This window comes from Vulpes lagopus, chromosome 16 (assembly GCF_018345385.1).
Source record: "Vulpes lagopus strain Blue_001 chromosome 16, ASM1834538v1, whole genome shotgun sequence".
Lineage (NCBI taxonomy): Eukaryota > Metazoa > Chordata > Mammalia > Carnivora > Canidae > Vulpes > Vulpes lagopus.
In genome coordinates, this window is record NC_054839.1 from 2,355,980 (window position 1) to 2,427,441 (window position 71,462).

Sequence of the window (71,462 nt, forward strand, 5' to 3'; positions counted from 1 at the left end):
AGTTTGAGTAAGGTTGGTATTATTTCTTCCTCAATAGAAATCACCAGTAAAAGCATCTGAACCTGAAGCTTCATTTGTTGGAAAAATTCTGATAAGTTAAAATTTTTCAACATCTGTAGAACTATTTGGGTGTTTTTCTTTAAATATGTTTTCTGCTCCAGTCTTTTTCTCTTATTCTTCCAGGACACCAATTCCACATACATTATACCTTTAGATACTGCCCCATGAGTCTCTGAGACTCTGCTTCTTCCCATAGTTTCCTCTCCTGTTCCATTTGCATAATTTCTGCTGCTTGGTCCTCCATACATGGAGTTTCCACCTGCTGTTGAGCCCATCAGTAAAATTTTCATCTCTGACATTTTTTTCTTAGCTCTGTGATTTCCTTTCAGTTCTGTGGTATATTTATTCCCCTGCTGTTCCCAGAGAATTTTTTTTTCATTCACTTTTCATGTCTTTCTTTACTTCATGGAGCATATTTGTAATGACTGCTTTCAAGTGTTTGGCAGATAATTCCACACCTGAGTCATGTTGAGGGTGATATTGTCAGCTACATTTCCCCCTGAAATCTGGTGCTATTTCCCTGGTTCTCTCCACGTGGAGGAATTGTGTGTTGAATCCCGGACATTGTAAGTATTAGGTTGTGTTGATTGAACCCTCTGGAGAACACTGATGTTCTGATATTAGCAAAGCCATTCCACCTGGTTAGGTTTACCCGGTATGTTTGATCTCGCTGGTTGTGAGTGCTGGTTTGAATGTATCACTTCTCGCAGTCTTTTCTCTGCTGGTCTGAGTGTCCTGTGTATACACCAGCTCCAGTGTGAGGCTGAAACTGGTGGGGTTTCACACACAGAAGCAAGAACTTCATTTCTGCAGTGTCCTCCCCTCCCGAGCCCCACGGTGCACTCTTGGGCTTTCAGGGGCTCCTTTTCCTGTGGCCAGAAAGATGGAGTTTCTGTCAGTTTTGCTGCCCTTGCCACACTGTTACAGCACAACTGGGCTGATCCTCAGAGCAAAGCCCGGAAGCAAACACACATAGGCACATGAAATCCTTCCCCTTGTGGGCAACGCCTCTGCACCTGCCTGTGTTTGCTCTCTTTCCAGGAGCCTTAGCTGCTTCCTTTGTGAATTCGGTGCAGAGGTTTTAGTCAGAATGGGTGGGAGAGTGGACTCAACCAGCAAGAGGACACCAGGATTCCCACTTGGGGTTTTTAAAAAAGTTCCATGAAATGCTGACTTTCCACCCATGGGAAAATACTAACAAAAACTCAGCCTGGACAAGGATAAAGTGACCTCTCCTCCCCCTGGTGACATTCTACCTGGTGCTTGCTGCTTGAACTCCTCCTCCTTCCTCCTCCTCCGTCCTCATGCCTGAGCCATCTGCTCAATTCAGAAAAGCCGACTGGGAGTGTGAGGCAGCCTCCATCCCAGTCTGGGAGAGCTGAGGTGGAACAGGTGGAGTCAGCTGGTCTCCTGGGGGTGGCCTGTTCACACTCTTGCTAGATGGTCTCAGGGTATGCCCACCTCCTGACATCTGTCATGGGCTCTGGGATCCATCAACAATGGCCTTAACATCCATTTCTGTGTGGGTGCCATCCCTTCCTTGCGGCCCACCTTTATACTTTTTCCAAACAATGACCTCATTTGTACTGTTAGATACTTCAAGCCACCTCCTCCTGGGGAAGAAGGAATACTCAGCATGGTTTTGAGTCTGGTCATCAGGTCAGTGGTGTGTCCCAGTTCCTGGCCCTGGGATAGCTGCCATCAACCCCCTAAACTTCAGAGGGATGTTTTGCTAGGGGTTATAAGCATTTGAGCAGGAGAAGCTTGACAAGGAACATCTTTCAAAGGAATGGATCTCTAATGGTGGAACTCAAGGCATTTGGGCAGATGGCTGGGGTGGGGCTAGGTTTGAGTGGGGGCTGACTGTCTCAGGTCCTCCAGCCACACTTTGTAGGTGGTTCACCATTCACAGCTACCCCACCTCACAGAAAACAAACCAACCTCTGGGGCCCCTCAACTGTGCCTTGAGACTAACCCGCACACCCAGAGTCCATCCCATGGCCTAGGAGCAGAGTACAGGCCAACTGCCAGCCAGGGAGCAAGTGTCCTCAGGCCCAGGCAAGGCTGTTGCTCTGGGTCCCCGTCTTAGTGGGGGACACCCACGCATCAAAATTCAGTTGATTTTCTCTCCCACCTTGTAGGAAAGTTTCTTAAGGCATTGGCAGCCTGTGGGATGGAGGGAGGGAAGGAGAGGGACGCAGAGTGGCCCCAGAACACTGGTAGGGAAAGTGAAGGTGATGGTAGGTGAGAGGGAAGCCCCCCAGAGAAAGGGGCTACCCAGAAAGCTGCCCCCAGATCCCAGTAGCACCATAGACCAGCTATGGAAGGTTGCTGGGTTTCCTGCTTCTGCTCAGGGGTGTCACTGGGATGTACCACAGTGGAAGGGCCAGGAAAGAGGGACCTACCATGGGGTGGAGAAGGGGCCTGGGTCAGCCCGGGTGCTACCTGTGGGGATTGGGCTGAGGATCCCACCCAGGAGGGTGGGGGCATCCCTTATAACTCCCACAGTGCAGCACGTGGCAGGTGGCTTCCATGGGCCTGAGGCCCAGGCCCTGGCACACTGGGGAGGCCGGTCCAGGAGCACCTGTTACAACCTCCTATCAGAACTCCTCCCTGAGGACTACTTATTGGGCCGAGCCATTAGAAATGACAGCACAGGTCAGAAACGGTCCAATACCCGGTCCCTGGAACCCTCGCAGGGGCCCTCGGGGCTCAGCGTGGCTGGGGCGCCACTCAGGCTCCCTCCTCTCCGTGCTCCCTCTCAGCACCCCTGCTCTGCTGGGAGCAGAGGCGCATCCTGCTCCTGTTGCCTCAGGCGGGGCGTTTCCCCCGCTGGACAGGCTTCCCTGAGCTCCAGCGTCCGCCCCAAATGGGCACACAGGCTGGCTCCCAGAGGGTCGTTCTTGTGCGCCTTTGTTTCCCAAACAGAGGGACCCAAGTGTCTTGGTCTCATTGTTCAGGGCAACGCTGAGCTCCGCCACTGACCTCCCCAAAGACATAGAAGTATAGTCAACATAACACTGTCCTCCTGAGCCATACCTCGGGATGGTGAGGCAACGAGGGTTTAAAGTAGGCTCCAAGGAATGAATCTCTAATGCGAAATTCTGGCCACCACAGCAGGGCCCCTCTTGCAAACCCACTGGCTCCCTTCCTGGGCTGGAATAGTTCTCTTGGGCTGCTAAGTGGCAGGATGGAACTGACAGAGAAATCTCTCCTTTTCCCCATGGCTGACCATTTTTAGCATGTATTTGGCTTCTTACTGATCCCTGTACTATTCTAATGGATGTTGCTTGGCTTGGGGGAGGAAGATGAAGGAACAGAGACACCCATGCAGCACTGTTGCATACTTGCTGGTGAACACACAGAGTGTGTGTTGGCAAAGGAAATCCCACTGATGTTCCCGGTGCCTTTCTGAACTGACGGGGGGATGGAAGGTTCGCGGTGAGTCACTGGGCCGCGGGGCCTGGGAACAGTGCAGGGGAGAGGCCGAGAGCCTTGGCAGAGCACCAGACATCCTGGTTGGAAGGAGAGACACGAGTTTGGAATTAAACTACAATTGTATGTCAAAGCTTGATGCTTATGTTTAATTTTTCCCACAGAAGAGGAGAAAGAAACATTTTATCAGATTAAAAGCCTAGCAGCTCTGGAAAAAATCATTGACAGCCTTCGAAGAGCTTTAGGTAAACGCAACTTGGGACCATCTTGGTGACAATAAGTGTGGAGATGCCGGCTCATGCTGGGATGCCCCCCATCCGGCTGCTCCAGGGAACAGCTCTCTGGAGGGGCAGGTGACTCAGGCCCTGGGCAGACCGGCAGGGAGCCCCACACGGTTTCCTGTGTCATCAGACTCTGCCCCCCAGTCCAAATTCAAGGAGTCCTGGGCATGTGGGGTGGCTGTCATACACCCCGGGCCGGGCAGGTCCCCAAAACTCACCGTGGGCGCCTCCCACCCGGGACTGAGTCCCACACCTGCGGTCACCCCCAACATCCAGCCCCCGGCCCCCTGCCCTTTCAGACAACTCCCTAGTTGCTGAGGTCAGCCCAAGACTCCCCTGGAGGCTTCTGCCCAGACCCCAGGCTTCTCCTTCTCCCTGGAACTTTCCAGAACACCAGGAAACTTCTCCAGGACGCTCCTCTCCTGTCCTCCCAGCCTCTCCCTGGTAGACTCTAGTCACAGAGATGGTTCAGATGAACACCTCCAGCCTTCTACCTGCCACATACCCATCCACGTACCCTAAGCCCGACTGGTTTTGGGGATGCGTCACACCCTAATTCCCAGCTAGTGTCAACAAAGACTTGCAAGGATCTGTAAATGTGACTGTTAAGCCACAGCAGGTGGCTCCTGGTAGAGCCGGCGCAGGACCAAACCCACCTGGCCAGCCCCCCACCTTCGCCTGCGTGTACCGAGCTCCTACCGGGGCACAGCCCGCCCACCCTCGCAGAGCCCACGTTCCAGGGCACGGTTGGGCGGCCTCTCCGTTCCACCTGCTGGGACACCTCTGGGTCTCCCCTCCTCCCGTCGGCTGCTCCTCCAAGCCCCCGACCAGCCTCCATGCAGCCAGCCTGCCGTCTTGTACTTTGTGGAAATGCCGGCCAGGGTGGAGTCACAGACGCGTCACTAGAGACCTCCCGGGTGTGCGAGTTGTCACCACGCCCGGCCAGGGCCCCTCCGACTGTGCAGGGCCAGAGCCAACCCTGGAGCCTTGAAATCCCAGGCCCTGGCCTGCACCTCCCAGTGTAGTCAGAGACAGAGAGGGACGTTAGGGTTTGCTGCACCTGCTGCGCATCCACCGACCGTTCAGGTCACAAGAGACTTCGCCAAACTCCCGGCTCCCGGGGCCTTGCGAGCTCTGTCGAGAGAACAGTAAAGCCTCCCACGACCCAACGCCTAAGGCAGGGCCTTTCCACCTGCTGGAGCTCCTGCAGGTCGGCTCTGCATCTGGGGGTCCGGGGGTGGGCGGCGGACGTCCCTCGAGGGCCAGGGCCGGGGGCCAGCAGTGTGTGGGCAGGAGCCGTCCCCTGGCGGGGACAAAGGGGCCTGACGTCACAGGAGCTGGTCCACGCAGCCGCCCCTGAGGGCAGGGGGCACCGCCCAGCCAGTGGAGCTCAGAGGAGCCCCCGCAGGGTCTGGGGGCGGAAGGTGGCAGCACTAGGCATCGTAGGGTGCGGTCTGGCCCCCCACCCTGGCATCCTCTCTGTGCTGGCCTCTGCATGGCTTCTCCCCTCTCTGCGCTGCTCCTCCCTCGGGGTCACGCCCTGGTGCTCCCCAAGACCCTGCCAGTTCTCTCCCCCACCTGACTCACTGCCAACCTCACCCCAACCACACCTTCCCCTGCTCCCTCCTGCAAGGACGCTGCCACGTTAGCCCTGACTCTCCAGGTGCCGTCTTGTCCCCACCATCCTCTGCGCATCTGCAGGGTGGTGTCTGTCGTGCAAGCTCACCTCCCACCTCCCACCCACCTCCCGGGACTCTCTCTTCTCGAGGCTCCTTTGGGAAACTGAGAGGTTGCCATTAGGTGAGCTGCTCACCCCTCCATAGCCCAAAGGATCAGCTCACTGCCAAGGGGCTGGGTGGTGCCCTGACCTGTGTTCAGATCCCATCTGACTCCCGATGAGCTGTGTCACTTGGGGTGACCCTGGGCAGATGACAGCACATCTTAAGCCTCACTTTTTCATCCTCAAAGTGGGATACTCAGAGCATCTGGCTCACAGGGGTGTAGGGGGCTGGAGGAGTTATCTACACACATATCCACCTCCCTGGACTTGTGGGAGGGCCACACCCCAGCTGCCCCCAGAAAGGTGTTTGTCAACATGTTGCAGAGTCCGGCAGCCGTCCCCGTCATTCTCAGCCCAAGGCTGGGCCCGGTACATCCAGATGTAAGCAAACCACAGAAGGGTGTGAAACCAGCCTCCTAAGGAACATCTAGGATTTCTCAAGAAAATCTCCTCTTTCCAAACAGGCAAAACTCTCCAGCAAAAAATAAAGAAGCACAAACATTTGTTTAGAAGAGCCAAACACCACAAGGGGAGACAGAGACTGAACTGAGAAACCAAGACTGCCTGAGGGGACATCCACTCATTCCCACCAGTGGGAAGAATAAAATAAAACCACTATTTTGTATAAAGAAAAATCACTTTATTCAAGTAGTGCCAAATAAAATGAACATATTTAAATATTAGAGGCAGTGTGGTTTTTTCCCCTTAAACAACAACAACAAAAAAATGAAAATCTAGTTGAGCTTCCTATTGTAGAAAGGACCTCATAACATAACCTCAGAGCCTATTTAGCCATCAGGATTCCCCAGGGAAACAGCATCAACAGGACATATATACACTATGGAAAGAAATTCATTGTAAAGAATTGGCTCAAGCAGTTACACAGGCTGAGAAGCCTCAGGATCTACAGCCAGCGAGCGGGAGACCCAGGAGAGCTAACGATGCCATTACCATCTAAATCTGAATTCTGACAGGCTGGAGACCCAGGAAAAGCCAACGTTTCCCATTTGCAGGAAAACAAAGGCAGGAAAAGACAGAAGTTCCAATTGGAAGGACATCTGTGAGGAGGAATCCCCCTCAGTCAGGGGAGGGTCAGCTTTTTGGTCTAGTCAAGCCTTTGACTGATCGGACGTGGCCCACCCACCTCAGGGAGGGCAATCTGCTTTACTCAGTCTACTCATTTAAATGTTAATCTCATCCAAAACTAAGAAACATCCAGAATAATCTTTGACCACACAAATCATGTGACCATACAAAGATGTTTCTAATCTACATGACAGCATCCAAAACACTGGAGTCAACGTGCTGGGTCCCTGGCAGAGAGCTGAGCTTCCATTCCCTAGAGATGTGTCATACAACATACACACTTTATGTCTCCCACTGACTCACAGAAGGCCAGGACTAACATCCCGACACAGCATGGCGAGGCTATTCACAGCCAGTGTCCAACCTCAACAGTGATAAATATTTTAAATATCACCCCTGACTGAAGCCAACATATCTACAGAGAAAAAAGTTTTCCAATCCTCAGGAAATCACCCAGTTTCAAGATTTTCAATGTATTAAAATTTTGCTTTCTCAAAATGGAGTAGGTGTGGCTCAGAAGGCATGGAAGTACTTTGGGAGCTGCCTGGCCTTTGTGCAAGTATTTTAGGTGCAAAGGATTTGCCCTAGCAGCGTGTCCTGGGAGGTGAGCAGACCTCCCAGCAACAGTCAAAGTCTCTTCCAAGGTTTTCAGCAACAGTCAAAGTCTCTTCCAAGGTTTTATGTCCAAACTGGTTCTGGCTGCAGGCAAGCCCTCCCCTGTGCAGCACACTGCAGTGACAAGGCAGGAAACTGTTTCTTGGGTTACAGTGTCAGATTGCCCCTCTGCTCCAAAAAGGCAGGTTTGGGGACATTTGTGATTCTGGAGAGAGAACTTTCACTTCCTTTGTCCAGTCTTAACAACGGATTGGGATGCCACCTAAAGCAGCATTTTTAAAGGCAGCAGAGATAGAACCATTTTATTTGTACTCCTGGCTAGGTCCTCTCTGTTCCTGACATCCAGGGGGCCACAGCATGGAGGCCCAGGGGATTGTAGTCAGAGCATGTGTGTGCCAGAGAGGCTCTTTGAGAGCTTTTGTCCAACCCCACGACCCCAGGAACCTGGGGCAGAGAGAGGACATGTGACTCCCTAGCCGCCAAGTGAGTTGGTGGCAGAGCAGGATGCCAGTATGCCTGACTCCTGAGCATTTCCCTCCTCTGCACCAGCCACCTCTCTGCTGCCGTCCATCAGTACATGGGTATCTCAGTGCTGTTGCTTTCTAGGTTTGAGTCCTGCTCGACTCTTGCACTAGATTGCTTAGTCTACCTGCCATAGGGAGGCTTGAACCTCAGAAACTCCTTGTCTCACCATCTGGAGTCTGGAAGTCCAGGCTCCATGGCAGGGCTACTCTCTCCCAAGACCTGTCCCCTGGGCGAGCTGATGGCCACCTTCTCCCTCTGTCCTCACATCATCTCTCCTCTGCAGCGGCATCCCTATCTGCTCCTCTTAGAGGACACCCGTCAGAATGGATGAGGTTCACCCCCATGGCCTAATTTTAGCTTAATCACATCTTTAAGACTCTGCAAATACAGGGATGTCTGGGTAGCTCAGTGATTGAGCTTCTGCCTTTGGCTCAGGGCATGATCCCGAGGTCCTGGGATCGAGTCCTGCATCAGGCTCCCCATGGGGAGCCTGCTTATCCCTCTGCCTGTGTCTCTGCCTCTCTCCTTGTGTCTCTCATGAATACATAAAATATTTTTTTAAAAAAAGAACCTCTGCAAATACAGTCTTGTTCTAAGGACCTGGAGGTCGGTGCCTCAACTTAGAGATTTTGAGGAGACACAGTTCAGCCCAGCATGCCTCTCAAGCATTCTTAGAGGTCTGTGTGGTGTGTACAGTGTCCACACACACTATGCCAGCGCACCGTACCTTTTAAGGGGACGTCACCTCCTCTTGTCCCTCCTCAGAGTGTTGGATGGCTTTCCCGATGCACACGGTCATGTGGCCCTTGGTGGAGCCAGTTCTTGGCAGGCCTTCTAATCCAGAGCTAGAGGCTTCCCACCACCACTAACTGCCAACTCGGGTACAGTGATATGCTTGATCTACATAGCAGAACTGCCCCCAGACAGAACAAAATGTTTAAAAATCCCTTTCACTACATTGCTGTAGGTTGAACAGATACGCTTGAACGTCACCTCCCCTGTTTCACCTCTAAACTCCATAACATCTCTCATTACAGCAGTCTTCATATCTGGAAGTGTAATGATTTGCTATTGTGACCACACAAAAATGTTTTCAATCTAAGTAACGGCACCCAAAGCAGCAAAGTCAACGTGCTGGTCCCAGGTCATTCCCTAGAGATGTGTCATACAGCAATGTAAATATGCTTAACACGGTCGAATCATACATTACAGATGGTTACGGCAGTAAATTCAATGTTACAGTTTTTTTAACCATGATAAAGATAAAGAATACCTTTAAAAATAATATCTACAGCTACTTCATGAAAAATATGAAAAGAGAACCCACAAAATAAGAGAAATTCTTGGCAGTCTTGTACCAGATAAGGAACTTGTATCCAGAATATAAGATCTATTACAATTCAATAATAGAAAGACAATCCAATAAAAATAGGCAGAGGATCTGAAGAGATGGTTCTTCAAGTAAGATATAGAAACAGCCAATAACCATGTGAAAAGATGCTGAACGTGAGGACCCATCAGAAAAATGCAAATCCAAATCACGAGATAGCACTTGCCACCCGCTAGGATGGCCATCGTTGAGAGACAGATACCAGGTGGTAGCAAGTATTGGCGAGCACAAGGGGAACCCAGGCCCTCAGGCGCCGCAGGTGGAATGTGAGATGGTGCCTCTGCTGGGAACACAGCCTGGCTGGTCATGCAACCGCCAAACACAGCCTTAGGGTAGGAGCCAGCAATCCCACTGCCAGGTTTATAACCAGGAGCAGTGAGAACGTATATCCACATAAACATTAACACTATTAACCCTTCTGCTAATAGTGGCCTTATTCTTAATAACCAAAAAGTAGAAAGAACCCCAATGTCCATCAGCTGAAGATGGATAAACAGATGTGCCACATGCACAGGATGGAATGTCAGTCAGCCAGGAGGGAAAGGGGGCACTGGTGTGCCACTGCATGGACACCCCATGTAAAGTGAGCCAGACACAGAAGGCTCCATGTTATATGATTTCATTGATACAAAATGTGTAGAAGAGGCAAATCCACGGAGACTGTCAGAGGCTGTCTGGAGTGGCTGTGCTGGGGCTTTGAGGAGTAGCAGCCAAGCGACATGGTATTTCTCTTGGGTGGTCATTGAAATGTCCTAAAATTGTTTGTGGTGATGGTTGCACATCTCTGTGGATACAGTAAAAGCCACTGCACTGTACACTTTACGTGGGTGATTGTATGGTGTGTGAATTATCTCAACAATGTGGTTTCTTAAAACCGAACACTATAGCTGATGTCGTAGTAGATGTTGAAAGACTAAATACGGTCCCCTGGGATTGGGAGGCTCCCACCACCTAGAGTGTGTGGTGTTCGTGGAGAGGTTGGTGTACACAGAAGTGGAACAGAAGAGGGAGCCCAGATACAGACTCACTGAAATACCTTCCAACAAACACACAAGCAACCCAGTGCAAGAAGGAAGGCCTTTCAAACACACGGCACTGAGACAATGGCACTACCGTGAACAGTGCCCAACTGTGACCTGCATCACCCGTGGGCCGACACATGGCTTCACAGTGAGGGATGGATTTCATTGTAGGATGGAAAACTATAAATCTTTCATAAGAGAACACTGAAGAAAACTCCCAAGCCCTAAAGGTGAGCGGAGGGCTCTGATACACCACCAAAGCCAGGGAAGGGCTCAGGGGAGCTGCAGCGAGACTTTCTCCACGAAATCCAGAACTTTGGGCTGTGATGCCCCCTGGGACAATGAGGGAGGGAAAAGCTATAGACCAGGATGAAACCTTTGCCAACCACATATTTGGAAAAAGTCATATCTTGCAGCTGTACATTCTCTTAATGTTCTTCAGTGGTTACTCAGTGTTCGTGGCTTGCCTCCCTGACAGGATCTCAGGATGCTAGACTCCTACATCCATCTCTACCCTCTCCATCCTTCTTTCCTGCAGGCTGTCATCTGAAGGTGGATGCGGTGGCGGACTTGAGAAAGGACTCCCTCCCCTCGAGGGCCCAGGTGCACAGGGCCATCAGCCAAGTCCTAGGACAGGTCTCCCCCCAGACGTACATCACCCAAGATCAAGAGCCCATTGAGGACTGGTTTGTCCTGGCCAGGAGGGCAAGACATGCCATCTTCTGAGGATTTGAGTAATCAGTGAAGGCAGACAAAAGGAAGATATAGGACACCCGAGAAGGACAGTCCAGGTGCAATGTAGAATGCCAGGGACTGGGCCTCTGCTCCTCGTCCCTCCACGGGAGACGCCCCTATTGTTCCAAATCAGTCTTGGTGGATTTTATGGTTTGAAGCTGCATGTGTACATTAGTTCTGCAAATTAAAATACATGATTGTCCTGTATTGCTGGGTACGAGAGTCATGGTTTGGGAAGATGCACGGCCCTTCACAGGTTTTATACAGCAGGCTCCCAGTGATAATCCCTATGTACAGCACAACTTCACTTACTCCTTTCTGCTTCTGGGAAAAGTTGGAATCTGCAGTTTCCAAGATGGCAGTCTTTTCTATCGCTGCTTTAAAGTGTTATCATGGACATAGATCATCCAGTATTTGGAGGAAAGGGAGTTAGTGGTAGTGATCATTGAGATTTCCTCTTAGAACACAAACATGAAAGGGAGTCTGGCAAATGATATATTATGAAGCTGCAGGGCATGAGATAGTGTGGCTCAAGAGCACACAGAGCCTCTGGGAATGGAGTGAGGTACCCAGAAATCCAGAGAGTCATGGTGTTGAGCACGTGACACATGGTCTGTGCAGAGCTACAGAGGAGCTCTGGGAACAGTGCATGAACCTACTGGGAAAACACGAAGTCAGAGCCTCAACATAGAGCACACAGGAAAAAACAACAGACCTGAGTTAGAGACATAATTATCAGTGATGCCAGCATCATGATGCCTGAAATAAAAATATAAGGGAACTGGGCCAATCTGGGTCCAGTCAGTAATGTAAACAGAGGAAATACTGGCACTGAGGAGGGCACTTGATGGGATGAGTGCTGGGTGTTATACTATATGTTGGCAAATTGAATTTAAATTTTAAAAATTAATTTAAAAAAAAGGAATCTGAACATAAAGAGCAAGTATGTGTGGTCGGGGAGTAAGGGTGAGGACGGAGAAGGAACAGTAATGGGGCCCCAGGATTGAGGGAGGCGCCCAGGAACAAAGTCAGCGGGGCCTGACCCTGAGAAGAGGGTCCAGGCTTGGTGGGGAAGGTGCCCAGTCAGAGCTGCCCCCCAGGTGCAGGGCAACAGGAAACAGCCCCTGGAAAGATGGTCCCAGGTGGGGCTGTGAGGGGCTGTGAGGCCACCAGTTCTCCTGCCCCCATGTCCCCACCACCCTGCCACCACAGACCCCGCAGAGGGAGGAGGAAGGAGCAACACAGCACTGCCAGACCAGGAAGGGAAGGTGTCCTCCTCCACACCCTCCAGCATCCCCTACACTGACACTCAGGCCATGTCTACTATAACAGAAACGTCAGAACATCCCGTCCATTGTAGCAGAGAGCACGCCAGAGCAGCAGCTCAGACACAATAAATTGATGACCAGCACAGAAGTTTTATAATCTCAGCTGTTTCTGAGCATGACTCCCAAGGACAGAAGTTGTGAAGAAAAATATGATGTCAGACTTGACTACATAAAACAAATCTGGAGGTATTAAAACAGCTAAGACAACCTGGAACGTAGCAGAGTCAGTATTGTTAAATATAAAAGGTTCTTATAAATTAGCAACACATTTACAAATAACCCAAGCATACCAACTGGCAACTCAGCAGGAATGCTAACATATGGACTCCTAAAACACATAGACCCTCGGCAGCAATCTCACTAATAATTTCAGAATTGCAAGTTAACAAGAGCACACGGCAGGTGCTTGGTACATACTTGCTGAATGAGTCATTTATGCATATCAGATTTCCTAAATTTTAAAATATGATTAATATTCTAATTAATAATATTGGCCAAAGTGTGAGGAAAAAGGTAGTCTCCAAACATCATTGGTGGGAGTGTAAATTAGCCCAGATTTTCTGAATGGTTACTTGGAAATGTATGTAAAGCCATTCAACTGTGCAGAAAATTGACCCAGAGATTCCATCTCAGGAAACTGGGTAAGTGTGCCAAGAACTGTACATAAATATGTTCACTGCAACATTGCTTCTAATTACCAAAAAAGGCACAATCATCTATAAAGGATGGGAAGACAAATCGTGCCCCAGGCACACACTGGCAAACCAGAAGGGAGATGCCCACTGCCAGCCTGGAAGCTGCCTAAGATTTGCCAACCTCTCAGGTGTGTCTGTGTGTCCCTGTGAGTAGTATGCTTCCACTTTACCTGAAACATCATGGGGAGATTAATGTGTAACTGTACTTAGATCTGTGTGTGTGTGTGTGTGTGTGTGTGTGTGTGTGTGTGTAAACATCCCTGGGGCTTTCATCTCACTTTCCACATTATGTTTTTCTATAAGGTCTGGGCTTTGTTATAAGAACCATTACTTTTATCCCCCACCCCTGAAAAAAAAATGCTCGTTTAAAAAGTCAAGTACTACAGAAATATTTTTTAAAAATACGTGTCTCACCCCCTAGAAACTCACAGAAAAACCATTTCCCAAACCTATCGGGGATAAAAACATAAACAAGTATAAGAATACATTATAGTTATTTTAAACTGAAAGTTGTCTTTGTGGAGATGTAGCCTATGCATATTTAACTTACTTGCCTTTAGTTTATATAATTCCAACTGGTCATACTCAGCGAAGAGAAAGGGAGGGAGGGAGGAAGAGAGAAAGAAAAGCAGAGTGAGCAGCCCGGGACGCTGCCCTGCCACCTCGGGGAGGGGAGCGTGTGCCTGCAGTGGGCGACAGAACTCCCAGATCGCCTGTTTGTTCAGGTGCTCTTGTCCGGAGTCTCTCAGAGCATTTCACTACCTGCCAGTGATTCCACTCTTCAGAGATACGCTCATTCCTTTCTTCAAAATGGGCCTTAGGTCAAGCCCAGCACTCAGCCAAAGAAACTACTGGTATTCCCCTAGAAGGGAGAAAAAAAAAACAACCAACTAACTACTTGTGTTGATGTATGGATAGATAATACATTAGTTTCCAACATGCCAGGCTGACCAATAGAAATAAAATTCAAGAATTACGTATATAATTAAGATTTTTCCACTAGCCACACTAAAAAAAAAAAAGAAAAAAGAAACAGGTGAAGTTAATTTGAATAATACATTTTATTTAACCTAACATATCTAAAATACTACAAATCCAATATGTGTTCCATATTAAAAATCATTCATGAGATACTCTACGTTCTTTTATTCTTACAAAGTCTTGGCAATCTGGGGTCCGTTTTACTCACAGGGTGCTTCGCAATTGCAGCACTAGATTTTCCCTGGGAATATTTCAGCCACATTTACATTCCACAGCAGTTTACAGCTGAAAGAGCAGCTGCCCACACCCAAGTTGTTTTTAAGTTGTTTATACGCACTTAAGATTTTGCCAATAATTGAGTCAATTTTAAGTCTTTAAATCCAAATCTAAATAAGTTAAAATTAAACAAAGTGTGAAATTCAGTTCCGCAATCTTACCAACCACATTCAAATTCGTGCCACTTGGAATTTCTTTAACCGTCAGTGAAAAGGTATTGGCAGGTTCTAAGCCAGTGCTATTGTTGGATTCACATCTTAGAAGATCCTCTAGCTGCTGGACGGAAATCGCTGACAGGCAGTCACACTGGTTTGAGTAGGAGAACAAAGGAGCGGGAGCAACAGAAGCATATTTGTGGTAGAGCCACTGGGATCCTCCTGGGGAGCGAATACCACGTTGGCCTCTGGGTGCTGGACCTGAGCCCCTGGGTAGGACACTCCTGGGTCCTTCGCAGAGACGGAGAGCAGGCAGTGGCAGTGAGCAGGAGTAACAGTTGTGGACAGTGACTCAGGAATTTTATTTGGAGTAAATGGAGCTGCCTAGCAGAGATCCTAACAGAGATGAGGACTAAGCCACTGGGCTTATGAGTCTGGACTGCAGGAGAGGTCAGGGACAGAGACATGAATTCAGGAATCATCAGCATATAAATAGTATTTGAAGGCATGAGACTTGACACGATTGCCAAGGAGGAAAGTACAGAGAGCAGAGGGTCTAGGACTCAGGCCTGGGGCCTTCGAGCATTCGGAGGTGGCACTGGAGAGCTGCAGAACCACAGAAGCCAGAACAGTGTGTTCCAGAGAGAAGCCAGCAGCCCAACCACTGCACACCCAAAACACAAGACCAATGGAGACTGTGGGTTGGCAGATGTGTGAGAAGTCCACAGGAGTGCTAGGGACTGATGACAACTACTACAGACCCTCGGACACCACCGCCAGGATCACACCAGTGCGTGGGCATGTGGGTCTTTTATGGCACAGTGCTGTAAATGTGTTTCCTCTTCCTTATGATCTTCTTAGTCACATTTTCTTTTCTCCAGCTTCCTTTATTGAAAGAATAAAGTACATAATACATACGACATACAAAATCCCTGGTAATTGACTGTTCATGCTACTGGTTAAGCTCCCAATCAACAGTGATCTTTTGAGGGGAGCCAACGTTATACATGGATTTCTGACCATGGTAGTCAGCATCCCAGACCCCCTGCATCATTCAAGGGTTAACCATACATAAATTCTTTGATGTTAGGCCATGAAGGAATCAGAGAGATGTGCAGAAGCCAGAAAGACATGTAAAGAGAGCTGTTGTCCTCAGGCAGAGCATCCCTGCAAACTTTTGCCCATTGACAGGATTAATCCATTCAGTAGGACAGGAGAAATCACTGGTTACTGAGCATCTTGCTTGTTGGATATTTATATTTCCTGCCAGTGAATTGCCTGTTTGTATCTTGGCCCATTTTTTGTTGTCAGCTCTTTCTGGTTGATTTGTAGAAGTTCTTTGTATGTGCTGAATATGAATCTTTCATTTTTGAAATGACTGACAGACTATTTCCTTTGGTCTGTAGCTTATCCTTCACTTTATTTCTGGTGCTTTTTTTTTTTTTTTTGGTCCAAATGAAGATATTAGTTATATCAAACCTGTCCTATTATTTTCTTTTACAGTTGGGCTTCCTGCGTCTTGTTCAGAAATCTTTCACTGCTCTAAGGTCATAAAGATGGTCTATGGTCCCTTCTAAATCTTTTTCACTTTTGTTTTCATGTTTATGTCCAATCCACACAGAACAGATTTTTGAGTGTGGTATGAGCTAAAGCTCTGACTTAACCTCTTTCTCACCCTTGCTCCAGGAAGTGGGCAGGAAGTGGAGTGACCACAACAGCCCTTGGTCTCAGCGCCCTATGCTGGCTTCTGTATCCTCTGCAGGGTAACAAGTCCTTGCCCGTATACCCAAACCTTTGGTAAAGTGACAGCCTGCTCTAAGCCGCGCTGTGAGGAATTAACAGGGAGGGGCCATCCTACTTTTGGGATGAAGGGGCTGACAACAGTGTCTCCTGGCCACAGGTCAGCATTCCATCAGTCCAACAACTGTGTGGCCTGCAGGGCCTGGGAGGGGCGATTTCCTGAGGGTCCAGGGGCCCCAGCACAGGACCAGCTCCTGGGGATACTCATAGCAGCTGGCGTGTATCCTGAGTGGCCACTTTTCAACAAGACTGGAGGCTCTCACCGCTGTAATTAAGACTTTGAGAGAAATAAAACACCTCGCAGCCATACCTCATTCCAGGAAGAATTGGCAACTGAAATTTTTACAAATTGCTGGGGGTGGGGGATAAATAATAAAAGTACTTTGGAGAACACTTAATAACCTCCATCTTCAAAATCTACATTGCAAATCTCCTCTGACTTCAATGATGACCCTTTTGCTGAGCCAAGGTAACGTTGTCTTCCTTTAATGAATGAGGAGCTGAGGCCAGAGACGGAGAAATGGCCCCGCCAGCAAGGGAGACCCTAATACCTCGTCCAGTCCCCAGAGATGGAGTAGGGGAAACATGGTACAGTGCCACAGCACCTGGGCCTCCAGCACAGGGGCTGCACTGTGTGCTTCAGCTTCTGTCCCCTTCCCCGAAGGCTCCACTGCCACCAGACATGTTGCTCCCACATTAGAGAGGACTGGCATCAGGACGCAGAGTTCCAGCAAGAAGAACCAAAGAAGGCACTCACGTACCTATCTCCCAAGCAGAGACATTGGACCCCAAGCCAAGGGATCTTTGTGCCCCAGCTCACCTCCTGGTAGGCCTGCCCGTTCCCGGCCCACGGCTTGGCCTTTCCAGAAGGCCCCAGCGCTCTGGGAGTACCTCACCCAGGGTCTTGTCTGTTAGACAGTGATGGACAACAGGAGTTTTAATTTGACAACAAATTCCTGTCATTCCATCCGATGGTTAGGATTATATTACCCTGTCAGAAAAAAAGCACTTGCTTCTGGAACATTCTTAAGGGCTAAGCTGGACAGCAAGAATTTCAGGAAGGGTGAGGAAGACGTGATAGATCCCAATCGCATGCACCAGGCACCTGGGTCTGGGCTGGTGAGCAGCGGCAAGCTGCCCCAGAGGGCAGTTGGCTTCAGGGTGGCAGTGGGGGTGTCCCACCTGCTCCTCGGGAGGGGGATCACCAACTCTTCCAGGAGGGGTCCCAGAAGCACAGTTAGTAATAATCATGGCTCTCTAGGGACTTTTCTCACTGATAATAACATTGGGAGATTAAGGAGTGGGCTAAAACATTTTAAAGGACTGCACAGTTCCTAAGTTACAGGTAGAGGGTGAGGAAGCCACCTGGGGTCATCATTCAGGGGTTGGCAGGACCCTCCTGAGGAGCAGCTCAGCCCTGGGTCATCCTGAGGGTGGCTACCACCAGACCAGCCTGTGAATTCCTTCTCCTTCTTCGGACCTCCGGGCTCCATCCCCAGTGAGCTGCTCTTACAAGTCTGTTTCCGAGCAGAACTCGAGTCTTTGCCTGTATTTTATTCTAAAGGTAGCAGTGGTTGTAAAATGATAAGGATATATATATGTATATTGGTCTCTGCCCCCAGTTCCCAGAACAGAGCTCCTAAAACCTTGTAATTTCCTAGGTGCTAAGAGGTGCTCCTTCTCTTGATCTAATGGGGTGACTGAGCGGGCTCCTGCCTGGGCTGGTCACCAGGAAGACCCTCCACAGCGCGAGGCCTGCAGCTCCTGGACACCCCCACCCTCCAGAGACGGTGTGAAGCATGGCTCAGGCCTCAGTGAGAGACCCCCATAAGGCCCCTGCAGGAGCTTCCAGGCTGCACCACACAACATCCCGGGAGGGTGAGGCACCCCAGCCCCACGGGGACAGGAGCTCCTGCACTTGGGACCCTCCTGGACCTTGTCCTGTCACCTCTTCATTGATGAGATGGTCTTTGCCAAGTCCTTTGAGAAACTGGTTAAGTGCTTCCTTGAGTTCTGTGAGCCGCTCTAGCAGATTAACACAACGAGGGCATCGTGGGAGCCCCCGTCTGCAGCCGGCCAGTCCGGAGCTCGGGGACAGCAGGGCATGTGCCTGGTGTCTGAAGGGGAAGTGGGACGGTCTTGTGAGACCGAGCCCTTAACCTGTGGGGCCTGGTTTGGTACCCGAGGGGGCTGTATCAGAGTCAAGGTGAACCATAGGACCCCAGCTGGTGTCGCAGAGATTTGCGAGGGCAGAAACCTTCACACGTTTGGTGGCCACACGCATCAGAGGTGATGTGTTCTCTGTGAAGGCAAAGAAGACATCCAGGGAAGAAACACAGTGGGTGAAGAACTGAGGTTCTTTTTATGAAAAATCTGAATTTTTCACCGTTTTTTTCAAGGCATAAGTAAGATACAGGACAATTGGTAAGATTCCAGAATCTTGGTGCTCTTTGTAGCTGAGATCCTTGTCCAAGCAAGTCTCCCCTTTTTTCTTTAAGGATTTTATTTATTTATTTATTTATTTATTTATTTATTTATTTATTTATTCATGAAAGACACAGAGAGAGGCAGAGACACAGGTAGAGGTAGAAGCAGGCTCCCTGCAGGGAGCCCGATGTGGGACCCTGGGATTATGCCCTGAGCCAAAGGCAGACGCTCAACCACTGAGCCACCCAGGGGTCCCAGGTCTCCCCTTTCTGAAAAGGGGCTGTCAACTCATCTGAGTCTCAGCCTCTAGTCTCGGGTGGCTCAACAAATTATTGTAGGCTCAGAATGGGTAGGGCATGTCCTCCTGCGAGAGATACAGGGCCAATGAGACTGAGAGGAATAGAGGTGGAGATATGGAGACACAGGCAGAGACAGGGACAGAGGTGGAGATGGGAGAGAAGGGCTCCTGGGCAGTACTTTATCCAAGAGATCACCTGTTTGCAGAGCAAGCTGTGGGCCCCACCCGGGGGCTCCTTTCAGATCAGAGACAGCCGCCTCTGAAGACAGAGGTCTGCTTTCCCCGCTGGGGCCCCCAGAAGCCTGTGTGGGGCATGTTGCTGCTGGTCATGAGGTCTGCTGGATGTGGAGAGGCCACCTCAGGCAAGCCGCTTCACAATCCAGGTTTTATGATTAAAAATGCGTAACACTGACTTGCTGGGCTCTTTAAATTTTTCATCTAAGAGTGAAAAAGAGACTCAAAAGCTACAAAGGCAGGACCTCATGGAGTAGAGGGAAGGAAGCTCCTGCTGCCCCAGGGCCGTGGCTCTGGGAAGGAGAAACGCAGAGTGGGGGACATGTCCAGCGGCTGGGGCTGGGGAGCCTTGGAGCCCAGGGGGGCGCGTGTCCTGGGATGGCTATAACCAAGCCCAGCAAACAGGGCTTGGGGAACTGGAATCTATGGTCTCTTGCTCTGCGGGGCCAGGCAGAGGCAGGGCTGGACCTCCTAAAGCCTCAAGTGAGGACCTGCTCCAGCCCCTGCCCCGCAGGGCCTCTGCTGTTGCCGGCTATCCTCCCTACGCCAGCCCAGCACCAGCCCAGCTCTGCCTTCATGCTCCCGTGGGGTTGTCCCCATGTACACACCTGCCTCCACATGTCCCTTTTTAGAAGGACAGCAGTCACATTGGGTTAGGGCCTGTCTACCTAGTCACCATGACCTCATCTTAAATAGTTACATCTTCTAATTCCTAATGACTCCATATCCAAATAAGGTCACATTCTGAAGTGGGGGGAGGGGAGGTAAGTGCTGGGGACAGGGTGGGAGAAGCCTCCAACAGATGCACCCATGGTTTCAAGTAGGGAGGCCCTGGCTGAAGGGGGCAGTCAACATATGGATTTGGGACTTTGCTCCCGGGCAGCAATTTCCAGAGTGCTCGCTGTGTAACTACCAGCTCTAGGAACTGATTTGGGAAGAACTTGGTGGTTTTGCTGTGGACTTGTTTAAATGGGTAGGGAGAAGATGTAATTGGCACCATAAACGCATTGATGCTTTATTAATGAAAAGAACATCAATTAAGTCAGTAATTTAAAAAGTAAACTTATTTTAAGAGAATTATGAATAGCACAGATTCTCTGTGGATATGAAAGTGCATGTCAATGTGGTGACAATCCACGCTGGGGTCATATCTCAATGACAGAAGTCTGGGAAGTTGTCTGCTATGGACTGAATGTCTGTGTCTCCCTGAAGGTCACGCCAATGTGATGCTATCTGGAGGTCGGGCCTTTGGGAGGCCATCAGGGTTGGGTGAGGTCATGGGGGTAGAGTCCCCATGTTGGGACTGGTGACCATGAGAGAAGAGACACCAGACTCATGGCTCCCTCCACACCAGGTGAGGTCGTGGCAAGAAGTTGCTGTGTGAGCCAGGAAGAGGGTCCCACCAGAACCGACCACACTGGCTCCCCAATCTCAGACTTCCCATTTCTGGAACTGTGAGAAATTTATTCTTGTTGTTTAAATCTCCCCCCCCCACCACCACCACCGTGTAGCCTGTAGCACTTTATTATGGAGACCGGAACAGACCAAGACACTGCTCCTATGTCCAATTTAGATGATCTGGCCACATGGAGGGAGGTGAATGGTGGGGAGAGGTGCAGGTAAGAGAATAGTCAGGCTAAGGATCCCATTGATATGGGCTGCCCAGGCAGAGCCAGCTGCAGGTGCGATGTGGGTCTTCCTCAGTGCCCTCACCCCTCACCTGGGATCACAGGAAAGCCTCTCATCTGTCTCACATGGTTCCTTAGCATGGCGCTATAGTCTGGGTCCTACCTTCTTCTCCAACCTCATCTCTCGTGACACAGCGTTGACTGTGTCCTGTTTCAAGTGTAAAAACAGGCCTACTGATGTCTACACAATGTGTGGGCACTTCTGTGCATCCCCGACTGGGATGTGCCTACATCTGAGCCCTGCCCCATTTGATGCAATCCTAAATGCAGAGGGGTTTTGTTTTATTTTGTTTTGATATATTGAGTTTGGAGTCTCCCTGCTTTCTTCCATTATCTGAATCATATCTTCTAACACCAAAGTTTGCTTATGTTACAGAAAAAGGTTATTATTCAAAAACATTGTTCATTGTGGCTCATTAAAGCCTAGTAAGATGGACTGTACCCAGAAACTCTGGCAGTGGGACCGGGAACCCCACTTTTCCTTGCAGGGAGGAGAGAGATCAGATTTGGTTTGGGGCACCTCCTTACCCTGGGTAGGTGACCCAGGCTGTAATATAACTAAGACAAAATACCAGGGCCAGCTCACCAGCTGGTTCTGGCTAACCCTACCCAGCAGGATTCTTGCTGAAGGCAGGCCAGGGTGAGCTGACATTACCTGGGGGAGCCAGGCAGTTACGAACCTGATCAGATATGGGGGATGGGAACTGTGGCTAAACCAACTTAGCAGGAGTCTTGCTAAAACTGGACAACGCAAACACCCAAGTCCAAAAGTCTAAGCCTAGTTGAAATTCGGGGGAGCCTGAGTAGACTTTGGTCAAGGAGAGAATGTTTTGTCACATATTTATGGTTGTTTTGTCAAATACATCAAAGCATGTGAGTGATGAATCGTTTTTTTCCCCTTGCCCCCCGAGCTCTTTAGAAACAAGAATCCCAAAGAAAATCTATAATTGGTAATAATAATGAGTTGGGAAGAACTTGGGACTAATCAACTAGAAGAGTGGCATTTGGAAGCACTCATAGACAGCCCTTGTAATCCTCATATCCACAGTCATCATGCAGGCTATCTTAGGGACTCATCATCATATCTGTGTTGACCTATTTCAGCTACTTAAAAATGTATATCAATATAAATCAATAAACAGATATGTGCATAGTCTTAATAACTCTGAAAACCAGAAAGTCGTCTTAATGGAGGAAGGATGGCATTCTACCTATGGTGCCACTATAACCTACTTTCTTTTCCTAGGCCTTACAGCTCTTAACACAAAATAAATTCCAAGGTTAAAAAAACCTAACTGGATTGGAAACTAGGTCTGGCAATTATTCTCAGCTCTGCCCCAGGCACACTGTTTGTCCTTGTGCAAGTTCTGAGCTTATCTGTGTCTCAGCCTCCTCAACTGCAGGGGGCACAGTAAAGAGGAGTAAGCCCTCCCTCCACTGTTACAGATGATGAGGCATGCTCACATCCTTTTGTAAAACGGAATGCCTCTCTCCCAGGAAGGATGGAAGTCATTATCAGGGTACCATCTTACAGAGGTCATTAGGTTAAAATCAGCAGGGTCTGTGCAGAGAAAAACAGCTGGCTTCTGGAGTGGACCAGGCTGGCAATGAGTTTACAAGCAGCATTCTACCTTTCTGGTCCAAATAAAAGCAGGATTGCTTCAACCATGGAAATGTCCTTTCTTGCCTCATCTGATATAGATCCCGGGGAGAAGACCGTCTCATTCACGTTTCCCATGCAATGGTAATCGCTCCCTGATTGAAGGACCCTCTGCTTCTCCTCACTTACTGTACCTGGAGCACCTCCCCAAGCGCTGCACCCTTGTCTGAACAGAGGACTGCGCTGCACGTTACACCCATACGTTAACAATCTCTTTTTGCTCGGCATTGGGCGCCCAATCTCTCTTACCAGCTAATGCTGCCAGCTGGTATCCAAAGCACCATTGTCTCCCCGGACACCTGCTTACCCACTTAAAGTTGAATTACTGTGATTCCTGATTCCAAATTTTGTGAAAAGAAAAAGGATACCTACAAATGAAACTATATGGTAAGAAAAGTACTATAAGGAAACCCCCATAAACGCTGATAATGGTTATTTCTCGATGGTAAATTATTGATTGTCACATACTACTCATAATCAGAAGAAAATCTGTTAATACTCTGTCGGTCATTGACGGAGAATTTTCCAGTGTTTTGCCAACTCCTCCCGCAGCTCGCCCGACAGCAGGCACCTCGAGAGGACAGAGCCGGGCTGGTGCGGACGCTGCGGGGTTGCGGTCTTGCGGACACGCGGCCACTGCCGACCCCACCCGCTGGGCGAGGGGTCTCGGAGCCGCCCCCCCGGCTCCCCCACCTTCAGCCCCGGCCCCAGCCCCAGCGCCCAAGTCCCGCCCCCAGCGCACGGCCCCACCTCCCGGCCCCGGCGTCCTGCGATCCCCGCCGCGCTAGGCCCCACCCCGGGCCCGCCAGGCCCCGCCCCCAGCCCCGCCAGGCCCCGCCCCCGACGCCCCAGGCCCCGCCCCCCGCCTCCTCGCCGACGGCCCAGGCCCCGCCCCCGACGCTCTAGGCCCCGCCCAGCGCCGGCGTCCGCCCGCCTCAGCCCGGCCCGCGCCAGGCCCCGCCCCGCCCCGCCCCCTCTGCGCGCTCAGCTCGGCTCGGCTCCGCAGCCGGCGGGACGCGGCGGCGGCGGCGCTCGCGCTCCTTTGTGCTCGGTCGGCGGCCTCTCGGGTCCTCTCCGCGCGTCCTCTCGGCAGGCTATCCCTAGCTCTCCGGTGACGGACCATGTCGACGGCAGGAACGGGCGCAGGCGTGGAGGCGGGCTTCTCCAGCGAGGAGCTGCTGTCGCTCCGCTTCCCGCTGCACCGCGCCTGCCGCGACGGGGACCTGGCCGCGCTCTGCTCGCTGTTGCAGCAGACGCCGCGCGCCCACCTGGCCGCCGAAGACTCCTTCTACGGCTGGACGCCGGTGCACTGGGCCGCGCACTTCGGCAAGGTGGGCGCGGGCGCTTTAAGGCGCCATCTTCCGCGGCTTCCCTGTGGGGCCCGAGGCGCTGGGCGCTGGGCGCGGGGCGTGCCGGGAGCGCGGGGCGGAAGCGGGGTGGGCGGCCTGGGCGGCGGGGTCCTGGCGGGGGCCGCGGGGCGTGCCGGGAGCGCGGGGCGGAAGCGGGGTGGGCGGCCTGGGCGGCGGGTCCTGGCGGGGGCCGCGGGGCGTGCCGGGAGCGCGGGGCGGAAGCGGGGTGGGCGGCCTGGGCTGCCTGGGCGGCGGGGTCCTGGCGGGGGCCGCGGGGCGTGCCGGGAGCGCGGGGCGGAAGCGGGGTCGGCGCCCCGAGCGAGGAGAGGCCTGGGGCGCATGTGCGGCCGCACGGGCGGCGGGGGCCTGGCGGGGGCCTGGCGGGGGCCGCGGCCGGGAGCGGGCCCCGCGGCGACGGCCCACGAGGGGCCCCAGGCGCGTGTGCGGCGGCGCAAGTTTCAAACGGGCTGGCTTCGCGGGCGCGCCGCCCCTAGCGGAGGCCGTTGGCGACTGCCCGCCGCGGGCCGGGCTCCCGGGGTGAAGGCCAGGGAGCGGGCGGGGTGGGGCGAGCGGTGGGGGCGCGTGTCCGCGGCGGATCTCCGGGGTTCGGGTAGGGCGCGTCCCCCCGTTCCCGCGGCTCGGGAGCTCCTCTTATTCCCCAAGGATTCGGTCCCAGACCGAGGGCCCAGCTGCATCTCCCAGCAGACACTGGTTCATGTTTATGGACGTTGAGCAGTGCTCTCCCCGTGAAACGGTGCGGCCGGGGCGGAGGAAAGAAGGGGCCTCGCAGAGCCGGATGCCCGTGCTGCTGTGCGCCTAGCACAGTCGGTGCTGTCGTGTCGGGAGGCCGCGCGCGGCGCCGCCTCTAGTGGGAGAGTCCGGTTGGTGCCTGCGGGGCCGCGAGCGCCCCCAGGACTGGGTCTGGCTCCCCAGCTCCCGGCCCAGCGCGCCTGGCCCCGGGCGTTGGCACGTTCCTGTGGGTAACTCAGAGCGTGAGTCCTCCACATGTTGGCTCTCGTGTGCTTTGGGGACAGGCAGCCCCGCCACAGGTGAGGACAGCTGGTCTTGAAAGGGCTCCCCTGTTGACCTGTCGTCCAGTTGAGCATAATAGTATTGTGGGACAGTCTGGCACGTGCTGTCGAACGCTTATGACCCCATTACAGTGCTCACTCAGAGTATTTAGGGACCCGGCTGCCTCCAGGTACCTCTAGGGATTAGAGCCATAACCGGCTTCAGCACGCTTACCGTGGTAGGTTTCAGGTTATTTGATTTTACCTACAGTGAGATGTAAAGCCCCTGAATTCACTTTTTGGAAGCCTCTATTTCTGTGGCACCAAGATGGTAAGGTCAGCCTTGGACACCAGATGTAACTGGAGGAAGCCTGCCCTGTGCAAGAGCCAAGTGGGCAGTTAGCATGTTACCAACCATTCCCATCTTTCAAGCTCGTGTTCTTCGAAATGTGCCAACTGTGCACGTTTCCTGACCTTTTGTGAGGTTCATTTTTCCTTGAGAACTAAACATTATTTAAAATCTTTGATTACACTTTGCTTTTTACAAGCTGTGTATGGAGCAGTACTTTTCCCAGTTTTTTAAAGCAAACCCGTAGGTCACAGATTTATTAAGTCTACGTAGCTCATACTTGGTCTTAATAAGTAACAGGTTTTGGTATGCCCACTGATATTTATCCTTGTTTTTCTTTTTTTTTTTTTTTTTTTGATTCGAAACCTGTTTGACTTATCACTAGTATTGGCACTTTCAGTTTTCATCCAGTCTGTTAATAACGGTGTATGTAAATGCGCACCAAAGGTGTGTCTCTCTCTTTTTTTTATTTTTATTTTTTTTTGTGTCTGTCTCTTATCAGCTGTCACTCCCAGATTGTAGTTCATGGAACACCTGACACCGTGTGAAATCTGTTACTCCCAAGTGTGAGAGCTCATCTCCCACAAATGTGGATTGCATGACCTCCTATGCAAGGAAGGCTTAAATTGCTGACCAGAGGCTAAGGGACCTAGGGTGAGACTAGGGTGTGGCCATTTGTTCATCATTTGAGCTCTGTCCTCTGGAAGAGAATTGTTGGCACTTGGAGCTTTTCCACTAACGGCTGTGAGCCTCGAAAGGGGAAACAAGGCCAAGTGAGGTCTGTGGACAGCGCCTGGCTCTTTGGGCACTTGGAGAATGTAAGTGGAGTGTGACGAGCTCCTCCAGCCAGGTTAGGATAATTGCAGTGCCTGGCTGCAGAGTGTAGTCTTGCTGCCCCACCTATGTGCCCCAGGAATCCAGAGCTTAGATGCCCTGTAGGCCTCCGGTGGTGGTAGTGGTGGTGGTGGGGGGGAGCACGCAGTGTGTCAACACTTGAGTGCTGCCACTCACTCTGCATATGTGGTCCCTAAAACCAGGATCTGGAGAATGGGCCTCGACCAAGTTTTCTTCGAACGCCGTGTGTGTAAAGGTGCGCAGAGCACAGTTGTGTAGACTGCACAAAATAGTCTCTGAAGAGTGTACTATAGCTACACAGACTTTTTTTTTTTTTTTTAATTTATTTATTTATGATAGTCACAGAGAGAGAGAGGCAGAGACACAGGCAGAGGGAGAAGCAGGCTCCATGCACCGGGAGCCCGACGTGGGATACGATCCCGGGTCTCCAGGATCGCGCCCTGGGCCAAAGGCAGGCGCCAAACCGCTGCGCCACCCAGGGATCCCTACACAGACTTTTTAAACTACCAATCACTTTGGTTTTGTTCTGTAGAGGTGTTTGAAAGTGCCAAGACGCAGTTTTGAGAGAAGTCTTTGAATATCGCAGTCTTTACTGATTCTGATTTTTCAGTTGTAGGAAAACAATATTTAAATTCGTGTGGTGTCAGTTTTTTTGACTTTCTGTGTACCAACTTTTTTTTTTTTTTTAACCAGGGCAAGGAAAGTACTCCTTTAAATACCTATTTAAAATTTGTACCACGAAGGAATGACTTCTAACTGTTCCCTTAGAAAAAAGCTTGGTCACAAAAAATGCTACTTACCTGCATCATAGCATTGAAATTGTTTAGTATATAAAAGTATATGACATTTACACGTGTCATTCCCTCCTGCCGTTTTCAAAGCTGGAGTGCCTAATCCAGTTGGTGAGAGCTGGGGCCACTTTGGACGTCTCCACTACACGCTATGCACAGACCCCGGCCCACATCGCGGCATTTGGGGGACACCCCCAGTGTCTCATCTGGTTGATTCAAGCAGGAGCCAGCATTAACAAACCGGTAAGGGAGTGCTGATGATTAACTTGGTCTTTATTTTCTTTTTCCCGTTATAATTATATGGTGTTGAGTTTTAAATTGAGGCCTTAATTAGAGTTTGATACTTTCACCTTTCGGCTGACTGAGGTTTACGATTATTTAGTTGTGGATAATGGGCCCTTCACAGAGCCGTGCTTTCACCTGTTCCATGACTTCCCAAGCTCCTTGGCCATCCAAGGTGATGTGCCCACAGTCACAGCTGGTAGCTGAAGGAGGCTGGCCTGGAGCCCAGGTTTCTTGGCTCCCCTGCCCACAGAGGCCTCTGCGTCATCTCCACACATAACCGTGGAGCACGTCCATGCTAGCGAGAGATTGGCTGTTAAATCATCCGCATGGTTGGGTTAGCATTAGGCTGACCAACATGAGTTAGTGAGGCTCCAGGGATGACCTGGGCCTATTGGCCAGACACAGATAAAGAGCAGGGGTTCTGTGTGGAAGGGGATAGGAGTGCGACTGTGGGTGTGCCAGTTTCTCAGTGTGTTTTCTGTATGCCTTTCACTTCCTCAAAAAAAAAAAATCTCCAGGAGAAAGTTTCGCTTACTGAGGACTCCTGTGTGGGTGTAGATGACTTAGGACAGTCTGACCAGCGGGGTCCGGGGCGGAGACCCTGCCCTGAGGGTGGATCTGTCTAGGGGCTTGTGCCTAGGGCTTTGTAGGGATGCCTTTATGCTTTCTCCGTTCTGTTCTTTCTCTCTATTCTGTTTTTATATGCTTTTTCTTGCAATAATCTTCAAGGGCATACCATGTGCAAAACAATTCTGATTTCCTCTCTGCTTTGCTGTCTTTCCCAAGACTCATCCGTTGCTGATAAGTAGGTATAACAACTTGTGAGCCCCTCTCACAGGTAGCTCAACTTTGCACGCACAAGGCTGGAATTGGCGGACAGGTGTTTGTAGCAGCGGTTTAGAACAGAGCTCAGGGGAACAGTGAATGACGGTGCGTGTTGCTTTTATCTGTGTGTTCAGAGGTTTCAGCCCCATACCATTGTTGCATCAGGCATGCCTGTCTCCACCTGTCTGTTCCTGGTGCTGTCTTCTCTGCTCCAGGTCTAGCAGGACACCTGGGGGTGATGGGGGGGTGCCATGCTCCACCTCCTTTCCCTGGCCTGGGGCTTGTGCTTTCAGTCAATCTCCTTATTAATGAAATATGGATAATCCTTGAGTGGGAGTGATTAATAATTAATATGGAACTTCAGGGACATCTGGGTGGCCCAGCAGTTGAGCATCTGCCTTTGGTTCAGGTCCTGACCTGAGGGGTCCTGGGATGGAGTCCTGCATCAGGCTCCCTGTGGAAAGCCTGCATCTCCTCTGCCTGTCTCTGCATCTCTCGTGAATAAATAAATAAAATCTTCAAAAAAATATATGAAACTTTAGAATATTGATTTTCTTTTCTTTTTTTAAGATTTTATTTATTTGAGAGAGAGCAGATGAGCACAAGTGGGAGGAGGGGCAGAGGGAGAAGCAGACTCCCCACTGAGCAGGGAGCTGGATGGGATGATCCCGGGACCCTGAGATCATGTCCTGAATCGAAGGCAGACATTCACTGACTGAGCTCTCCAGGCACCCCTCTGTTGGTTTTCATTCAGCTTTTATGTAGCCCGTAATTTGTAGAGGTCCAAAGAAATCCTGTAGCACTGCCTCTCAGACCGTTTAATTCTAGGAGCTCTTTTTCTTTTTTTTTTTTTTTTAAGCTTTTTTTAAAAATTTTTATTTATTTATGATAGTCACAGAGAGAGAGAGAGAGGCAGAGGCAGAGACACAGGCAGAGGGAGAAGCAGGCTCCACGCACCAGGAGCCTGACATGGGACTCAGGATCGCGCCCCGGGCCAAAGGCAGGCGCTAAACCGCTGTGCCACCCAGGGATCCCCAAGGAGCTCTTTTTCATTGTAGCAGTCCCGTCTGGCCTGGATGAGGGGCTGCTGCTCTAGAGAGTCCTGTGTGGGGACCCTCTGCGCTCTGCTCCCAGGGCAGGAGTCCCACAGGCCCCCACCTTCTCATGCCCGAGGCTGTCACCCGAGGTCACTGGGTGTCCCAGCATGGTTCCTGAAAGGGTCTCTGCTATGCTATCATGGGTGGGGCTATGGTCTGAATATCAGCTGTCACCATGTAGGGGACAGGCACCAGTGGCCTCAGAGGTCATAGCAGCCCCCCAACTGTTGACTCATCCTGAGCTGGAGCGTGTCTTGTCTCCCACATAAACTGTTAGAGACCCAGAACCAGGATTTCCTAAGTCCGGCCATGCTCCCAGAGCTGCCATGGCATTTCTTCTTTCTCCTGTCTTGTTCATGTCCATCTTCTGGCACCTTAGTTATCGGCTGTCGGGATCCTCCTCAAACCTCACGGAGACTGTTTGCGCCTACAGACCGGCGCCAGGGGGTGATTCACGTGTGGTGCAGAGGCTCCATGTCCCTAGGGACAGGGGCATTCCGACTCCAGGGGATTTCTTCTAGATCCATCTATGACGACGACCCGTGGGCATCACATTCTGTAAGGATCTGTAGGCTATCTATTCACTGCTGTTCTAGAATTTCATTAGCATTCAGTACCACCCTTGATGTCTCGTAACTGGATCAGAACTGAACTTTTCTTTATTTGCAATTCAAGGTGACTCGTAGTCTCCGGCTCCCACTTCCCCTCATTACTCACTTTGCCCACAATAGTTCTGGAATCATACTCCAGAATATTTGATATTTTTGGAATGTGACTTGTCTGAGCCTGAGGCCTAAGGAACTTATGATGGCTGCTCCTCGAACTGTCTGGGTTGAGTGTTTTTGTTTTTTGTTTTTTGTTTTTTTTTTTTAAGATTTATTTATTTATTCACGAGAGACAGAGAGGCAGAGACACAGGCAGAGGGAGAAGCAGGCTCCATGAAGGGAGCCCGATGTGGGCCTCAACCCCGGGACTCCAGGATCACGCCCTGGGCTGAAGGCAGGCACTAAACCACTGAGCCACCCAGGGATCCCAGGGCCTGAGTGTTTTTGACTGTTCTTCCCTTCCTGGCTTGGGGGTATCCTGGGGGAAGCAGTTCTGGAGCTAGTTTGCTTCATCCTCTGTCCCACCATCTTCTTGGAGTAATAGAGCAAACTTTGCTTGTTCTTGCTCCAAAAACCTCTTTTGTTTTCCTAGTGGGGGGGGGGGCGGTTCAGAGCGGGACCACCTCCCCTAAGTCTTCATGCCATCCTCCTGGAAGTACTTACCTGCGGTCGCACCTACTTCCTGTCTCCCTCTCCCCATCTTTTTGGGAGTTTGGGGGTAGGTTTTGTTAAGAATCTGAGGGGCACCTGGGTGGCTCCGTGGGTGAAGTGTCTGACTTCAGCTCGGGTCATGATCCACAGTCCTGGGATCAAGTCCCAGATCCCAGTCCCAGGATCCAGTTTTGGTTCAGGCTCCCTGCTCAGCGGGGAGCCTGCTTCTCCCTCTGGCCTCTACCCTCCTCATGCTTGCGCCCCCCCTACCCCAAATAAAATACCCTTTAAAAAAAAAAATCTGACTTCACTTAATGGCTCCCTGGGTAGCCACATGGAATTTTGTGTTTCTTTCTTTGGAAATAGCCTTATTCTGTGTAGAACTTTCCATCACCTTTGAGCTCACTTTATTTATTTTTTTTTAAAAATTTTTTTTATTTATTTATGATAGTCACACAGAGAGAGAGAGAGAGAGAGGCAGAGACACAGGCAGAGGGAGAAGCAGGCTCCATGCACCGGGAGCCCGACGTGGGATTCAATCCCGGGTCTCCAGGATCGCGCCCTGGGCCAAAGGCAGGCGCCAAACCGCTGCGCCACCCAGGGATCCCTTTGAGCTCACTTTATTTATTTTTTTTTTCCTTTTTTTTTTTTTTTTTTTAATTTATTTATGATAGTCACAGAGAGAGAGAGAGAGAGAGAGAGAGAGAGAGAGGCAGAGACACAGGCAGAGGAAGAAGCAGGCTCCATGCACCGGGAGCCTGACGTGGGATTCGATCCCCCGTCTTCAGGATCGCGCCCTGGGCCAAAGGCAGGCGCCAAACCGCTGCGCCACCCAGGGATCCCTTGAGCTCACTTTAAATCAGTGTTTACACTTTTCTCTCCATGACACACTGGAGTCTCTCAGGTTACATTTGGTTGTAGAAGCTAGCACTCTTCACTTTGGGCTGCACCCCGGGATTCCTGTGGAAGTACAGGCCAGGAGCAGTAGGGAGGGAGCTCAGCTGTGTCCCAGTTTCTGAATGAGCTTGTCTCTGGGTGCCACGCCCAGAACACAGCCACTCCTCCCTCAGTTACGGCTAGTGGTCTGCTGCCAGGTTTGGCTTCCAGGGATGGTAAAGTGTGAGGACTCCGTAGCTGTGCTGCTTGGTCAGGCAGGAGGCCCTGCATCATTGTTTCTAGCAGAAACCGCATCCTTCTCTTGATTACCATATCTGTCTTTCCGTCTTGCGAATCAGAGAGCCTGTGAATGAAATCATGTTTCAGGTTCTTCCCCATTCATACAGTGCAAACTCATTCATCTCCTTCACTGTCACTCCCAGAGTTGGCTCACTTTCTCTGCTTTCTCAGCATTATTCTGAAGCACAAGCCCCACTCAGACAGAGGCAGCCTTTCTCGGGGTCTTTGGACGAAGTAGGCTGTGTGTGGTCCTGGGTCCTCTTCCTCATCATTCCTGACCCTTTTACCTTAACCCTCCTTGTCTAAAGTATAGTTGTAATTGGGGTGCAGGGGGCCACTGGTGCTGTCCCAGCTCAGGCCAGCCCTGTGACGGATGTGGACACATGTAGGTAGACCAGACCAGGTGTGTGATGGTGTGTGCCGTTCCTTGGCCTTGCTTGCTTTTTTCTTTTTATCCTGTTAGAGGATAATTGTTTTGGGTTTTAAGTACAACACATTTGTGCTGAGATCAGCATAAAGTGATTTCTTGACTTCCATGTGGAGCGTACATGCTATCCCTGCTGGAGAGGCCCCACAACTCTTTGTTCTTGACCCAGGAATTCAGGAAAACATGCCCTTTCTGTGGCCTGCTTTTATTTTCCCTCCAGCATCTCTCTAGCTATATTTCTGTGTGGTGTTCTTTATTTTTTTTTATTTTTTTATTTTTTGTGTGGTGTTCTTTAAATATGACTTGCTGTGTTGTTTTGTCTCAAGAACGAGGTGCATGATCCATGTCAATTGTTTACCTTGAAAATGTCAGTCTTGTTAGATCTGATATGCTGTGTGTGCCTTCTGTTGTTGCAGGACTGTGAGGGCGAGACCCCCATTCACAAGGCGGCTCGCTCTGGGAGCCTGGACTGTGTCAGTGCCCTGGTGGCCAATGGGGCTCACATCGAGTAAGTGCCTTCACTTATTCCTCCACCAGAGAGCTAGTCAGGGCACTGTGCTTATAGACAGCATGTACTGAGAGCAAGTAGCAGTCCTCAGGTTTGTGTTTCTAGTAGCAGTGTAACTTTGCTTTTTATAGATCAGTTGGCATTAGTGGGCAAGGTTTTGCTAGTGGAGGGAGCTTCATCCTGGCAGCAACAGGATTGTTGCCATGACAGCAGGCGAGGATAGAAAGAGCAGTTAAACTAATTGAGCTTGGAACCTGGCATTGTTGACTTTGCCACTAACTAGTTGTGTCACCATGGGCAAGTCCTCAGACTTATTTTGCCAGTGTTAACTTCAAAATGAGGCCCTTGGATTGGGTTAGAACATCTTTTCAGGCCTCTCTGGTCCCCAAATTCTTGCAAACACTTAGCTTTTCTAAGTGGTGATTTTTCTCATTTTCTAGCAGATGTGAGAACAGTGTGCAGTAAAGCCTATTTTGACTTTTAATTTATAACTTCTTGTAAAGTTGAACCACATACATTAAAGACTTCAGACTCAGAGCTCTTCATACTGGTGACATTTTTGTAATCTTATCTAGTTTATTGGTGGTTTGATAGAACAGTATTAGTATCTAAGTGTATTAATTTAAAGATGTGGTCTTAATGCAAAAGTCATTAGCTAGCCTTGGCAGTAAACGTTTATTTTAGGTATTAAATTCATTTGTATTAACTTTCTCTTAAAGATTTATATTGTAAACATTTTTCTTCTGCAGTTCACAGCATTAACAAAATGGATGCGGTTTTCACCCTTAAATGTTGAGTGTAAGCTATAGAGCTGTAATAACCAAAATAACTACAATGTCAGCTTTTTTGTTTTAAGTGTCGTGACTATTTCATAAAAATTAATTACAAAGCACTTTATTCTAATTGGAATTGTGAAAATCTAGACTTTGGGAGAAATAAACCCACAAAACTAACTTAGTTTAACCCTTTGGTTTCCACTTCATTGTTTTGACTCTGTGTTAAAATAAGTCTATTGAAAATAGATCCTGGATAGCAAAACCATATAGGTTAATTAATGCAAGGCCTAATACCAGGGGCTGTCATTTGGCTCCTAGGATCTTAGCTTCTGTTTCATTAAGTGTTATATTGTTAAGTCATTGGTTTGGGCTTGGATCTTTTACTTCCATAGAAATTTAGTATTGTAAATATGCCCTGTATTAACTGTTACATTGCAGGGCACTTTGTGACTTTATATGTAGTTATGACTTCAGGTAATGTAAAAACAATGGATAATACAAATATATGTTACACAGTTTGAGTTGATTCTCAATGGATTGCTTCAAACTGAAGTTCTATATGCAGTTTTCTTAGCTGTGTTTAGATTAAAAACTCCAATCTTTGATTTTCATAACAGAAGCTTTGATTATGAAATACAGAGTCATATAAAATCAATGATCAAATTGCTTGTCATTTATTGAAATAATAATTAGAAGTTGACCTTTTTAATGACTTTTCTAAGCAATAGTCTAATTGGTCCTGAACAATTTATTAGTAAGATGTTAGTTCTCTTCATTTCAATGAATAGCTTAACCCTTTGAGCCAATAAATATTGACCTCTATGTCCTTTTTTTAATAGGTGTCTTTCTAAAATGAGAACCTTTTATTTACAATTCTGTCCTTGGTTACAGGGCCCTCAAGTGTCTTTTTCCCACCAAGTGTGACTGAGCTAGGCCTTGAGTGCCAGTCTGTTTTTCCTCAGTATAAGAGCCACCCCCTTGAGACCCTGCATTATGGTGATTTCCCTGGCCTGAACCTTCAGATGTTTTTTTAGAAGAAGTGTTTACCCTGAGCCACCTACCCAAAAGTGGTTCTTAAAATTCTAGGTCTTTGGCCTGGAGACAGAGCATTGAGAATCAATTGTATAAGTGGTTATTTAGTTTTCGCATCTGGAGAAATTGCCAGTTTTGCTGAGAAGCTAATTTATAAATTGCTTTTTGATATTTATTTGTTCTGCACATTTTTATAGTTTTAAGACTTTTAGCCTACCAACAGATAATAGTTTGAGTCCCCCAAATTAATGGTACATAGATCTCCCTTGTTTGCTGTAACACTGCTCATATGGTAAAGAGTAGTCCTAGCAAGTAACATGCCTTTCTGTTGTTTTGTTTTTTTAAGAGGTTCAAGGGTCACGGTATAAATTTACTTACCCAAAGTGATTTATATTTTTTCCAGTTCAGAATGGGCCAGATTACTGATTCTTCATATTACATGCAATAATACAAACTTTTCCTTTTCCTGTGAAGAGATTGCAAGCTGTCTTGTATCAGTATTTTGTCACACTTGGTGGTGGTGATTAATTTTGTTATTAATTCCTACCTCTTTTTTTTTTTTTTTGTATCAGCTGCATAAAATGACCAAAATCTTAAGTTGCTGCTTTTTTGGTCACTGGGTAGATAATGATGAGGGCAAGTGTACCCCGCATCTGTGGCTAGAATGGTTTGTTGTGTAACTCACTTGTCAATATAGGCCGCGTCTGTACGATAACGCATGTCAGCCGCTGGGCACCGTGTATAACATTTTCTAGCACCACACGTGAGTATGTTGATGGAGTTTTTTTTTTTTTTTTTTTTTTTTTCCTTCTCTTTTACATCTTGAGTCTTGGTGCCAAGTTTTCTTTTTCTCATGAGGTTTTTGTTCCTGGCTTATAACAATGGTCATCATTTGCCATTGTTTACATCCAAAAGTAAAAATACATAGGATTAAGTACTAATTCTATGACCAAGTTAAATGTTTGCATACTTTAAATTCCCTGAACTTCTGCAGACTCTTCTCAAGTATGGCAGGTATGGAGTTCTCTTAAGTGAGGTATTGCTTGTATGACAACTCTTCCGTTGTAGCCACTCCCTGAGTACTGCTCGCCCTGAAGGGTTTTCATCCGAGAGGCACGTACTAACATGTAAACCGCCACTGCCTCTTTTCTTTCTGATAATGGAATCAGTAGCAATGTAAGATCAAGTCTTCCTGTGATTTTGAAGAAAGACTTGAGCACTGAACTACCTGCTGATAATTAAGACCCTTTGATTACTGAAGTTGTAAACCAGGTTTTGAACCTTGAATTACTACTATCTTTACTTTCAGTATTTTGGCACCAGTTAACCTTGGTTACTTTGTTTTCTTGAGAGGCAAAGTGGGGGACGTTACTGTGTCAACCAGATATTGAAATAGCCTTTTTTCTGCCTCTGAGTAGAAAGGAAGGGACTTGGCGGGATTGGGAGTGAAACTAGAATTGCTTGGACTTCGGGCAGATTTGCTGGCCCATTCTGTGCCACGTCACACGGGTGCTAGCATTTAATTAGGTCACAACAGAGTGTCCTAGCTTCCGAGAGCAGAGCATTTCTGTAGAAGCCCCTAATTCCGTGGTGACCAGATCTTCACGTGGGCAACATATTCTAGCTTCATCATTCTGATCCCAAGAACTGTGGTCATCAGATACCCAGAGAAGCATCAGTAGCCTTATGTAAGCAAGTTTGGTGAGTCACTCTAGAAAAATCCTTCTTGCCTAATTTAGAAAATAGGCATAGTTGGCTGTAGTCACAAAAGTCTAAAATGTTATCTTAATAGATTTTGTTTTAATGCTGCAAAACCATATAGACTACTGAACTTTTAGACATTCTTAATTGAAATTGAGTTCGTTATTTAGTTTGATTTGTAATGGGGGATCACATTTATGCCCCAGCCTCGTGTGCTCGCCCAGAGAGCCCTGTCTGGAAGCGGAATTCCTGTTAGGGCACATACGTGCCATGAGCATATTTCATGTTTGTGTCAGAGGTTTGATTGTAACTGCTGCCTGGGGCAAAATCTAGCCCAGGCTTACACAGTTGGCTGTTCATTCATATTTGAAATTTGTGGTTTCTTTTCATTGGTTCACCTGTTTGCCCTGAATAGTAGTAGTCTATGAATTTATTAGAATCATAACTCTGAATTAGTTTCTGATTTGGGGTCCTCTGCCTTCCTGCCCTCCTCCCCGCCTAGTCTCCCTCCCTTACCACATTGTCACTCTGGCTGACTTGTCTGATCCTGCTGTTGGCTGGCTCTTTCTCCCTTTCATTGAAGAGCTGCCGGCCTGGTGGAGGAACTACTTACTTCCTGAGATGGCTGTGAAGGTCCTTCTGCCTGCCAGACAAGGAGCAGGGGTGGAGTGACAGTTCTCTAAAGTTGTTGACATACTTTGTTTAGAATTTTTATTTGTTTCACAACACCTTGAATAACCTAGATTCTGATAGTTGTTTAATGACTGCTTTCAAATAGCCAATGATTTCCAGATCCAAATATCTTTTTCCTTTGCTAAATTATAGTGGGAACACATGAAGCATTTTACTGGACTCTATGAATGATGCTCTTATATTTTAATGTATGCAAACATAATTGGGGTTCAGTTACAGTGTAAAACTATCCTCAGTAATGTTGACCTTGAAATGAAAACTTGGCACCAAATTTATTCAGGTAAATACTTGAAAAAATAGTTTCTTCCTCTTGTTACCTGAAGACTGTATTTAAGAAAGTCTTCATAATTAAAGAGTTTGGATACCAAAGGGTTAAAAATACACGTTTTTCTTTTACTGAAGAAATTTTAGATGTTTGCTAATGTTGTCTGTACAAATGGACATTTAGTGATTTTTTTTTATCTTTTTTTTTTTAACGATTCCATGTATTTGCTTATTTCCATCTAGGAATAGTTACTAATGTATTTGAGATACAGCATACCAAATTTTAAAGTAACCAGAATCGTGAGTGAATGGTTTTTAGTCCATACTGTTAAAGTTTTGATGAAAAATTGGCATATTTCGATTGGCTTCATGCTGAAAGTGGCTGGAGGTGATTGGAAAAGGCAGTGTTGTGGAGCTTCAGCTCCCGGTCAGGGCAGTCATGTGACAGTCGCTCACACTCAGTGACTGTGCCTTGCAGCCCACGTGTGTATATGTATTTGTAATCCAAATGTTGCCTGCGAATATGTGATCCCTTATTATTTCAGTGTCCTGTGTTCTGAACCATTGCCCGTTTTAAATCACAGAGAAGATTCTGAATCTGTAAAACCTACACGTGTCAATGTCTTACAGCTACGTAATTCGAATTGACTTGATTTTTTCAAGTAATCCTAGAAAGGGGGAGCATTCCATATAGAAACTGCTGAGACTGCCACAGGTGCTTCTCCGAAAACCTTACGGTTGTGGCATTGAATGCTCAGTATGGCTTCCTTTCTTCACACGAGGCATACTGTTGAGGTATTTGTTGCGGTGATTGGTTTTAATGCTAATCTAGGAATTCAGATATAGATTCTTTAGATTTGCATGCTTTGCTTACCCTAATTTAAGATATCTACCTTTTATTGTAACTAACAATAGTTAAGTTGAGATCAGAATTTTAACAGAACTATTATTTATATAAAAATTGTGGTTATCTCTTTATTGTCACATGGCATTAACAAAAAGAAAACATCTGAAGGTGATGTGACAACTCAGATTCTAAACATTGTCTCAGTTATTTCCTGATCCGTGGTTTTTCAAATTAAAGAAAAAACTGTTCCTACTAGAACGGCTTCTCATCTGTTGCAGGGACGTGACACTGTAAGTGGAAAAATAGATGCAGGACTAGGTGGCCACAGAGTAGGCTTTTGTCTTCAAGTGCTTTTCAGTACAAGACACTTTAATACCTTCTTCAGAACTTTATGACAGATAATACAGTACACAGTGTTTACACTTTAGCTTCATTGAAGCTTAAAAACAGAAGTTTCTTTGCCATTTATTGAGCAGAAAAAATAATTCACAGTGAGATTATTAGAAGTCTTCTGTATTTCCATATTCCTCTTTGGAAAGAATATTGGAGTCCCCCAGGAAGACATGGGTGGCCTGCTCGAGATCACTTTCACAGTCACCCTGAGTTATAGAAACTAGAATCCACAGGTGCTAGCACCAGCAGCAGTCCCAGTAGCCTAAAAATCTGATCCTGTCAGCTTTTTTTTTTTTGAAGACCGTTTTTTTTTTTTTTGGAAAGTTCCAACAGACTAGACCCAATTTTGAACATCCCTTTGATTGATGTCTAATTTTTAAGTCCTGCCCAGTTTCAAAGATTATTTTCAGCTAGATATCAGAGCCAGTGAACAGAGAACTTTTAGAAATGACCTCATAGCACATCCACAGAGTTCTCATCTTCCGAAATGGACAGAGGTGAATTTTGGGTCATGCATAGTCTGCATTCACCAATGTACATCACACTGAAGATGCTAAGTTTAAAAATATACTTTTTTTTTTTTAATTAGGCTAAACATAATATATATGCTGTCATTACTGCCCCAGTTTTCATGCAAAATAAGTTTTCAGAGTACTTTTGAATAATTTCTTTCAGATACTTTAAAACTTGGACTTTGGCCTAGTGTGTGGAGACTGCAGCTAAGATCGACATTTGTGCTGACACTATACCTAAGCTTGATGGGAGCACTGAGCATAGTGATCAAGGCCACGGACCAAAGGGTGAAACCTTGGCTCTCTAGAAAGTACTGTGCCAGGGGCGCCTGGGTGGTGTAGCCCACTGAGTGACCCAACTCTTGCTTTCAGCTCAGGTTGTGACTCATGGGTCCTGAGATCAAGCCCCACATTGGGCTCTGTGCTCAGCAGGGGTTCTGCTTGGGGTTCTCTCCTTCTGCCCCTCCTGCACACTCTAAGATAAGTAAATCTTTACAAATAAATAAACAGGAAAAGTGCCATGGCAGACCCAGAGCAGCGCTGGAATGGGGAGCTGCCCTGCCCCCTGCCAACCCGCGGTCACACCCCTGAGCTACTGCCACTGACAGGAAGGTAAGGGGGGAGCTTAGTGTTAATATCTATTTCAACTTGGAACACAAAACTTTAAGACTTAATAAGTTGATGGTATATTTTCACCAGGATTACTGTGTCAGCTCTTCAAACATCAAAATTGAAGCACACTCAAACAAGTAGGAAAAGCATGTGTGAAAAAAGGATTAAAAGACCTCAACCCCCTTTTGTCAGAAGTTCAGGTTTTAATACCGAGTCCACGTAATGACTCTTTATTCTCGTCTTTGACTTGGAAACCCACATGAGTTTGAGCTGCTCTGATACGCTTGCAAGTCTCCTCTTATTAAACTATAAGAAAGGGGCTTGAGGAATCCAGACTTCTACAGATCATATTCACCTTGCTCTCAGTAAACATTCCCTGCTTGTGGGACCCAGGACATTCAGCAGAAAACACCCAAGTGGAGCGGAGACCATCACCATCTGTCTCACTCGTTTCCACGTGCTTTCGGGGCTTAAGTTCACTATAGATGGTTGTCTTGGTATGTAATATTCTATGACATAATGGGTTTGGTGACTTGTTAAAAGTTGTTTTTTTGAATTAAGTAGTAAAGTTCCTGGAAAAACAGCTTTGAGGAACCTACGGACAGATAAGTTTCATAAAAATTGAGGACTAGGGACGCCTGGGTGTCTCAGTGGTTGAGCATGTGCTTTTGGCTCAGGTCATGATCCCGGAGTTCTGCATCAGGCTCCCTTCACCTATGTCTCTGCCTCTCTCTATGTGTCTCTCTCATGAATAAATAAAATCTTTTAAAAAATAAAAATTGAGTTAGTACCATCTACTGGTTACATGTTATTCAGCAGACCCAATCTGCTGCTTGGTTTTTTATGACCCGTAAACTAAGAATGATGGTTACCCCCTTAAAGGGGTTAAACAAAAATAAAAATCAAAAGAATAATTATTTTGTGACAAGCTAAAATTATATAAAATTCTCATTTTAGTGTCCACGAATGAAATTTCACCGTAACGTAGCCATGCGGTAGTGTTTATATGTTGTCCGAGATTGCTCTCAGGCTGAGAGGACGGACCTGAGTAGTTGTGAGTGACCTGGAGAGTCTGCAGTCCTTAGCGTCCAGCCATTCATAGGGAAAGTGCCTGCTCTGGGATAAGCACGCCCCATTGCACCCTTCCAGCCAGTTTCTGCATTGAACAGTTTTTGCATTGAGCATTCTGCTCCAGAGCAGCCACTTAGCCATTCTCTAGTGTATGCAGAGGAGAATTAGGGAGTGGATGTTTGGCAGGGTAGACAATGAAGGTACATGGGCAGGGGGGTCTTGTTGGTGAGTGCCAGACTCAGGTATTAAGAGATCTTCTGCTTGAGAGGAGGATAAATGCTGTTAAACTATGTTGTGTACATTCAGTCCTTAGTGACAAGAGAAGGAATGTATGGTTGACCCTTTAACAATGGGGGTCTGAGCTGTGTACCTCTATCCATATGTGGATTTTTTTATATATGTATATAAATATAGTACATACTATAGATGTAATTATTGTAAGCATAGAGTATATAATACACATAGCACACAGAATGTATGTTATTCTTTGTATTACCAGTAAAGCTGCTTCTGGATGACAGTAGGCTCTCAGTACTTAAGTTTTGAGGAGTGAGCAGTTACATGTGGGTTTGTGACTGCACAAGGGTTGGTACCCCCAGCCCATCATTGTTCAAGGGTCTGCTCAAGTCGAAATCTCCCATAGCTTCCTGGGGGCAGAGATAGTGTGTGTCCCCATTTCTGGTAACACTGTAGGAACAATGCCACAGTTATTAGCTCCCAGTTAATTCTTCCACAGCCACCAAGTGTCCCAGATTCTGCCCCTACATCTTCTAGAATGTTTTCATCTCCCTTTTTGATCACTCTCACTTCTTGGCTTGTCCCATCCTGCAAAGGTGTGTATGTGCAGAACCAGCACCTATTCAGTCTGGCCCGTGACCGTCCATCCTTGCTTGGGCTGTACTGGGGAGCAAGGGGTATGAGTTGAGGTCCTTCTCTTGTTTAGGTTCGAAGATGATACTTGATGCTCTATGGAAACATATCGTGCAGTTGTGTGTGTACATGGGTGGGGGAGCCCTCACTTGGCCTGTCTGTGGTTTCAGCACGCAGCCCAGGTCAAACACCTGTAGTCTCCAGATGTTGGCACTGGTTTGTTGCTTATTTTTCTTTAAGATCTCTTTCCTTGGGAAAACAGTAAACTTGTTATTCTGATCCGAGTCCAGTCTGGCATGCTGTTTCTGGATGGAAAGTGAAGCATTGAGAGTATTTTGGAAATTCTCATCTTCCACGACTTGAGAATATTGGCTGCTCCTTAAACTTCTGTGTTGTCCTCGGTGACCTTTATGACCGCGGATGCCGTTTAAACCGTGTGTGCTGCTCATCATCCTTCTCTGATCTACCAAAGACTTCTGTTCCCTGTCAGCTTAGTTCTGTGTCCTCTGCTTTTGGAGACCAACTCTGTATTTCTGTATGAAGTGATCATTTTATAAACTGTGTGTGTGTTCCAGGTCTTCATGTTTCCAAATTTTGAAGAATTAGATTTTTTTTTCATGTGGCTACCTATTATCCTGTCCACATTCTTGATAGAGTAGATCATTCTGGACAGCTACCCTTGCGGTAGCCCCTGAAGATGAAATACACCATTTAAAAAGCTCATCCAGTCAAAAACTTAGTTTAGTGTTGGCATATCAATAGCATGATGATTTCAGAAACTGTAAGTGTATGATCATTTTAAATGTATGTAATTAATATAATTCACTCTGCCCAAACGTTTACATTTCCTTTCCATTTGATTTACACAGCACAATAAAAATAAGGCCCAGTTGTAGAAGAATACTCCTCCGAATTCATAGCCGTGAAATCAGAATGTCAGTTCTCATTAGTTCTGCACACAATTGCCTTATATTTTTAAAAAAATATTGTTGGTTTCTGGGATTCTCAAGTCTGGTTTCTTTTATATCTGCTCAAACTGAGTTTGGGCTTTCACCTTTCTTTCTTTGGAATATATAATATTTATTTGTCTCACGCTTTAAAGAGCAGAGACAAGTTTAGCAATTATCTACAAATAACACAGATTTTTCATTTCTGAGGATAGAGCTTTATGAGTGTGCAGGCTAGAGATGGGAGTATAGGGCTTACTGTTGTCTTCACAGGAAATCCCTGTGTCCGCCTAATGTGTGGTTTTTACTCTGAAGTGGCTTTTGCGTTAACATCGGCCTGGGAAGCAAGCGTCACACGTTGTGCATTGGTTATCGGTGACGCTGTAAGGCCTGTGTTGGTCGTGCCCATGGCCTCGTGGCAGCACAGGCACAAGAGCCAGCCCCTATCTGGTGCTTGTGTTCTCAGTGTATCAGCCTGTCTGTCTCTTTCACTGGTTTGCAGACTGACTTCACAGGGCAGGCTATTTTTTCTTGTCTTTCAGGGGAATTTCAACAGGGAGTCACTTGTGTTCCTTTATTATTTCCTAATTGAGTTGTATGGTGGTTCTTTCATATTCGTGTGGTCGGAATACTTCATGTTCTGCTGTCATTTCCTGCCGTAGGAGACCCCAACCATCACCTGTTAAGAGTGGCCAGCCATCGTGGGGTACTGGGCCCCCAGGGCCCTGTCAGGAGGCTCTGCTCAAGTAACATCTGTGCAGATGCTCTAAAAAGCCAGGGTGTCTGACCATTGCAGGCTTTCCTGAGGGCCAGCACACAACATAACATAGACACACACACACACACACACACACACACACACACACACACACACACACAGACTGAGTTGCTCAGCCTTCCAGCCTGATGATCAGTTATCTTCATGTCAGGACATCCTAAACTTCCACTTACAGTGTCACGTGTTAGCACAAATCTGGCTTATCGGTGCGCTGCTTCTAGGAAGCCGATTGTCATGAATGCCATGGACAATTTCAGTACATGTTTGTTTGTTATGATTTTACTCAAGCTAAAGGAATGGATTATTACAATTATGCAGATAATATAGACCTCAGTTTCGGGTTAAGTCTGAAGTTGGCGTAAACTTAGGTTCTTCAGACTCACCTAAAAAATGATTTTGAGAAAGTTAAACAGGAAGATTCCTTTTTTAAAGTTTAGTGTGTTGATTTTAAATGCCTATCGCCCGAATCTTGCTTAGTAATGAGATGTGCGTAAGAGCACAGTTAGTTATGCAGCCAGGATGAGGAGCTCCCCTGTAAGGGAGACCTGCTGTAAATCTGTATTCTCTTGCCATCCCCTTGAGATAGTCAGTCAGGTCAGCAGGAGCAGAGAGCAGGCGAGGATGCCGGCGGGGTGTAATTCTGTGTTTTTGTGTCACACAGCCTGAGAAATGCCAGTGGCCTGACGGCAGCAGACATTGCTCAAACCCAGGGTTTCCAAGAGTGCACCCAGTTTCTCTTGAACCTGCAGAATTGTCACCTGAGCCGTTTCTATGATAATGGCACCATAAATGGGGGCCATCAGAATATATTCCCTAATCACACTAGTGTTGGCGCAAATCGCAAGAGATGCTTGGAAGATCCAGAGCCCTTTGGAGTAAAGAAGGCTAGAACTGAAGGTGAGACACCTTTGTGGGCAGGAGGGGGGCGGACTCTGCTCCTTTCTGTAACGTGTGCTCTCTTTTACGGCTGGAGGCGCCTTCGAGATGAGACCGTCATTTGGGTACTGTGCCGGAGGATCCTGGTGCAGTGGTGGTGGCACTTTCCCCGTATGGCCACTTGGAAGATGGGCCCTTTAACAAAAGGGGAGCGGCCAGGAGGGCTGTGTTGACAGCTCAGATGGAAATGTGTGTATATAACTGCACACCCAGGTTTTCTGCCATGAAGTAGGAAGATTTTTCTCGTTTTCTTGTACCTGCTTGAAATATAACTATTAAAAAATTCTGCCACTGTGCCTGATTTTTGTTTGTTTCCTGTGAATGTTCCCGAGCTTATGAATAATAACATTGCTGGTCTGGTAGCAAAACACAGTTTCACGTCTGGGCAGGGAGAGGTTGGCCGCGCTGCTCCACATGCACTGCGCTCTGGCCTCAGCTGGTCTCCACACCCACAGTATAGCGTGTGTGTCACAGCGAGACCTGGGGTGTCCGTGTGACGTGAGGATAAGTCTCGAAGGTAAGTTATTGATAAGTATTTTCCCACCTTATCTTCAGATAACTTCAGAGTTTGCAAAACAGGGTCACCTAGTCACTCTCAGATGAAAACACACCTCCCCTTTGTGTAGAGAAAAAATACACCTGCATGTAAGATACCTCCTGAGACGAAGTAATCCCTTCATGAGAACACGGAGCAAACGTAGACCGGGGCACTGAGAGGTGGGAGTGAGATCACAAGCGCAGACAGGATTTGCTGAGCATAAGTACAAAGTTGTGCCCTTGGCTACACAAGGATAGTATGAGGAAAAGCTGAGGAGCTGGAGGTTTCAGGTGACCACGCTTCATGGGGGTCAGCATTATCCTCTTTCCAGTGCTGTACCTTTTCAGTTTAACATTTGCATCCAGATGAAAATGGGTTCTTGTTACTATAAAGGTGATAGAATTGTGTTACCTACTTTTTAAAATACTGTCACTATAAAAACTCGTGACTTTTTTGTAGGAATGAATGTATGAAGTCAAACGAAGTATAGTTTACCAAATTTATACCTTTATAAATCGTATAATGGTATGTGCTAGAATGATCATAAGCACAAACAGCGTGAAGGTATGTCTGTCCTTCAGAAGGGGTGTCCTTGATGGTGAAGTACTGTTCAGCATCATCAGTTATTCATACCATGTTCCAATATATTTCTTTCTAATGTGTTTTAAAAGCCCTTTAAGAGCATCTACTTTTTAAAAATAGTGTCTTTTCGTCCATTTGGCACCTGGTTTAATCTGGAATCTTCCCTGTGCCTTCATGTAGGAATCCTGCATGTGACCATGTCCACATGTGTTATAGCATAGATCTTAAATTCTTACCTGGTAGTGTAGGCAGGACTCAGAAGTGTACCAAAGAGGTTTTAAAACCAGTTTCTTTAAGGTTTCAGTTCAGTGGGGTTGACCAGTATCTGTGTTGAAGTGTCCAAAAAAGACTTTCCAAGGATTCCTCAAACTTGAATTTAAGTTTCTCAACCTTATTACTACACAGATTGGACTTGAAGAATCCTACAGGTAGGTAGGGGTTGAGGGGATTTTACTCCCTCCAGACAAGGACTCCTTTTGGTTGACCAGCATGAGAGATGGATATTTTGCCCATGAAACTTCTGTGCAGCTTTCCCAAATGGCCTGTTCCCACTGCTCAGCCTGGCGCCAGGTCAGAAGAGGAGGCAGCCAGAGCCTGGTGTTAAAGTCCCGCAGTCCCAAGGCTCACTCGCTCTGTCCACATGCAGAGCCTGTAGGAGAAATCCGGGCTCCTCACCGGAGGTGGTGACCGCACGGTCCCTGGAGCATGCGTGCGTGTTTGTCAGTTAATATTTGTGAGCACAGACAGGTGCCCACCGCTGCCCAGCTCCTTCCCTCTGGGGGAAAGCAAGTGTTTTCCATTTTACCATTACATACTTAGGCCATGAGTGGGGGTTGGGGCAGTCCCCTCTTACTCAGGATTTTCCCCAGCTGCCTTGAGTTTTCTGAAGGAAACTGCCTGTTACTTGCATTCTTGGATAGGGTTCTAGTATGCATTTCAAGACCTGCTGCTGTAGTGCACCTTCACTTAATTTCTGGCATCTCATTTTGATTTGCTCTTTAAATGTGTGAGTCTAAGTTTTTGCTAATTCTGAATTACTCATTTTGTAGGTAAGTTTTTGGTTCTCATGCCAGATAATTTTTTTCCTGATATATGCATATAAAATACTTTTGAATAACTTCACACATGAAAGTACTTAAAAGAGTTTAAAATTGTCTCTCACTTCCTCCCCAGTACAAGGGGTCAGGAATCCTGTCTGGGCTGTATCAATGCATGGCTTGGACCTTAATAATGAAAATCTAGCCTGTCTCTGTACAACTTAAAATGTCACACTAGTGTTTTTAGTGTGCAATTTATGTTCACAAAAGCAGTTCTTTCCAGAAGTTTTTCTGGCTAAGCCAACTTTTTAAAGTGTGTCTTGTGAAATTTATTTTTTAACTTTTTTTACATTGGAATCCTGAGTCTGAAAGTTTTCTGCTCTTCACAGAAAGTAGCCTCTGTCTCTGCTTTCAGTAAACTATTTTCAAATATTTTAAGATAATTGGCATGATTTTCCCTTGGAAAAGAGCTCAGCTTCACTCTGTACTGCAGGGCTGGAGGCTGCCCTGTGGGAGAAGGCTGTACCACAAGTGTGGTCCTGCCAGAGCAGACCTAGTCTGTGTGGCCGTGAACTCAAGCATCAAGTAAAATCCAGATGTTACTTAAGCGGTTGATTTTGATTTTGATTAAAAATGATAAATATACAAATAAAATGGGGTTTTGTTCATCTGGCCCCCCTCCACCCCACGTATCAACCGTTTGCTCGAATCGGAATGACACGTCTCTGTTCTGTGACGGTTCAGGTGTGAGTCACAGTGCAGTTACTTGTATGTCTGTGGTCCTTGGAAACTCCTCCAAATTACCAGGGAGGATGAGGGAGGAACGCCGGTCCCATCCGTGAGATAGAGCTCACTCGTGTAATCAGGAATTGTCTTGGGGGCAGCCCCAGAGTCTTGAGTGGGGAGAGGTAGTGTGAGCTACAGGCTGAGCCAGAGACCTAGTTTGTCATTGGAAACAGTTGCTGTAGGGAAGCAGGCTGTGTCGGCACTGGGGCTCTTGTTAGATTGATGTCATGGTTTACTTACTCAAGTAGGTGTATTAGTGATATTAGAGACTCATAGATAATGCATAGGTATTTAATTCCTAACAACACCTTTTAGGAAAGCTGTCTGCAGCATGACTCAGTTTGAAATTAGCAGTGAGGCGTTTCTCAGCACACTTTTCCCTAGAATGAACTTGTTAAAGAATCTCCACTTTCTATACTGCACTATCGGTCCTGACCACCCTTGACCTAGGAGGAGGGAGACTCCTGTTAACTGATACGTCGAAGTAAAGAATGAGATTCAGGAAATCCAGGGCCTCCCAGCAGTAAGTGTCTAATTTAGTTCCTTCTAGTTTAATTCCGTGTGTTACAGACACACATGTGACTTTGACTTTGGGTACAGTAAATGGTTTTAACTATTTGTCCAGATTAAGAGGACACTGCATGGGAATAACATTGCTTTGTCTCAGTCCCTTAAGATTTAGCACCATGTTACTCTGAATCTGAATGAATCACACTTAAGAACCAAGCACTTTCTTCAGTTTCCACTGTTGGCTTGGTTTCAAACTTGAGCCTCATCTGTCCTCGGCAGTGTCAGAGCTATGGTGGGAGTCAGTCATCCTATGCGCCTCCCCTTTTGTGTCTCCAGAACAGAACGGCTGCTGCTCTGTGCCCTTGGCATCCCCAGTGCCCCACCCACAGGCCTGCTGCACTTGGGCCGTGGCCTGAGTTCAAGTCCTATGAAAGGTCACCTCATGGTAGAAACCACCTTCACTCTGGCCTTAGGTAGTGCTTTGATTTTAATAGAATCTTTAAAAAGTGATTTGGGTAAAATGTGCTTTATAAGTGGAGTAAAGAATAGTTCTGACTAATTAAGTCCAGTGGGAAGCCACCAGGAGGCATTTCCTTTCCGGCTCTTTTAGAGGGGAACTGAGGACTTCCCTGGTGGTCAGCATACTTGGGGCCCCTGGCCACCTCCCTCCAGGGTTGTGGTCAGCACTTGCGACCCTCCCCCCCCCCCACCACCACCACCACACTGGCACACTAAAGATGAACAAAGGAAGGGGATGACTAATCCATGTCGGGAGCCCAGCCCCGCTGAAGTCCATCATGTGAACTTGCTGGCAGTGTGTGCGCGTCAGATGGCTTCTGTGCACAATGTGTGGGGGTTAGCACCGTGCTAGCCAGCTGGCCCACTTACATCTTACATGTATGTGACCGGATAGATTGATTTTTGCCTTTAAGAGAGTTCTCTGCCTTTAAAGTTAAGCCCGATGAAGCATTTTTCATAGGCACTAGGTAAAATTTTAGGTGTCCTTGGCAATTTGAAATCTTGTTTTGGGAGCACCTGGCTGGCTCTGTCGGCAGAGCCTACAACCCTTCATCACCAGGTCGTGAGTTCAAGCCCCATGTTGGGTGTAAGATTCACTTTTAAAAAGTGAATGTTTTTGTATACATGTTCTGCATGTCAGCACAAGTGGCATGCCCATTGTACAGTAAGTGTGTACCTTCCTGATGGCACAGCCTCTGTAATGTGTCATCTGGCTTCCAGAAGTGAAGTCCTACCTCTCCCATGTCTTCGGACTACTTGGTCTTAAAATAAAATATGCAGTTTTAGAATCTTGCTAAAAATTGGTTTTAAGGATCTTAGATGAAAGTACAAATGCAGATTTTTGTGTTCAGACAGTGGTCACACTTGGTTGCAACATTGCCTCTGTAGGAAGGAAGCTGGGAGGGTTTATTTTGAGCCAGTCCCAGGCAGTTTTCTGTCATCCATATTCAGCATCTAATGTGTTCGAGAATCTCATCTCCTCAACAAATGCCTGCTTTGGCCAAGTAAAAGGTAAGCACATTTTTTAACAAAATGTTCTCTGATTTTTCGTTTTAGCTAAAATAAGTTTTCCTTTTAACAATAGGAAGATGGGAAGGGAAGGTGCTTCTTTTCCAAAGTGTAAATGGTATCAAAATTGGTAACTTGGAAAGAAGACATTTTGTTTTTCTGGACTGTGAGATCACCTTTCTCAGATGCAGTGTGGAATATTTCAGTGGTTCCTTTGGCAAAGATGTATGGGTATGTGTGGGAGAAAGGTTGGATCCAATGTTCTTAAAATTCTCAGAGGCCAATATTAATCTCATGGCATGTAAAATACAGTTTTAAAAAGTAAATTGGCACCTTTAATACCTCCATCTGGATAATTAAGCACTCCCTATATACAGGTGCTAAAATTACACAAGGTTCCGGGGCTGCCAGATTATGGCCAAGGAGTCAAAAACTTCTACAGATTTTTTTTTTAAAGATTTTTATTTTATTCATGAGAGACACAGAGAGAAGCAGAGACACAGAGGGAGAAACAGGCTCCTCACAGGGAGCCCGATGCAGGACTCCATCCCTAGAACCTGGGATCAAACAATGCTGAGCCACCCAGGTGTCCCCCTTTGCAGATCTTTTAGGGCAACAATGCACTACAAAGAGGGCCTATCTCTAGAGAAAGAAAATGCTGGGCTGACCACGTTGGCATATGCTTCCCACGTTAAAAGAGAATCCTGACTACTAATATAAAGCCTTCAGTCTCTTTCTTCTTTATCCTGTTCTGTTAACGAGGAACTACCAGCATTAACGACCATCTATGAGATGGAGAGGTCTGGGTTAGTTCCTGGTGCGCTGCATGGGTCTCCTGAAGGGAGTCCTTCACGCTGTAAGACAACAGCCTTGTGCCCTGGCTCCTCCAATGGCTCCAAAGTCCTTGGTCACCAGCTCTTCTGGCCCCCTAGTGGCAGGTCTGCCCTCGTTTCCAGTCCACTTTGTAGGCAGACTTAGCTGGAGGTGATCCTCCTGATTTTATTGCTGATTATTCTAGTTACTCAGCTTTTGTCTGCTTTCTGTGTTTGTACCTTTTTAGGCTAGAGAGAGGGCTTCATCTGTGGACACGGGCACACTTCTAGGCACTGGGCTTAGGGGATGAGAATATAAATTCCTCTGCTCTCATGAAGCACTTTTGTATTTGTCCTCTGTCTTTTTGGTGTTTTTTAACCTTTACTTTTCAGAGATGTGAAGTTGCACATTAGCCTAGTTGTCACCTTCTCCGGGGAACATTGGCATCTTACAAGTATGAAATCTGAAAGCTGTGTTGTATCCCAGTGGAGTGAGTCTCCCTTTCTGTTCACAGAGGCACCTGTGGCTTTGCCATGCTAGTGTGCCACTTCTCCGCAAACTACCCAATTACCTGCCTGGCTTACCAGGCAGAGGAGAAAAAGGAGGAGAACCTGACCCCATGCTGACTGAGGCACCTCATCTCTGAAGTGACTGGGCTTTCTCTGAAGATGATGAGGACTTCATCAGCTGGCACCCAGAGTGCTCCCTCCCACCCCTCCTTACAGCAGCCTATTTGCCACGACTCATTGAAAGTACATGGTTCGCAGTGAAGCTAGCGCCTTGCCCTCCACTGATGTGGAGGAATCAGGAGAGCTCTGAGAGGGAAAGACTGAAATCCATGGCTTAATGCCTCTGGCTTAAAAGCACCTGTCTTGTAGAGTGCTTTTGGCCTGGTACCTGTGCAGACCAGCTACACGAATCACACCGTCCTGTTTCTGTTTCTCCCACATACTAATCCAGAATTTGTGCTTCTCTTTCATTAAGACCATACATTATTAGCTTTGGTCTCAATAGTTTGGGGTGAGGCTTAATAATAGTCTGGAACTGGCACACTCATTCCTCTTACGTATATCAAAAATAACTCGTGCCTCTAAAATTAGAAGTAATTAAAGCTGCAGAGTTCATGTCTGTTTTTAAATGTTTATTGGAAAGATATAGCACCAAAAGTTGTTATTTGTGTTCTATATATCCCTTGACCCAGAAATAATTCTCAATATTTATCTGAGCTGAGTAAAGAACCGGAAATGTACAGAAAGGTGTGTTTATAAGGATGTTGATTATGATATTCACAATGGGAAAGAAAAGCCAGACCGTGGTGGGGAGTTTTGTGGGGGTAAGTTATAATGCAGCCATACAGTGGGTTATTAGTCAACTTAAAAGATTCTTTTGAACTTAGCTGACACGCTGCATTTATGCCATGGTGGATGAAGAAAAGCAAGACATGGACATGATGTGGGAGTCCATTTTTGTGATAGCGTATGCTTATTAAAACTAGAAAGCTCTGTCAAGTGGGAGTGGCTGCTCGGAGAAGGGGAGATTCCTAAGAAAAGTGCACAGGGTCATGTTTCCACACAGCGAATGTGATTCTTGCAGGAAGGATTAAATGTGCATGTTTGTTTTTCTGTAACATTCATAAAAAATGATCATATTTTGAGGAATGTGAAAATACAACCTCAACTCTAAAGACCTCAGAACGAAGACTTTAATGCTTGTTTCCAGAGTTATCCCTTGGTACACGGGCCTGCACCTCTCCAGGACAGCATTGAATCTTGGCTTTTACCTTATTTTCTGCTACTGAAGTTAGTGTTTTTTTTTAATTTGAGGATAGTTTTAATGGTATTCATGTTATTCAAGAATTGTATTATTATTTCTTTACGAGAAACAACTGAAGGAACATTTGGGCGCATAACAGAGTACTCTGAACCTAAAATCATATTTAGAAACCTCTCTGGGTTGTCTGTGTTATTTTGTCCAAGCAACAACCATAAAGGAGAATTTGTGCCATCAAGTATAAGTGTCCAAAATCCCATGACTTCTCATTGAAACTGCACGCTTCAGGAAGTATGTTTTATTGTGGAAAGTATGTTTTCTGGGAGTGCACTTAATGTGTTAGTAATCTGATTATTAAGTTGTCTTGATGGTTCAGGAGCATTAGTTGCTCCTGAGGAGAAAGGAGTGACAATCGGCTGTCTTAAAAGCTTGTGGGTGCTGGGGTTTAAACTTGCCTTTGTGTTCTATGCAGCTCAGAGTCTGGGTCCCTGCATGCCGCTGGGGAACAGCGATGTGGAAGATGAAGCTGACAAAATGCTGGTCGACAGAGAGTTTGCTGCTGTCACAGGTGGGAGTGGACAGTTCTCTGTTAGCCACGGCAGCCCCATGGTCGAAGACGCCAAACGGCAGGAGGGGGGTTCTGTTGGACCCAAAGAAATAGAAATATATACTGTTTCGGCAATGCAGACCCCTTGTCGTTGCAAGAACCAGTATGCGTATTATTTCTAACATAAGCTCTCCCGACGTTTGCACTGCTGTCGGCGTTTTAAAGAATGTCATACTACGGTTTGCATATCGTGGGCAAGTTTGTAGATACAGTGATATGTGTTTTGGGTGTATTCTATAAATATGAAAAGTTGAAGTGCAATCTTCCTATTTTGGTTTGAAGCTTCTGCTTAACGTGCCTTGTTTAATTTCAATGAGGTTTCGCATGCTTACTTTTCTGACATGTGACCTTTGGGTGAATACACCAGAGAGACCTCTCCTGCTGGGAGTTCCAGCGTGGCGCGCAGCAAGAAGGATGACTTGCTGCAGGCCCGGAGGACTGGGGAGTGCTGTAGTCCTGACACGTGGCCAGTCTCGTCTGCGTGGAGCCTCTCGCACGCCCTCCCGGTCTCTGTGGTTTCTGAGGCATCGGCTCCGAGTCTGGCCGAACGCGGAGCACCGCGTCTCACAAGACACGTTTTACATGCTCGAAGTGTTCATATACTCAAACAGCTGGTAGTCATCTTCAGTGTTGAAAGTCAAAGGCTCTGTTTCTCTTAGCATTTAGAATCTCTGAAGACTTTTCCTTTGAGTTAACACTTTTCTCTGTCATTCTTTTCTTTAGGTGACCGCGAAAACATCTTAGCCATTTTCTTACTGTGTTAATATATATAGAAATAGGTACTGGTTTTTTTTTTTAAGGTTTTATTATAATGTCTCTATGCTAAATTCTTCACTGGGATAAGAGATTATGCATCATGTTTCCCAGACATACATGAAAAAAATCATTCTATTTACTAAAATGAAAGGAAAATGTGTACATCTTTCTAGAAGCTACAGGGTTGTTACAGGTGGAGTTGTCTTTTTGCCAAATAATTCAATGGTAGGTTTTCTAAGGGAAATTCTGATTAGATAGTACATTTAAAGATTTTGGCTAAAGACCAATGATAAAACTCAAAGCTTTTCAAAAATACACGACATTGCTACCTGCTTTTAAAAAGGCAGAAGTAATTATTCTTTAATCTTCAAGCATTCCCTGTGTTTTCAGGCTAAATTTAATAGCGAGCTTGGACATCACATTGAAAAGGACACACTTTTATTTCAAGCCCAGCTCATCCTCTATAAGAGGTACCACATTTCCTGTCACCTCATGTACAACAGTGTCCGCCTGTGTGCACAAAATGTGCTAAACTCCTGGGGGCAGGTGGTGCACAGGAGCATGGGCCCTGCCAGCACCTGGGGCCAGGAATGAGGATGGTGCTGGAGGCAGCCGGCAGGTCGCAGTCCCAGCCAGGTGGGGTCATGGCATAGCCAGTCTCTAGGATGCCCGCCATTCTCATGCTCAGTCTTATTAAATTTTTCCATAACAACATGAGGTTATCAAGTAGCCTTGATTTTGAGATTATGTAACAACACTAGCTCACACCCCTGAGCACTAATGAGAAACCACACTCACACAAACACACACAGTGAAAGCAAAATGGAAACGGAGTCTAGGTAACTCCAGTTCCTGAGGCCATGCTCCTGGACTTTTCCAGGTCCAATCCTCTGGGAATGTCATTTCTATGTCTATTAATAGTATATGATTATTTGTCTTAATAACTGTCAAAGTTACCATCACAGTTATGAATTTTACCACCCAGGAAACATTGTTGATGCTTTATTTTTGAGAAAAAATTGATAGAAGTGTTTCTTTTCTATTCTGCTTCATGTTTGGTTCTTGAACTACTTGTTCTCGAGCCTTGAATTTTAACTCAATAGAAGAGCTGTCCTTTAATTTGGAAAAAAAAATAATCCCTTATCCTCTGAAGAATTTATAGCAGCTATTAAACTATGATTATCACTTAAGTTGACAGAAAAATGGATGATTAATGGAATGTGTAGAAGGTGTTTTTGTTCATTGAACAAGCCGTGATTTTTTGTTGGCAGGAAGATTTGCGGGACACACAGAAACCTATGTCCAAGTGCAAATCAGAGGCACATAGATGGTGACGCGGAAAGTAAGCCCTTCCGGGGGAGGGCCACACTGTGTGTCAGGGTGATTGGGGTGCAGAAACATGTCCTCATTTCATCGGTCGTGGGACTCCCTCTTCTGTATTTAATATCATACCTTGCTTTAACAGCGCAGAACATGAGATAAAATTCCGTATTACCAAGCAAGACATAATTCTCAATCATCCTTTGTACTGTTGTGTGAATTCCTGTGAACATGAATAGTGAACCCCAGGTTTCCTTATACAGAAAGATACCTTGTGATCGCTGTCTCCATGGGCCCAGGTGTGTTGTGATCACCCCTTTCTTCCCCCCATAAGACATCCTCCTCTTGACGGATGTCCACATACACAGATTAAACAAGCAACATTTTTCCAACATAAGTGATTTTTAATGTAGCCTAATCAGGTGCGCCTCGGACATGGTAGTCACTGTCCTTGAAAACTCAGAAGACTGTCCCAGAGCTGGTGCCATTGTGCTGCTGGCCCCAGGCGGCCCGCGTGAGAAGGCATAGGGCTCCCAGTCGGGCCGCACGAATGCCGCTAATAGCTGAACTTCGGCGTCCACGTGCCTCCCCGGACCCCGTGTCAGGGGCTACCTATCCTTCTCCCTTTTCTTAAGAGCTGGAGAGGTGTGGGGTTTTTATCTTAACTCTGTGGAAGACCTCACACTTTGTTCTGCTGGACTTTTTCATGGGTGATTTTTAAAACTTCTTCCTGAACATAGTCTTAAGAGGAGAGCACGTTTTTGCTCTTCGGGTTTTTCTGACAGCTTTCTGGGACTGTTGGTATTTTTCACGCCGCATAGTTGTCAGTATAGGTGCTCCTGAAAGTCATAAATGTTTCCTGTCTTACGGGGCAAATGCTGCTGTTGGGTTCTATTTTTAAATCTGCCTATGCACAGTTTTTTACTTCCAGAAAAGGAACTGGTTTGCTTAAAAAAACAAAAAACAAAAAAACAAGAGAAGCTAAATAAATCCTTTAAAATTGTAGCAGCGATGAAACATTAGTCTCTCTTCCCCCTCTGGTTCTGAATTTTGGTGACAGGTGTATTTCTTAATGCAGATATGAAAAACAGTAGCTCCATGTCGGATACACTGACAAATGGATGTGTCATCAATGGACATTTGGACTTCCCCTCTGCGACACAGCTCAATGCAACGGAGAGCCCGAATGACCAGTGCTTATCAGAATCTAATGGAATTAGCAATGGATTAGTTCCAGGACGGCCTTTTCCAAGTAGCCAGGGTTCTGTTTGTGTTAACGGTACCGAGGAACCAGAAAAGACCATGAGTGCTAACGCCGAGATGTGTGGCTCTCTGCACCTGAATGGGAGCCCCAGTAGCTGCGTAGCTAGTAGACCTTCCTGGGTGGAGGACATTGAGGAGAATCTGCACTACGGGCATTACCATGGGTTTGGGGACACCGCTGAAAGCATCCCTGAGCTTCATAGTGTGGTGGAGCAGCCCAGCTCCATCAAGGGTGTAGAGAGACACGGCAGTGCCATCCTGGGGGCCATGCACCTCTACCATGGCTCATAGAGACGAATGGCCTGGCTGGGTCTGGACACACTCCTCCCTCCTGTAGCCAACTCAGAATACTCATGTAGCATCAATTTGAGGGAATGCCACAACTTGTACTACTTTTTTTTATACTTAAGCTTTCTGGAAAAGTAAGCTTTTATTTGAAAAGTTCCTTGAGAGTCCTGTGGTATGCACAAGTAGGGCTGTTCCTGCACAGATGTTTCTTCTCTGAGATGGCGAGCCTCTTTCCAAATTCTTTTGGCTGCCAGCTTCAGCGTTCTCTTTTGAATACCATCACCACAAAATGCCATTTCTCCTTTTGTCAAGTAAAATTGCATCAGATCAAGATAAATTAGAGGCAGTAAGAGAGGTGCCTGCAGATTCAACTCCTTGCACGTAGTCATTTTGAAAAGCTTGCTTTTACTTTGTCCTGTAGGCTTTATGACAGAAGACAGCTATCTCCCTATGCAAAGTATAGCCTTACAAAGATTTCTTGACAAAAAGAACATTTGTCTTTTTCAAAATCTTTTCATTGACACTTTGCAACTTGCTGTGCAGTGAAGTCTTATCTCCCGGCCCACATGATGGTGTGGGGGGTACAAGTGGCCCCTGGAATGATGTAGCTCCCTGCCCTGGGTTTCATTGAAAACATATGCCACCTGGGACTGACTTCCAGCTTGTCGTGATTTTATTCCACATTTCTTGCTTTGTCTCTAAGGTTTTTACCACAGATAATGGTTTCCCTTATACGTAGTGGAAATTACTATTCGTAGGAACTGTTGGGTCAGAATATTTAACTGACTATTTTGACTTATATTTTCTTCTTTTCCTTGTTTTTGTTTTTTGGGGTTTTCTGCTTTAAAATGTATACCACTATGTATATCCAGTCCACTGAGAGAATTTTGGATCTCTCTTAATAAAACTGCACTAAGTTTATGATTTTATAGAAATTAGCTTTTGTTTAGGCAACTAGTGGTTACACTGTGCAAATATTGTAATGAATTTTTACTTTTCTGATTTTTGTAATAAAAATTGGTGAAGATAGAGAAAATGTCAAATGAACAAGCCAATGTTCTGAGTGCTACTAACATGTGTTTTTAAACTGTACTTTACAAATTGAATTAAAAAAGTCTCACACTCGATTTGTGCCCAGGCTGTGCTTTCTTTCCAGGATAGGAGGTAGGAGCGTCCATGCAGGGGCAGGAAGGGAGGTACAAGTGGAGTATTGCCTGTTATTTTACTTGTAAAATTTTACTTTACTCCTCTGATCCTGCCCCTGTTATTTATTTATTTATTTATTTATTTATTTATTTATTTATTTATTTATGGCACAGAGAGGCAGAGACACAGGCACTGCCCCTGTAATTTCTGGTCACTTTTGATTTATTAATAGACATACTCTAGTCCTATGGATACTTTTCTCTTGGGGGGGTATAAACTGCTTTCAGCTAGCAGCATTGTCTCTGCATGCTTATTTTCATAAATGTCAACAGCCATAATTTACTAAACTTTGGGCCAGCAGACACTGCTGAACGTAAGACTTTTAAAACTGTAAGTTATGGTTAGTAAATGGCAACAGAAGATTCATTCTGGCATGCCTTCGTTATGTTATTTAAAGCACTAGATTCTTTAGGCAAAACTTATTATAAAGCTTAACAGACCAAAATGAGGGAATATTAGGCTTTGGAAGTGTCACAGAAAGTACTAGAGACTGAAAACAGAAGCCTGAATGAATACACTTGTTGCCGCGTCACTGCCACCTAATACGTGCCCATAAGAGGCATCAAGTAATCGAGCTCTGAACCCAGATGGCCTTGGCCACATTTCTGAGAAACTGCTCTGAGAAGCCACACAAGTTGCTCTTGTCTGCAAGAGAGATGAGACTCAGTGCCATCTCCTGCTTGGACTAGTCTTGAATGTATTTCAGAGACTGCATAGTGAGTTAATATTTGCCAAGAAACTTTATGGGAATCTCTTAAGATGCACTAAGGATCAAACATTCATTTAGTCTTGGGAGTTGTTGGATAGAATATGACTGCTACTCAGGATAAACCTGCCATATAGAACCTAGATTAGAGCAACAGCCACACTTGATGGTGATGAATGCAGTTTGCTAGTCTTGTTCAGAGGCCTTTGATGTGAGCACATTACATTCCCATTTAGAGATCGTAAGGAAATTGTTAAAGTAGAATTCTATTGTGCAGTGATAAATTAAGGGCATCCTAAACTATTTTAATAGTTTCCTGGTTCTTAACTTTTTTGGTCTTAACCTTTTAGGTGCTTGTATACTTAAAGAGTAGTGGCAAACAATTGGAAAATTAAACTTTAAAAAGTCCATTCATTGACATTAACACCAAAACCATAATATACCTAGGAATATACCTTAAAAGATGTTCCAAACCTCTACACTGAAAACTGCAAAAACAGTTAAGAGAGAAAGTTTAAATGTTTTGGGGGTTGAGAAAACCTATTTGCAGATGATATGATACTACATAGAGAAAACCCTAAGGACTCCACCAAAAAAACTATTAGAACTGATGAATGAATTCAGTAAAGCTTCAGGATACAAAATTAGTATGCAGAAATCTGTGGCACTTTTATACACTAATGGAGTAGCAAAAGAGAAATTAAGTAATCTAATTTACAATTGCACCAAAAATAATAAAGTACCTAGGAATAAACTTAACCAAGGAGATGAAAGCTCTTTACTCTGAAAACTATAAAATGGTGATGAAAGAAATTGAAGATGACACAAATGTAAAGACATTCCATGATGGTGGATCAGAAGAACAAGTCTTGCTAAAATGTCCATACTACACAAAGCAATCAATGGATTTAATGCAATCCCTATCAAAATACTAACAGCATTTTTCACAGAACTAGAACAAATAATACTAAAATTTGTATGGAATCAGAAAAAAACTTCAAATCTCTGACGTAATCTTAAAAAGAACAAAACTAAGAATATCACAATCCCAAATTTCAAGGTATACTACAGAGCTGTAGTCATCAAAATAATATGGTACTGGAACAAAAATAGACACAGATCAATGGAACAGTATAGAGAACCCAGAAATGGACCCATGCTTATGTTATCTACCAACAGAGGAGGCAAGAATATACAATGGGGAAAAGTCACTTCAAACAATGGTGTTGGGAAAAACTGGAATACTTTTTTCCAGCATACACAAAAATAAACTCAAAATGGATTAAAGACTTTGACATTGGCCATGGAAACATTTTTTCTAGGTATGTCTCCTCAGGCAGGGGGAAACAAAAGCAAAATTAAACTATTAGGACTACACCAAAATAAAAAGCTTTAGCATAGCAAAGGAAGCCACCACAAAACAAAGGACAACCTACTGAATGGGAGAAGATATTTGCAACTGATATATTTTGATAAGGAATCAGTATCCAAAATATATAAAGAACTTATACACCTCAACACCAAAAACAAAACAAAAATAATCTAATTAAAGATGGGCAGAGTGACGGGCACTGAGGGGGGCACTTGATGGGATGAGCACTGGATGTTATGCTTTATGTTGGCAAATTGAACTCCAATAAAAAATAAATTAAATAAAAAATAAAGATGGGCAGAGGATATGTTGGCAAATTGAACTCCAATTTAAAAAAAAAAAAAAGGGCAGAGGACCCAAATAGACGGTTTTCCAAAGAAAACACCCCTGGCCAACAGACACATGAAAAGATGTTCATCATTACTCATCATCAAGGAAATGTAAATCAAAACCACAATGAGGTATCCCCTCACACCTGTCAGAGTAGCTAAAATAAAGAAACACAAGAAACAGCAGGTGTTGGTGAGGCTGTGGAGAAAGGGGAACTCTCTTGCATGTTGGTATGAATGCAAATTGGTGCACCCACTGTGAAAATATTATGGGGGTTCTTCAATTAAAAATAGAACTACCCAGGCACCTGGATGGCTCAGTGGCTGAGCATCTGCCTTCGGTTCAGGTCGTGATCCCAGGGTCCTGGGATCGAGTCCCACATCATGCTCCCCACAGGAAGCCTGCCTCTCCCTCTGCCTATGTCTCTGCCTCTCTCTCTGTCTCTCATGAATAAATAAATATTTGTTAAAAATAAAATAGAACTACCCTATGATCCAGTAATTCCACTACTGGCTATTTGCCCAAAGGAAATGAAAACACTAATCCAAAAGGATACATGTACTCCTGTTTTTTGCAGCATGATTTACAATAGCCAAACTATAAGAGCAACCTGAGTGTCTGTCAACTGATGAATAGATAAAGAAGATGTTGTATATATATATGATGAACTATAACTCAGCCATAAAGAATGGCACTCTTGCCATTTGCAACAACATAGATAGATCTAGAGGGTATAATGCTAAGTGAAAGAAGTCTGAGAGAGACAGATACCGTATGACTTCACTTATATGTAGAAATTTAAGACACAAGACAAACAGACAAACCAAAAACAGACTTAAATACAGAGAACAAGCTGGTGGTCACCAGAGGGGAGGTGGGTGGGGGACGGTGAGACAGATGAAGGGGATACACTTATGGTGAGCACTAAGAAATGCATAGAACAGCTGAATCACTACAAAACTACATAATAGTAGTACACCCAAAACTAACATAATACTGTACATTAACTATACTTGAAAATTTCAAGATATCTACAATGAAAACTTACAAAACATTTCAAAGAAAAAGAAAGTTTAAATGTTTTGATCGAAGCATGTAAAAAAAAAATCTGGCCTCATTACAGATAAGTAATTGAGAGGGGGAGGGTATTTTCATAGCCTTTGCCGTTAATTGTGGATATTTGATGCCACACCAAAACTCTACAGTGATAGTTTCTTCAGTGTTTTAGTTGCAGTGTTGAATCAGAACCATACCGATGGATTTCTTATACCCAGTTATTCAATCTGTTTATTTTGGCCACCGAATGGGCCTCTAGCCCATGCAGGATTGTGTAACATCTTGCATTAACTATTTAGAAAATATTCTTTAACTGAGTTCTGCACATCTTCCAAATGTTGAAACATTCTATTAAAAAACACCTTAATATCATTAACAATCTCCTAAAAGTTCAAAGCTGTAAACTTTGCATGGGGGTGGCTACACGTTTGGAAATTGTATTTTTTGCTTGAAAGCTCAAATGTTATCATTAGACACAAATACTGTCCATTGTTTCCCTTGAAGCCACAGGCTGGCTACTTGATGAAATTCTACAAAATCTACCTACCAAACACCCAGGTCTTGGTGACTACTTTGCCAATCATGCTTTCAGGTAAAAATGTTTCCAGAAAAGTGCAACTAGTTACATTGTAACACAACCAGACAAGGCTTTTCCTGGAGACAACCTTTGTACTTGGCTGTGCAGCAGCAATCTTTCATGCATACTTTGTGTGTCATCACACAACATGCACTTGGTGGTTGAGACTTAATAAAATTATTTTTACTGCATCAAGGACATTCTTAGGTGAAATTGGCTTTTTAATAACTACCCTGCTGAAACATATTACAGTAACCAGGAAAATTGTTGCTAAGACTTAACATTGCTCATAACGCATCAGTTACTTGTTAACACAAGAAGGACTCCAATCTCCTTGGTTATATGGCTGTGTCCCCGAAATGGTCCCAGTGCCCCCAGGGGCTTGCAGATCACAGTTTAAGGACTGCTGAAATAGGGGCGCCTGACTGGCTCAGTCGGAGGAGCATCCAGCTCGATCGTGGGGTCATGAGTTCTAGCCCCACATTGGATGCAGAGATTACTTTTTAAAAAACTGCCAGAATAACGAAGCCATTAGTGTTTGGGGTGCTGAGATCTTAGTGACTAAATCGTGAACATGGGTAGTCTAGGAGGGTACGCCTTGCTTTTCTCTTTAGCTTTTCTAGAGATAGCAATTTTTTTAATGAGGAAACAGAATGGAAGTAGACTACTTAGAGATGGAAACTAGAAACTTTCTGAAGAGTTTTCCTGAAAGGGGGAGCCAAGGAAGAGGCAATAGGGAGAAATCACTGTGTCTTCCGGAGAGAGTCTGAGGATGGGCTGATAGGGAGGGGACAGTGAGCCTTCCTGAGGATGTGAGGCAGGCAGGACCGCATCTCTGCACGCCTCCGCCCCGTCAGAGCCTCGTGGGCTGGGGAACTGGCTTGATTACGTCCCAGCACCATCCTGACACAGACCTCAAATAATCTCTTTGTTGGATAATTCGGATAATCCTGAAGTGAGGGATTCAAGATGTGGGGGTGATTTCAGAGGTGAGCACAGGATTAGCAATGGAGAAGCTGCCAGGCTGAAGAGGCAGAGAGGCTGCCCAGGTGGTTGTGAGGAACGCAGCACCTGGGGGGCACCCGCAGCAAAGCCGCTCAGAGGATGCTTGCTCTAAAAACCCCAGAACTAAAAAAAAAAATAAAAATAAAAAATAAATAAATATAAAATAAAATAAAAACCCCAGAACTCATGTAGGAGGATGATTCCACGGACGGGAAGAGGATTCCAATGGGCTCCAGGGCTGAGGAGAACCTGTGCACTTCGGGCCTCATGGGGATGCTGCAGTCACAGCCCCCAAACCCCCACCCCGGATGGAGAAGTGCCCTGGGTCTGGACCCCGGAGGGCAGGGACACCTCACTGCAATGAAGGCAAGCGAGGCTGGCGGGGTCTCCAGTGGGTCACAGACCCCGGGAAGGTCTCAGTGAGGTGGCCATCAGGCCTTGGCCGAGGCTGCAGTGTCACTAAGGGGCTGACATGGGTCAGAGAACCTTGCGTGTGCCTCCAGCCTCCCCACATGCCCTGAGGGGAAGAGCACGCCCCAAGCAGGGAGAGACCCCCTCCTGCGGCACCCCCCATGCCTGCCCACGGTGAAGGGGAGCTCCTTGGGGCCCAGCTGGTTGTCCCCCTTGGGGCGGAAGGGTGGCCCTGAGTCTGAGAGCTCCTAGGTGAGAGCTGGCGTGGCACCCACTGTGGACGATAGGCCAGAAGGAGGAGCAATGCCCTTAGTGCAAGTCGGGAAACCGTGTGATGGAGGCACCGTCTCAGGTAGGAACTGGGAATCAGGTGGTGTGTATACGGTCGACTGTCCTGCCTGCAGTGCTGTATCTGGGAGTTCACCTGCTTGCTGACCTTCATCCGTAGCCCCCAGACCAGCACTCGTGGCACCGTGTGATGGTTCAGGTGGGTCGTGGCACACCGGCCACCACCCAGTGCCGCTGAGTTGGGGCCCTGTCCCCATCTCAGCTCTCAGACCCTGCAGGGGCCTATTTAGCACCACTCTGTTCCTGTGTCTGTGCCTCTTGGTGGTGGTCTCCCCATCTAAGAGGCCCACAGGTGTGGGGCTGAATTAGTGTCCTGTGCCCTCATGCAGGGGCCGTTGTGTGCCTTGCAGAACAGATGCTTCGTCTAGGTGCGAGAAGAACTGCTGTTGCCTGTGCAGCCGTGATCAGGAGCCAACATGTTCATTAACAGGGTGTCTTGAAAACAGACACACACATAAAACAAGGTTATGAATCATTGAGGAAAATGTGGCCAGAGAGAGGCTCGCCGGAACCTGACTCCATCTCCCCCCAGAGCAGCAGCTCGAGTCGCTGGCAACTCTGGAGCCAAGCTGCTGCAAGTAACAAGCATCCCCATGTCACCAAGGTGAGGTCCTGGGAACCCGCAGCCACGCCCACAGGCTGGCACTGAGGGTTACTGAGAACGCAGGGAGCCAGAGTCATTACGGTAGTTTGTGCACAAATGGAGAAGTAGTTTCCTGCTAGGAGAGCTACAGCCGCGTCTTAGCACGGGCTGTGTTTGTAAAGCCAGAGGCTCAGGTCCTGGGATCAAGTCCCGCATCTGGGTCCCTACTCCATGGGGAGCCTGCTTCTCCCTCACCCACTGCCCCTCCCCTCGCTCGCACTCTCTCTCTCAAATAAATAAAAAATAAATCTTTAACGTGAGACGTTTATGTGCAGCTTCCTGGCAGTGGTGGTGAAGATGCAGGAGCCCAATGGGGCAACGCTCTGGGAAACTCCTGGGCTCCCACTATGATGTCCCAGCGGTTACCTGCTGCTGCGTAAGGCCATGTCCCCAGGCTCAGAGCCTTCAAACGACAGCATCCAGCACCAGGGCAGTGGCCTTTGGGGTGCCCTGAGCACCCCCAGCTCTGCCCCCAGGCCCACTCACAGTGGGGGTGCGCTGCCGCTCCCTGAGGGCTAGGCTGTTGGTGAGGATGAGGGGAGATGCGTTCGTCCCCGGAAGATGGGAGGCGAACCATCTGCTCGGTCCCCAAGTCCCAGCGAGGTTCCAGGGCTCCACTCTCCCGGGGTGCCCTGAACTTCGGCATTCCCAGGGCACTGACTTGGGTTTTGGGGTTTTACCATCTAAACTGCCTCAGCGCTCACCAGCGCATTTCATTAACGTGTTTTTAGAAACAGCTACCAAAATTACAGGCTCAGATGCATCCATTAAGTCAGTCCTGTTCTCTTTCTGCTAAAGGGTGATCTTTTCATTACTGTCACTCGCTGTGATGGCTTTTCTGACAGTTCATACAATTCGAGATCATCTAAATCAATTTTGTGAGCTAGACAACATGGACCACGGCATCAAATAGCACATTACATTTCAATACATCACAGTGACATTTGCTTTATTTCAGTAGCTTTGAAATCCTTTCCAGAAGAGAAGGAGGAGGGAAGTGTGAACGGCATCCATCAGAACGAGGAAGCTCCCATCCCATGCAGCCTGGGGCCTCTGCGGGGAGGCCGGGGAAGCAGGACTCAAGCGACAGTGTTTGACATGCTTGCGATGGCTCCATGAAAAAGACAAATAGGGGGCTCCTGGGTGGCTCAGTCGGGTGAGCTCAGGTCATGATCCTGGGGTCCTGGGCTGGGGTCCTGGGCTCGAGTCCTGCATCGGGCTCCCCGCTCAGCCGGAAGCTTGCTTTCCTCCTGCCTCTCCCTCCTGCCTGCTCATGCACTCACTCTCAATCACCCTCTCAAATAAGTAAATAAAATCTTTAAAAAGAAAAAAAAAAAAAAAAAGGAAAGAAAAGGACAAATCGTTGGTATATAGCTGCTGACAGTGCCCCACTGCCTTCTCTACCCTCCACGGGCACACTGGCAAGATCCCCTGGCCCAAGGGATGGACGCAGCATCTGCCACGTGGAGGGAAGACCAGCCGAGGGTCAGGCTAGCCGAGCGCATGCTGCAGGGACGCGCTGAGGCGAGGGGGCAGCAGCAGATGCCCGGGGCAATAGCAGAAAGGAAGGCACGCCACGTTGGTGACAACCAGAGGGAGGCCCAACTGGAGCCTCCACACAGCGCTGTCCACCCATTGAGTTGACAGCTCCCACCTGGCGGACAATTCTTTGCAGTGATGTCCTCTGTCACAGTACTTGGTGCTGTTTCTGTGTCCTAGTGGCCCTGAGGAGGAAGCCAGTGAGGTGGCTCTCACCTGTGTTGGAGGCTGGCCTTCCAGAAATGTGACATCCCCCGAGCGTCCCAGCCTGTCGGCTCCAGCAAGACGCTTTTGTCCCCGATGGAATGGCAGCTTGAAACCAAGATGCAGATTTGTGGAGGTGACATCTGCGTAGCAGAGTCCACGTGATGAGGGCCCGGGAGGCCCCCTGACCACGACAGGGGCTGTGAACTTTCAAGCATGGCTGCCACTTGACCTTTCTCTGTGGGGCCTACAGGGATAGGGAGGTCACACCATCATACCTGAAGCTCCAGGCGAGGGCAGCAGCGGGAACAGGAAGAAGACAGAACCGCGTGAACCACACCAGACGATGGTTTTAAGTGGGAGGGTTCAGGGACTCCCGGGAGGCTCATGGTTGAGGGCCTGCCTTGGGCCCAGGGCGCAATCCCGGAGTCTCTGGATCGAGTCCTACATGGGGCTCCCTGCAGGGAGCTCCTGCTCCTCCCTCTGCCTCTCTCTCTGTGTCTCTCATGAATGAATGAATGAATGAATGAATAAATAAATAAATAAATAAATAAATAAATAAATAAATAAATAAAGTGGGAGGGTTCAGTGGTAGCTGCCATTGGCAGAGGAACATGTGCTGGAGACAGACAAGCACAGGAGCGTTTTATTTTGTCCTGATCCAGAGGAAACATTTTGTTACCTGAAATTTACCTGGATGAGTAAAAAAAACACTTGTCAAGAGACTCAGTGTTGTGTTTTGGGGAACAGAAGAGTCGTGACCTCACTGGCCTAACAAGGAGGGCATGCCTCCAGACGCAACAGGGGATAAAGGGTTGTCCACATGGTCAAGACAAAGCCTGAGGAACCTCCAGCCAAGAGAGTGGGGGACCCTGGAACAAAAGAAGGATGTTCACTAAAAACTCAGGAAATGGACCTCATTATACTGTGTGTCAATGTTGGCTGCTCTCTTATAACAGACATACCATACGCATGAGAGGTGTTGGTAATAGAAGTGTTATATGGGAACTCTGTACCATTGCTGCAAGTTTCCTATTAATGCAAAACTGTTCTAAAAAATTAAGTGAGTTCTTTAAAAACTGCCGACATTTGCAGAACGTGGCCCAAGTGGGCTTAGAACTGACCCTCAGATTGAGGAGAGTGAGGTGTAGGGATCTACCCCATGGACCCTGTTACATGGCCCAAGTGGGCTTAGAACTGACCCTCAGATTGAGGAGAGTGAGGTGTAGGGATCTACCCCATGGACCCTGTTACATGGGGGGCAGCCAGGAACACCTGCCAGCAGGGTAATGGACACTCCTGCTAATGAAGAATTATTCCAAATTTTGAAAGGAAAAACATGTCGCACTTAGAATCCTATTCCTGACCAAGCTAACAGGACTTAAAATGCTAAAACAAGAAAAAGCCGAGTCAGACTGGGATGAGCTGGTCACTCTAACTTCAGCCACACACCTTACCCCCAAAAAAATCCATAATGGCAACAGTATGAGTGAAGAAACAGGAACATTTAATGTGGTCCGTATAATTGTTTGTATAAATATGGTGCATGGCTGTGTGACCAAAATCTCCAATTATCTAATGACTAGTGTTGGGTGTGGGGTGCAGTGGGAAGGAACTCTCTTAGCTGGTGGGGGATGGATGCTAGCTCTGCAGACATTGGTGGGAAAACAAAGTTCCCAGTGATGTGTATGGTATTCATATATTTGTGGACAAAGCACAGACTACTTGTACAGAAAGTGGCCTGCTGGCACAATGAGGAGGGGCTGTGGGTGCTTGATGGGAGGCAGAGGTCTCTGTCCTCCCGGGAAGGAGGGATGGAGCAGAGAACAATAGACATCTAAGCACACTGCTGAAGTTACAACAGCAGTACACCTATAACGGTAGGATTCGATTTGGGTGTATATAACCAAAACCCACCAGATTAGAGTGATTTAAAATAAGTGTCTGGGGGCACGTGGATGGCACAGTCAGCTAAGTGTCTGACTCTTGGCTTCTGCTCAGGTCAAGATCTCAGGTGAGATTGAGTCCCTTAGCAGGGTTTGAACTTGGCACTCCATGGCAAGTCTGCCTAAGATTCTCTCTCTTCCCCACCCAATAAATAAATCTTAAAATAGCTTTTTTTTTTTTTTTTCTGTCTCCTGCAAAACAAATCTGGGAGGCGGTGGCCTGGGATGATTGCTTATGGAAGGAAGAAGCAGGAGTGATTATAAGATATCTGGAAAATAGAACTAAGGGTGGAGGGTTCTGTGCTCTTTACCCGGTTACCTATTGTTTGGGAACACTTGTGTGAATTTGTTAGATATTAAACATTGTTACATCCGTGCTTAGACATTTGTCAGTGCAGCATTGACGGGTATGAGAAGTGGATGTTCAGGGGGAAGGGGTGCGGTGAGGAGTTGCAAAGTACTGCTTTGAGAACAGTGTCAACTTCTATTACCAACTAAAATGTTCAAAATCTTGAACCACAGCCCCCTTCCAGGGGGGAGATTTCTGCAGAAATGTTTGCTAGTGCATACAAAATGCACAAATGGCGGTGATCGTGGTGATATTTTTTGTCACAAAACGTGGGACATAACCCCATCCTAAGCCGGGGAACATCTATGTAGTACAACGCGGTCTTTTGAAAGAGAGAAAAGTGACAGGCTTGCTAGGACCCTGGGGATGACTTAATGGGCTGTGGGCATCACATCCTGATAGGGAAAAATAGAAAGTCGCAAATGCATTTCACACACCTAACCAGCCCCACCCCGTATGTGCTCGGAGCGCTGACATCGGCCAGCCGTCGGGCAGATCATCCAGCGCAAAGCCCATTTGACAATGAGGCATGGGGGGCACCTGGTGTGACATACCGGATTCTGTGCTGGAAGTGGCACACAGATGGGTCGTCCGGGGAGAGGAGAGCTATTTGTCCTCGTGACTGCCTGGCTGCCTGGGAGTACAGCCACTGCCCAGCATCACCAGAGAGGGTCAAACCATAACGCACCCGCCCAGGACGAGATCTGAATTCAGACCCAGTACGGCCTCCCCTGGACGTGGATTGCTCTTGCACCCTTGCACACTAGAACCATCATCAGTTGGGGGCCGTCTTAATCTTTTGGTGAGACCTGAATCCCTAGTAAGAGGGTGGACTTGTGCACTGCCGCAGGAAGGGATGGAGGATGGTTAATCCCATCTTGCTGCATTAATAATAAAGTATTTATATCGTTTGAGTGTGTGGCTTTTTCCAGATTTAGTATCTCCTCCTTAAGATAGAATCTCGGAAGTAAAGCAATTGGATCATAGTTTATGAGTAACAGCAAGGCTCTTGATGCACATGACCAACTTAATCTCCAAAAGCAAGACAGGATTAACGTTCTGGCACTCATTTTCTTATGTGTTTGTGCAGGGAAGGGATTGGGAACAGAGGTGTGGGGAGGTAATTTTAGTGGAAACTGTAGAGGGCGGTTTTAAGCAAAGGCTAGTTTTGTGCGTGCAGGTTCTCTAAGAGGGTGATAACTTTCTCAGATGCCAGTAACACAGAACATCTGACTGCACACCTGCGTGGTGTTTGTTGTTGAAATTAGGTGACCTAGGGATGCCTGGGTGGCTCAGTGGTGGGGCATCTGCCTTTGGCTCAGGGCATGATCCCAGGGTCCTGGGATGGAATCCCGCATCGGGCTCCCTGTAGAGCCTGCTTCTCCCTCTGCCTGTGTCTCTGCCTCTGTGTGTGTGTGTGTGTGTGTGTGTGTGTGTGTGTCATGAATAAATAAATAAAATCTTTAAAAAGAAAAGAGAAAGAAAGAAAAATTGGGTAACACAGGAAATGGGCATATCACAAATGTTTAAGGTTTTATAAGGCTGAGAGCTTCTCATTCCTCTCCAAACACAATAGGCTCATATGTCCAATGAAAAATGTGTACATAGCCAATACATTAAAGAAATCTCTTTTAAAGAGATGCTGAAAACTGGCACAGAGTGAAGGGAACAAGATGACAGAAGAATTAGCATTTCATAGGAAGGCTGGGTCAGATGGAGCCAGGAGAATTTGCTTCCAGGAGTAGAGGCGAGGGTGAGACCCACCAGTGGCAGAGTCACTATTAGGATTTCATTAAGCTGGCTCCCACCGTCATCTTTACAGTATTAGTGGCTGTTTCTGAAAATGGAACAGGAGTCATGCCTTTCACCTTGAGAGGCAACCCCTGCACAAGCAGTCAGAAACACACTAAAGCAGAATTCAAATGCAGTTTAAAATAAAGCATCACATTGCTGGAGGTACGTGCCCAGTCGTACAGGACGTCTCCAGCCCTGCTCCTCCTACCCTACTTTTAATTTCTGTATGGGGAGAAGGGAACATCTTCTCTGAAACTTTTTTTTTTCTTTGTAAAAGGTGACAGAAGTGACTATCATAAAAAAAAAAAAAAAAAAAGAATGTGTTTTGGCCAAAATCAGAAGTGTGCCCTTAAAGAAATGGGACAACTCAGTTGACCAGTCTGTATCTTGGATAAACTAACACAAGTTTTAAAACAGAAGGATGGTCACTAGTGCCTGTTGGGCTCGATCGAACTGAAACGGTCAGGCACCGTGGACCAGGGGCACCAGGTGTCTCCCAGGCAGAGCTTTCAGCATCAGTCTCCTAAAGTTTCAATATTTCTTTATAGAATAAAACATTTTCAACATGATTTAAGCAAGGGTTTGCCCATAACTTTAAGCCAGTTTCAATACAGAGAAGTTTCACTTACAATCTCTCATACGTTTGTCTGACTTACTTTTCCGTGACTTCTTTGTATTCTCTGTCCCCCCCCCTTCTCTGGGTTGCACTTCGACGGAGTGCTAGAAGCTTTCACACGCTGTCAGACCTTTCCTATGCATGCCCCATCGTCCTGCCTTTCTGTCCTTTGTCTTTAAATTTTGTTCTGGTGTCTTTTTTCATATTTCATTGAAAAATTTTTATTGGCCCTTTGGATAGAAATGGGCATTTCCACGCCAGGGAAGATGATCCCACCACATGCCTGCTGGAACCAGCACTGGGCCTCCTCTTGGCTGATTCTGGGTTTGACCTGAGCACAGCCCGTCCTGCTGGTCTGTGCTGCAGAAACTGGCCAGCCCAGACCAACGATAGAACTGTAGGCCACACATGACAATGCCTGGGGCATATTTGATCCCCAGATCAAAGCATCCTGGATCTCAAAACCAGTTTCCAGTGTCAGAGAACTTACTTTTTCCTAACTCATACTCCTGCACCTTGAGACCTTTCTCTGGATTTCTTCTGCCATGGCCCCATAGACGGTGCAGTGCAGAGCAATCTTCTCATTCCTCCTGCTGCCAAAGGACCTGTGTATCTAGCTCCAGAGAACATGGAGTCTGGCCTGTGAGCCACGCCTGCATCTCCAGCCCAGGTCAGGCTCCACACACAGACCTAGAAGCGGAGCTTGTGGATGCCAAGCTCCTGCCCAGGGTTCTCCTTTTCACCCTGATCCCACACAATTGTGGAGGACAGAAAGACCATTTTAGTGTCTTTGACCTATAGAAGACTTTTGTCAAATCTGTTCTCCTCTTCTTTGATGGTTTCTGAATTTAATCTCTTACATAAGATTCCTTTCCCAACCACAAGATTTCCAAAATATCCTGCTACATAGTCTTCTAATTATTTTATGATCTTGTTTTTATATATAGTTCTTAATAAACTCATAATTTATCTTTGCATATGGCCACCAATGACTTGCATTTTCTTCTAAATATATTACTGAATGGCGGTTTCTCACTGTGTCGAAGTGCCACCTTTATTTAGTAAATTCCTGTCTGTAGTTGGAAAGGCCTCTGGGTTCTGTCCCTCTGTTTATTCAACTATGTTTGGATTTTTAATTTTTTTTTAATTTTTTAAAAATTTTAGTTATTTATGAGAAACACAGAGAGAAAGAGAGAGAGAGGCACAGACACAGGCAGAGGGAGAAGCAGGCTCCATGCAGAGAGCCCGACTTGGGACTCGATCCCGGGTCTCCAGGATCAGGCCCTGGGCTGAAGGTGGCACCAAACCGCTGGGCCACTGGGGCTGCCCCTGTTTGGATTTTTAAAAAGATTTTATTTACTTATTTGAGAGAGAGAGAGTGGGAAGGAGAGGGAGAGAGAATCTGAAGCAGGCTCCTTGCTGAGCACAGAGCCTGATGTGGGGCTCAATCCCACGACCATGAGATCATGACCTGAGCAGAAACCAAGAGTTGACCGCTCGACTGAGCCACCCAGGTGCCCCATTCAGCTGTGTTTATGGCAGTTTCCCACGGTTTGTTTTCTATGACACTCTTGTTCTACTTCTACAGTTATTCTTCCTGCTGAACATGAGAATTAATGCATCTTTATTAATTTAAAAAGAACTGACGTTTTCCCGTTAACTTGCCTTTTATTTGGGTCTTTGGTGAGGCTGTTTGTTATATACACATATCACGTAGGTGTGTGCTATACTT

At 46.7% G+C, this 71,462-nt stretch overlaps 1 protein-coding gene across 3 annotated transcripts; it reads left to right on the forward strand.

Moving 5' to 3' along the window:
- The first annotated feature begins 23,445 nt into the window (after positions 1-23,445).
- ANKRD10 (ankyrin repeat domain 10) lies at positions 23,446-56,755 on the forward strand. 3 transcript variants are annotated; one of them, XR_005984047.1, is made up of 7 exons: positions 23,446-23,802; positions 26,916-27,068; positions 32,308-32,399; positions 39,128-39,229; positions 43,557-43,792; positions 51,867-54,099; positions 55,156-55,233. XR_005984047.1 is itself a non-coding variant. In XM_041730949.1 (7 exons), the coding sequence occupies exons 1-7, from the start codon at positions 23,593-23,595 to the stop codon at positions 55,629-55,631; spliced, it is 1,365 nt and encodes a 454-aa protein (XP_041586883.1). In that variant the 5' UTR covers positions 23,446-23,592; the 3' UTR covers positions 55,632-56,755. The 3 variants fall into 3 exon arrangements, 2 of the variants coding, with proteins under 2 accessions (XP_041586883.1, XP_041586884.1); XM_041730949.1 differs by having other exon boundaries at positions 51,867-51,962; positions 55,156-56,755; XM_041730950.1 differs by lacking the exon at positions 39,128-39,229 and having other exon boundaries at positions 51,867-51,962; positions 55,156-56,755.
- Positions 56,756-71,462: the final 14,707 nt, after the last annotated feature.

Coding starts and splice junctions, on each gene's coding strand:
- ANKRD10 (XM_041730949.1), top strand. CDS start 23,593: ATGTCGACGGCAGGAACGGGCGCAGGCGTGGAGGCGGGCTTCTCCAGC. Junction 23,803..26,915: donor GGGCCGCGCACTTCGGCAAG/GTGGGCGCGGGC, acceptor CCGTTTTCAAAG/CTGGAGTGCCTAATCCAGTT. Junction 39,230..43,556: donor CTACTGCCACTGACAGGAAG/GTAAGGGGGGAG, acceptor TGTGTCACACAG/CCTGAGAAATGCCAGTGGCC.